The 70,617-nt window shown below is 45.0% G+C and overlaps 4 protein-coding genes across 8 annotated transcripts in view; 2 read left to right on the forward strand and 2 right to left on the reverse strand.

Moving 5' to 3' along the window:
• The first annotated feature begins 34,662 nt into the window (after positions 1-34,662).
• On the forward strand, positions 34,663-38,610 carry LOC127306530 (pectin acetylesterase 8). The gene is made up of 12 exons (XM_051337186.2): positions 34,663-34,909; positions 35,058-35,140; positions 35,241-35,370; positions 36,566-36,645; positions 36,745-36,831; positions 36,915-37,039; positions 37,209-37,269; positions 37,498-37,551; positions 37,633-37,710; positions 37,791-37,890; positions 37,971-38,116; positions 38,210-38,610. The coding sequence occupies exons 1-12, from the start codon at positions 34,771-34,773 to the stop codon at positions 38,306-38,308; spliced, it is 1,182 nt and encodes a 393-aa protein (XP_051193146.1). The 5' UTR covers positions 34,663-34,770; the 3' UTR covers positions 38,309-38,610.
• An 8,727-nt stretch (positions 38,611-47,337) lies between these two features.
• LOC127306529 (pectin acetylesterase 8-like) lies at positions 47,338-50,496 on the forward strand. The gene is made up of 12 exons (XM_051337185.2): positions 47,338-47,824; positions 47,964-48,046; positions 48,145-48,274; positions 48,458-48,537; positions 48,644-48,730; positions 48,849-48,973; positions 49,142-49,202; positions 49,466-49,519; positions 49,610-49,687; positions 49,786-49,885; positions 49,968-50,113; positions 50,222-50,496. Exons 1-12 carry the CDS (start codon positions 47,689-47,691, stop codon positions 50,327-50,329), a joined length of 1,188 nt encoding a protein of 395 aa, XP_051193145.1. The 5' UTR covers positions 47,338-47,688; the 3' UTR covers positions 50,330-50,496.
• A 178-nt stretch (positions 50,497-50,674) lies between these two features.
• LOC127306528 (dual specificity protein kinase YAK1 homolog) lies at positions 50,675-60,372 on the reverse strand. Of its 4 annotated transcripts, none has more exons than XM_051337183.1 (18): positions 59,654-60,371; positions 58,767-58,966; positions 58,240-58,393; positions 58,054-58,163; positions 57,891-57,960; positions 57,731-57,813; positions 57,555-57,636; positions 57,426-57,466; positions 57,207-57,329; positions 56,889-57,033; positions 56,673-56,781; positions 55,784-55,872; positions 55,527-55,601; positions 55,075-55,152; positions 54,198-54,994; positions 53,965-54,120; positions 51,771-52,024; positions 50,675-51,118 (listed from the first exon to the last, which is right to left on the reverse strand). In XM_051337183.1, exons 1-18 carry the CDS (start codon positions 59,834-59,836, stop codon positions 51,039-51,041), a joined length of 2,829 nt encoding a protein of 942 aa, XP_051193143.1. In that variant the 5' UTR covers positions 59,837-60,371; the 3' UTR covers positions 50,675-51,038. The 4 variants fall into 4 exon arrangements, with proteins under 4 accessions (XP_051193143.1, XP_051193142.1, XP_051193141.1 ...); XM_051337182.1 differs by having other exon boundaries at positions 51,771-52,027; positions 55,078-55,152; positions 59,654-60,370; XM_051337181.1 differs by having other exon boundaries at positions 51,771-52,027; positions 59,654-60,370.
• Positions 60,373-64,120: 3,748 nt separating this feature from the next.
• The window catches only part of LOC127306527 (rop guanine nucleotide exchange factor 14), a 7,651-nt gene continuing 1,154 nt past the window's right edge, over positions 64,121-70,617 (reverse strand). The window contains exons 1-8 of one of the 2 annotated variants that reach the window (XM_051337180.2): positions 70,397-70,594; positions 70,181-70,305; positions 66,049-66,462; positions 65,794-65,948; positions 65,634-65,708; positions 65,218-65,493; positions 64,752-65,099; positions 64,121-64,648 (exon numbers count right to left, since the gene is read on the reverse strand). In XM_051337180.2, the coding sequence (XP_051193140.1) occupies positions 64,361-64,648; positions 64,752-65,099; positions 65,218-65,493; positions 65,634-65,708; positions 65,794-65,948; positions 66,049-66,462; positions 70,181-70,256 (1,632 nt within the window). In that variant the 5' untranslated portion in view covers positions 70,257-70,305; positions 70,397-70,594 and the 3' untranslated portion in view covers positions 64,121-64,360. Of the gene's footprint in view, positions 64,649-64,751; positions 65,100-65,217; positions 65,494-65,633; positions 65,709-65,793; positions 65,949-66,048; positions 66,463-70,180; positions 70,306-70,396; positions 70,595-70,617 lie in introns of those variants that run through there. The other variant, XM_051337178.2, reaches the window with a different exon arrangement.

Here is a 70,617-nt window from a genome sequence, read left to right on the forward strand (position 1 = left end):
CAGGAAATATTCTCGGAATTGGACGAAATGAAAGCCCAGGGTCTTATTTTTTCCACGGAGCTTCCAGAACACCGAAGAGGATACAAAGTGGGGCCACGGGGCGCCGACACCACAGGGCCGCGCGGCCAAGGGGGGCCCGCGCCGCCCTTTGGTGTGGGGCCCCCGTGCCTCCTCCGACTCTGCCCTTCCGCCTACTTATACTCTCCGTCGCGAAAACCCTATTACCGAGAGCCACGATACGGGAAAAGTTCCAGAGACGCCGCCGGCGCCAATCCCATCTCGGGGGATTCAGGAGATCGCCTCCGGCACCCTGCCGGAGAGGGGAATCATCACCCGGAGGACTCTACATCACCATGATCGCCTCCGGACTGATGTGTGAGTAGTTCATCCTTGGACTATGGGTCCATAGAAGTAGCTAGATGGTTGTCTTCTCCTCTTGTGCTATCATGTTAGATCTTGTGAGCTGCCTATCATGATCAAGATCATCTATTTGTAATGCTACATGTTGTGTTTGTTGGGATCCGATGAATATGGAATACTATGTCAAGTTGATTATCAATCTATCATATATGTGTTGTTTATGATCTTGCATGCTCTCCATTGCTAGTAGAGGCTCTGGCCAAGTTGATACTTGTGACTCCAAGAGGGAGTATTTATGCTCGATAGTGGGTTCATGCCTCCATTGAATCTGGGACAGTGACAGAAAGTTCTAAGGTTGTGGATGTGTTGTTGCCACTAGGGATAAAATATCGATGCTTTGTCTAAGGATATTTGTGTTGATTACATTACGCACCATACTTAATGCAAGTGTCTGTTGTTTGCAACTTAATACTGGAAGGGGTGCGGATGCTAACCCGAAGGTGGACTTTTTAGGCATATATGCATGCTGGATAGCGGTCTATGTAATTTGTCGTAATTCCCTAAGTGAATCTCATATTAGTCATCATGATATGTATGTGCATTGTTATGCCCTCTCTATTTGTCAATTGCCCAACTGTAATTTGTTCACCCAACATGCTATTTATCTTATTGGAGAGACACCACTAGTGAACTGTGGACCCCGGTCCATTCTTTTACATCTGAAATACAATCAACTGCAATCATTGTTCTCTACTGTTCTTTGCAAACAAACATCATTTTCCACACCATACGTCTAATCCTTTGTTTACAGCAAGCCGGTGAGATTGACAAAGTATTTTGATTGTGTTGTGCAGGTTCCTCGTTGGCGCCGGAATCCCTGGTGTTGCGCCGCACTACACTCCGTCACCAACAACCTTCACGTGGCCTTCATCTCCTACTGGTTCGATAACCTTGGTTTCCTACTGAGGGAAAACTTGCTGTTGTATGCATCACACCTTCCTCTTGGGGTTCCCAACGGATGTGTGCTTTACCGTCACAAGCAGCTCTTTTTCTGGCGCCGTTGCCGGGGAGATCAAGACACGCTGCAAGGGGAGTCTCCCACATCCAATCTCTTTACTTTGTTATTGTCTTGCTTTACTTTACTTTATTTTCTGCTTTGTTTGTTTTCTTTATATCAAAAATACAAAAAAAAATAGTTACTCGCTTTACTTTATTTACTATCTTGTTTGCGTTCTTTATATCAAAAACACAAAAAAATTAGTTACTTGTTTTACTTTATTTTATTTAGTTTGCTTTACTTATTTACTACTGTTAAAATGAATACTCCTGAGAACACCAAGTTGTGTGACTTTACTAGCACAAATAATAATGATTTCATATGCACACCTATTGCTCCACCTGCTACTACATCAGAATTTTATGAAATTAAACCTGCTTTACTAAATCTTGTTATGAGAGAGCAATTTTCTGGTGTTAGTTCTGATGATGCTGCTGCCCATCTTAATAATTTTGTTGAACTTTGTGAAATGCAAAAGTATAAGGATGTAGATGGTGAAATTATAAAATTGAAATTGTTTCCTTTCTCCTTAAGAGGAAGAGCTAAAGATTGGTTGTTATCTTTGCCTAAAAATAGTATTGATTCATGGACTAAATGTAAGGATGCTTTCATTGGTAGATATTATCCTCCTGCTAAAATTATATCTTTGAGAAGTAGCATAATGAATTTTAAGCAATTGGATAATGAACATGTTGCCCAAGCATGGGAAAGAATGAAATCTTTGGTAAAGAATTGCCCTACCCATGGACTGACTACTTGGATGATCATCTAAACCTTTTATGCAGGACTGAATTTTTCTTCGAGGAACCTATTGGATTCAGCTGCTGGAGGTACTTTTATGTCCATCACTTTGGGTGCCGCAACAAAACTTCTTGATGATATGATGATCAATTACTCTGAATGGCACACTGAAAGGACCCCACAAGGTAAGAAGGTAAATTCTGTTGAAGAAACCTCCTCCTTGGGTGATAAGATTGATGTTATTATGTCTATGCTTGTTAATGGTAGATCTAATGTTGATCCTAATAATGTTCCTTTAGCTTCATTGGTTGCTCAAGAAGAACATGTTGATGTGAACGTCATTAAAAATAATAATTTCAACAACAATGCTTATAGGAATAATTTTGTTAACAACTATAGGCCATATCCTTCTTTTAATGGTAATTATTACAACAATAATAGGAGTGTACCCTCTGGTCTTGAAGTCATGCTTAAAGAATTTATTAGTACACAAACTGCTTTTAACAAATCTGTTGAAGAAAAGCTTGGTAAAATTGATGTTCTTGTTCTAAGGTTGATAGTCTTGCTGCTGATGTTGATCTTTTGAAATTGAAATTTATGCCTAATGAAACTAAATATATTAAGTCATTTGCTACAGCAAACGCAATCCAAGTTCGAATTAATGAAAATATTAGACTGATGGCTAAATTGCATGCTAGGTGGGAAAGAGAAGAAAAACTAGCTAACAAGAATAATGTAGCTAAAGTTTGGACTATTACCACCACTAGTAATGTTGATGCTTCACATGTTGCTAAACCTCCTACTATCAATGGTAAAATAATTGGTGTTAGCAATGTTTCTACTCCTAATGCAAAGCATGCAAAACTGCCTGAAACTGCTAAAACTACTGAAATTGTTTGTGATAAAACTGCTGAAATTTTTCAGAATATTGGGAACAATGATCCCATTGTTTTAGATCATAATGGTTTAGATTTTGATGATTGTCATATCTCTGAAGTTATAAAGTTCTTGCAAAAACTTGCTAGAAGTCCTAATGCTAGTGCTATAAATTTGGCCTTTACAAAACATATTACAAATGCTCTCATTAAAGCTAGAGAAGAGAAATTAAAGCTTGAAACTTCTATTCCTAGGAAGTTGGAAGATGGTTGGGAGCCCATCATTAAGATGAAGGTCAATGATTTTGATTGTAATGCTTTATGTGATCTTGGTGCAAGTATTTCTGTTATGCCTAAGAAACTCTATGATATGCTTGACTTGCCACCATTGAAAAATTGTTATTTGGATGTTAATCTTGCTGATAATTCTATGAAGAAACCTTTGGGGAGGATTGATAATGTTCGCATTACGGTTAACAATAACCTTGTCCCCGTTGATTTTTTTGTCTTAGATATTGAATGCAATGCATCTTGTCCCATTATTTTGGGAAGACCTTTTCTTCGAACTGTTGGTGCTATTATTGATATGAAAGAAGGGAATATTAAGTATCAATTTCCTCTTAAGAAAGATATGGAACACTTCCTTAGAAAGAGAATGAAGTTACCTTTTGATTCTATCATTAGAACAAATTACGATGTTGATGCTTCATCTCTTGATAATACTTGATTTACACTTTCTGCGCCTAGCTGAAAGGCGTTAAAGAAAAGCGTTTATGGGAGACAACCCATTATTTTATTTCTGAAATTTTTGTTTTATATTTGAGTCTTGGAAGTTGTTACTAATGTAGCAACCTCTCCTTATCTTTATTTTATTGCATTGTTGTGCCAAGTAAAGTCTTTGATAGTAGAGTTGATACTAGATTTGGATTTCTGCGCAGAAACAGATTTCTTGCTGTCACGAATTTGAGTAGATCTCTCTGTAGGTAACTCAGAAAAATCAGCGAAAAATAATCAGTAATCCTCAGATATGTACGCAACTTTCATTCAATTTTAGCTTCTTCATCTGAGCATGTTAAGTGCCTCGAAAAAATTCGTCTTTACGGACTGTTCTGTTTTGACAGATTCTGCCTTTTATTTCACATTGCCTCTTTTGCTATGTTGAATGGATTTCTTTGTTCCATTAACTTTCAGTAGCCTTGGGCAATGTCCATAAGTGTTAAGAATGATTATGTTACCTCTGAACATGTGAATTTTTGATTATGCACTAACCCTCTAATGAGTTTGTTTTGAGTTTGGTGTGGAGGAAGTTTTCAAGGATCAAGAGAGGAGGATGATACAATATGATCAAGGAGAGTGAAAAGTCTAAGCTTGGGGATGCCCCCGTGGTTCATCCCTGCATATTTCAAGAAGACTCAAGCATCTAAGCTTGGGGATGCCCAAGGCATCCCCTTCTTCATCGACAACTTATCAGGTCACCTCTAGTGAAACTATATTTTTATTCCGTCACATCTTATGTGCTTTACTTGGAGCGTCTGTATGTTTTTTTTTGGTTTTGTTTGAATAAAATCGGATCTTAGCATCCTTTGTGTGGGAGAGAGACACGCTCCGCTCGTTCATATGAACACTGGTGTTCTTAGCTTTACTTTTAATGTTCATGGCGAAGGTTGAAAACTGCTTCGTTCATTGCTATTTGGTTGGGAACAGAAAATGCTTCATGTGGTAATTGGTATATTGTCTTGAATAATTTGATACTTGGCAATTGTTTTGCTCAAATAGATCATGTTTAAGCTCTTGCATCATGTAGATTGCACCTATTAGTGGAGAACTACCGTAGAGCTTGTTGAAATTTGGTTTGCATGATTGATCTCTCTAAAAGTCTAGATATTTTCTGGTAAGGTGTTTGAACAACAAGGAAGACAGTGTAGAGTCTTATAATGCTTGCAATATGTTCTTATGTAAGTTTTGCTGTACCGGTTCATACTTGTGTTTGCTTCAAACAACCTTGCTAGCCAAAGCCTTGTACTGAGAGGAAATACTTCTCGTGCATCCAAAACCTTGAGCCAAAACCTATGCCATTTGGGTCCACCATACCTACCTACTATGTGTATTTCTGTGCCATTCCAAAGTAAATTGCTTGAGTGCTACCTTTAAAACTTCATTCTTTGTCTTTGCAATATATAGCTCATGGGAAAATAGCCTTAAAAACTATTGTGGTAAAGAATATGTCGCTTATGTATCTTATTTCTTATAAGTTGCTTGTTGAGCGGTAACCATGTTTCTGGGGACGCCATCAACTATTACACCTTTGTTGAATATCATGCGAGTTGCTATGCATGTTCGTCTTGTCTGAAGTAAGGGTGATTTATCATGATTAAATGGTTTGAGTATGCATATTGTTAGAGAAGAACATTGGGCCGCTAACCAAAGCCATGTATCATGGTGGAAGTTTCAGTTTGGACATTAATCCTCAATCTCTTATGAGAATATTATCTGTTGTTGAATGCTTATGCATTAAAGAGGAGTCAATTATCTGTTTTCTATGTTGTCCCGGTATGGATGTCCTTAGTTGAGATCTATCAAAAACAAGAAATCAAATGCGATCTATCTCCTTGGACCTTTGTACAGGCGGCATAGAGGTACCCCTTTGTGACACTTGGTTGAAACATATGTAATGCAATGAGAATACATGAAAATCCAAGCTAATTAGGACAAGGTGCAAACACTATTGGTATTCTATGCATGAGGCTTGCAACTTATAGGATGTCTTATGCATAACACATATGAATTATTACTACCGTTGACAAAATTGTTTCTATGTTTTTCAAAATAAAAGCTCTAGCACAAAAATAGCAATCCATGCTTCCCTCTGCGAAGGGCCTTTCTTTTACTTTATGTTGAGTCAGTTTACCTACTTCTTTCTATCTTAGAAGCAAACACTTGTGTCAACCGTGTGCATTGATTCCTGCATACTTGCTTATTTGCATTCATCATATTACTTTATATTGACAATTATCCATGAGATATACATGTTGAAGTTGAAAGCAACTGCTGAAACTTATATCTTCCTTTGTGTTGCTTCAAAACTTTCTACTAAGAATTTATTGCTTTATGAGTTAACTTCTATGCAAGACTTATTAATGCCTGTCGTGAAAGTACTATTCATGAAAAGTCTTTGCTATATGATTCAGTTGTTTAGTCATTGTCTTTACCATTGCTTCGAATCACTTCATTCATCTCATATGCTTTACAATAGTATTGATCAAGATTATGATAGTAGCATGTCACCTCAGAAATTATCCTTGTTATCGTTTACCTACTCGAGGGCGTGTAGGAACTAAGCTTGGGGATGCTTGATACGTCTCAAACGTATCTATAATTTCTTATGTCCCATGCTAGTTTTATGACAATACTCACATGTTTTATATACACTTTATATCATTTATACGCATTTTCCGGCACTAACCTATTAACAAGATGCCGAAGCGCCAGTTCATGTTTTCTGCTGTTTTTGGTTTCAGAAATCCTACACAGGAAATATTCTCGGAATTGGACGAAACGAAAGCCCAGGGTCATATTTTTCCACGGAGCTTCCAAAAGACCGAAGAGGATACAAAGTGGGGCCACGGGGCGCCGACACCACAGGGCCACGCGGCCAAGGGGGGGGGCCGCGCTGCCCTATGGTGTGGCCCCCCCGTGCCTCCTCCGACTCTTCCCTTCCGCCTACTTATACTCTCCGTCGCGAAAACCCTATTACCGAGAGCCACGATACGAGAAAAGTTCCAGAGACGCCGCCGTGGCCAATCCCATCTCGGGGGATTCAGGAGATCGCCTCCGGCACCCTGCCGGAGAGGGGAATCATCACCCGGAGGACTCTAGATCACCATGATCGCCTCCGGACTGATGTGTGAGTAGTTCATCCTTGGACTATGGGTCCATAGCAGTAGCTAGATGGTTGTCTTCTCCTCTTGTGCTATCATGTTAGATCTTGTGAGCTGCCTATCATGATCAAGATCATCTATTTGTAATGCTACATGTTGTGTTTGTTGGGATCCGATGAATATGGAATACTATGTCAAGTTGATTATCAATCTATCATATATGTGTTGGTTATGATCTTGCATGCTCTCCGTTGCTAGTAGAGGCTCTGGCCAAGTTGATACTTGTGACTCCAAGAGGGAGTATTTATGCTCGATAGTGGGTTCATGCCTCCATTGAATGCAGGACGATGTGAGAAAGTTCTAAGGTTGTGGATGTGCTGTTGCCACTAGGGATAAAACATCGATGCTTTGTCTAAGGATATTTGTGTTGATTACATTACGCACCATACTTAATGCAATTGTCTGTTGTTTGCAACTTAATACTGGAAGGGGTGCGGATGCTAACCCGAAGGTGGACTTTTTAGGCATAGATGTATGCTGGATAGCGGTCTATGTAATTTGTCGTAATGCCCTAAGTGAATCTCATATTAGTCATCATGATATGTATGTGCATTGTTATGCCCTCTCTATTTGTCAATTGCCCTACTGTAATTTGTTCACCCAACATGCTATTTATCTTATTGGAGAGACACCACTAGTGAACTGTGGACCCCGGTCCATTCTTTAACATCTGAAATACAATCAACTGCAATCATTGTTCTCTATTGTTCTTTGCAAACAAACATCATTTTCCACACCATACGTTTAATCCTTTGTTTACAGCAAGCCGGTGAGATTGACAACCTCACTGTTAAGTTGGGGCAAAGTATTTTGATTGTGTTGTACAGGTTCCACGTTGGCGCCGGAATCCCTGGTGTTGCATCGCACTACACTCCGTCACCAACAACCTTCACGTGGCCTTCATCTCCTACTGGTTCGATAACCTTGGTTTCTTACTGAGGGAAAAGTTGCTGCTGTACGCGTCACACCTTCCTCTTGGGGTTCCCAACGGACGTGTGCTTTACCGTCACAAGCACTTCTTTAGATAGGCGAGAGAATTGTATTGTTGTGAGTGATATAACGAAAAGTGAGAGAGTGAATTCCTTAGTCTCATTAGCCACCAAAGAAGACATGAGAGAATTTAGCGAGGATCCTACAGCCATGCCTCTTGTGCTCTTGTACAGGGGTACAGTTTTGGTTTCTAACGACATCACCCCTCTTCCTCTTGGTGTTTCTAATGTTTTGCAGGAATTTGGCGACGTGTTTCCGGATGAGGTACCCGCAGGATTTCCACCATTGCGAGGTATTGACCATCAAATCGACTTGATTCCCGGAGCTTCGCTACCCAATCGGGCACCATATAGAACAAACCCCGAAGAGACGAAGGAGATACAGAAGCAAGTACAAGCGCTACTCGACAAAGGTTATATCCGCATAAGCCTTAGTCCTTGTGCTGTTCCTGTTATTCTAGTTCCTAAGAAAGATGGCACATGGCGTATGTGCGTAGATTGTAGAGCTATAAACAACATTACTATTCGATATCGTCACCCTATTCCTCGTTTAGAGGATATGTTAGATGAATTGAGTGGTGCTGCTGTGTTCTCTAAAATTGATTTGCGTAATGGTTATCATCAAATTAGGATGAAAGAAGGGGATGAGTGGAAAACAACCTTTAAAACAAAATTTGGTTTATATGAGTGGTTAGTAATGCCTTTTGGTCTAACTAATGCACCTAGCACTTTCATGAGACTGATGAACCATGTTTTGCGTGAATTTATTGGCAAGTCTGTGGTTGTGTATTTTGATGACATATTAATCTACAGCCGCAATGAATCTGATCATACCATACATATTCGACATGTTTTGCAAGTGTTGCGTGATAATAAACTCTATGGTAATCTTGAGAAGTGCACATTTTGCAAAGATAAGGTCATATTTCTGGGTTATGTTGTCTCTAAGCATGGAGTAGAAGTAGATGTGTCTAAAATTGAAGCTATTCAAAATTGGCCTACTCCCATGAATGTGAGTCAAGTAAGAAGTTTTCATGGTCTAGCTGGGTTTTATAGAAGATTTGTGCCCAATTTTAGTACTATTGCTGCACCTTTGAATGACTTGACTAAAAAGGGTGTTGTGTTTGAATGGGGCGCAACCCAAGATCATGCTTTTGATGAAATTAAGAGATTGTTAACTTCTGCACCGTTGCTTGCACTTCCTGATTTCAATAAGCAATTTGAGATTGAATGTGATGCTAGTGGTATTGGAATTGGTGGTGTGTTGATGCAAGAGCGTCGCCCAATTGCATATTTTTCTGAGAAACTTTCTGGTGCTAAGTTGAACTATCCTATCTATAATAAAGAATTGTATGCTTTAATTAGAGTTCTTGAGGTTTGGTAGCATTACTTGTGGCCAAAAGAATTTATCATACATTCTGATCATGAAGCTTTGAAATATCTGAAAGCACAATCTACTTTGCATAAGCGTCTTGCTAAGTGGGTTGAGTTCATTAAGTCTTTTCCATACATTATTAAGCATAAGAAGGGAAAAGATAATATTGTTGCTGATGCTCTATCTAGGAAGAATATGCTATTAACTCAACTTGATGTTAAAATTCCTGGATTAGAAGTACTATGTGATTTATATGCTACTGATCATGATTTTTCTGAACCATATCGCTTATGTGCTCTTGGTAAAGCATGGGAAAAATATCACATACATGATGGGTTCTTGTTTAGAGCTAACAAACTATGTGTTCCAGAATCGTCTGTGCGTTTGCTCTTATTGCAGGAATCACATGCTGGAGGTTTGATGGGTCACTTTGGGCGTGAGAAGACGCTGCTCATGCTAGCTGACCACTTTTATTGGCCAAAGATGAGGCGGGACGTGGACAGGTATGTGAAGAGGTGCATTACTTGCAACAAGTCCAAGTCCAAGCTGAAGCCTCACGGTTTGTATACTCCGTTACCGGCACCTACTACACCTTGGGAGGATATTAGTATGGATTTTGTGTTGGGTTTGCCGCGTACTAAGAGAGGCCATGATTCTATATTTGTGGTAGTGGACAGATTTTCTAAGATGTCACACTTTATTGCCTAACACAAAAGCGACGATGCGTCGCATATTGCTAACCTGTTTTTCAGGGAGGTTGTGCGACTACATGGAGTCCCGAAGACTATTGTTTCTGATCGTGACGTGAAGTTTATGAGCTACTTCTGGAAGACGCTGTGGAGAAAGCTGGGGACGAAGCTGCTTTTCAGCACTACTTGTCATCCTCAAACTGATGGTCAAACTGAATTGGTGAATAGAACATTGTCACAACTATTGAGATCCATGATCAAGAAGAACTGAAAGAGTGGGAAGAGTGTTTGCCACATGTGGAGTTTGCTTACAACAGAGCGGTACACTCTACCACAGAGCTATGTCCTTTTGAGGTGGTGTATGGTTTCAAACCCATTACTCCACTTGACTTGTTGCCTTTGCCCATACATGAGAGAGTTAATATGGAGGCATCCAAGAGGGCAGATTTTGTGCGAAAGATCCATGTGAAGACTAAAGAGTTGATAGAAAAGAAAGGCAAGAGCAATGCTGCAAGGATGAACAAGAAGCGTAAGGAGATGTTGTTCAAGCCTGGTGATATGGTCTGGGTACATTTTCGCAAGGATAGGTTCCCGAAGCTGCGGAAGTCTAAGTTGAAACCTCGTGGTGCTGGTCCTTACAAAGTGCTTGCCAAGATCAATGATAATGCATACTCGATAGATCTTCCAGTTGATGAGTTTGGTGTCAGTAATTCTTTCAATGTTGCTGATTTGACACCATATGACAGAGAAGACCTTGGAGCGTCGGGGTCGACGCCTTTTTAAGGGGGGGAGATGATGAGGACATCCCTACCTCACTACTACCTCCGTCATTACAAGGTGAAGATGATCCTGCTGTGAAGCTCAAGTCCAATGAAGTTAGGATTGGACCAATAACACGAGCTCGTGCGAAGCTACTCAAACAACAGGTGAACTTGTTCCTACACGATACTTTGATTGATGAGAACTTTATACTGCCTAAGTGCTATTACTTATGTATGATCAGGTATGAGGAGGGAGCAAGCATCGCATGAGGAGGAGAGGAGCAGCTGGACCAGAAGATGGACTTGAAGCTGGACATGGAGCTGGACATGAAGATATCCCATGGACGCGCGAGGGAGGAGCGGGAGGAATGCGCGAGAGGGGAAGCTGAAGTTCAGGCCAGTGCCAGAACCGGTCCGACCGGCCGTGCTGCCGGACCATCCGGTCCCAGGCCCGGTCCGACCGGATCCTGCGCCGGGTCCGCCCGATCTCCAACCGGGTTTCTGACCTGTGCCATCCGGGCGATGTCCAGTAAGCCAGAAACGTCGTCCGGTCACCACCCGGCGCCAGGCCTGGTTTGAACCGGACCGGCCGGTCCCAGACCCGGTCGACCGGCCTCCCGACCGGCCGACTCCGAGTCTGTCTCGACCAGATCTGTTATGGGTCGGTTATTTTCGTACTTTTTCGACCTGAGGTCGTCCTGAACTCCTATATAAGTGCCCAGGACGCCCCCAAGCTGCTTTAGACCACGTTTAAAATAAACCCTAGTTCTTAGTTGTTTGCTCTGCAAAACTATTGAATTCCCTACACCATATTGCTTGATATTGTGTAGATCCTGAAAAAGTCTTGTGTGATCTGCTGTTCCATTGGGAATTAGAAGGTTGCAACTTACCGCTTCGTGGTCGGCGGCTACGTGCGCAAGTGTGTGGAGTTGCGAATATCTTGCAGGGTTGAGAGCTGTTGCATTGGCAACAGGGACCAATCGAGAGATCTCGTTGCGTCATACAAGTTATCATCCACTACATCGTCGTGTTCCTCCGCTGCTATCACCCCGTGGTCATCATCACCACCGTTGCTTACTGAGAAGATCGGGCCACCCCTTATCAGTCTCCCACAACTCACCGTCGAGCTGTCCATCTGGTTTGCGAGTTCCAGATCTCTGACAAGATGCGGCCACCTTCCAAAAGGAATAAGCCCCAACAACCTAATCCCCCCTACTCTTATCGATTTAGCGTAGGTACATGCCAATTTAGCCTAGATTCATGCCAATTTAGCTCATGATTTGCCACATAAAAATGCCTAGGCCGACCTACACAATATGTTTGTTTAAGTGAATGCTCTCGTAGCTATGATTCATGCATGGGTGTTTTGTATGCATGCAAGAGCCATTCGTCGCCACACTAGATAGGCCCAGTGTGACATATGCGCTAATGTTTGACTGCGACAGAGAGAGGATGAACAACCTGAACTACATCTACAACAATCACGATGTGGAATCTGTGAACATGTTGAGGATGAAAATAGCTGCCTTCAACCAACTCGTGAACACATTAGGAGGCAGGGGGTTGCACAGGGACAACATCCACACCTGTATCGAAGAGCAAGTGGTTATGTTCCTTCATGTCATCGGGCACAACCAACGACTCTGGGTCATCCATAGCACATGGAGGAGATCGACTGAGACAGTTTCCAGGTACTTCAAGGAAGTCCTCTATGCTATTGGAGAAATCAGAGGAGAGATGATCAAGCCTGCGTCTTCCACCACCCCCACCAAAATCGCTAAAAGTCACCAATGATTTCCATATTTCAAGGTGAGCAACACCTTGTACAACAGATTTACACATTTGTGCATCACATTAGAGTGTTCATGTTCATGTACACTGTTGGAGAACTTTTAGCTCTTCACTGGTGTACATAAGAAATGGCTTACCATTTGTTCATGTTCATGTGAGGATTGTGTTGGTGCCATTAATGGTACTCATATCACGAAAGTGCCAAGAAGCCAGTCGCTTTCTTACAGAGGAAGGAAGCTGAAAGTATAGAGATGGTAAACCTAGAGGGGGGGTGAATAGGTTTCTACAGATTTTAATTCTTTCTTTGCAATATTAGGCTTTGCGGAATATAAAGGTGAGCCTAATGCAAACTAGATGAAGCAACCTATATGAAGATACAACTATCTCGAGCACGAAGGCTCTCTCATGCAGTTTAAATCACAAGTAAGGAGTTCGGTTAGAGATAACCGATAGCACGCGGAGACGAGGATGTATTCCCGTGTTCCCTTGCTTTGCAACAAGGTACGTCACGTTTGGAGGGGTGGAGGTCCCACGAAGGATTCCCCACGCCACGAAGGCTCACCCTATTCTCCGGAGCCTATCCCACGAAGGAATAGCTCACTCACTTGTGGTAGACTTTGAGGTAGCCTCCAAACCTTCACAATCTTGTCCGGAGCAAATCCACAGCCCGAATGCTTCCGGACTCCTCTTGCCCACCTAGAGTTCCCAAGGAACCCTAGGAAGCAAGATTCTCGATGAATACAAGGGGGGGATGAGATTTGGCTTGGTAGAACAGTAGATCGGGTCCTCCTCTAGTGATTCCCCGGAGGGATTTGAGTTTGGGTGGAGGAGGAGGGAGATCGGAGGCTTTTGGTGTTTCTAAGAATGGAGTAAGAGAGAGAGAGCTCAAGAACAGCTTGTAGTATGTTGCCTGACTGTTCAGAGGTAGGAGAAGGCCTATTTATAGTGTTCTTCGAAAAATGGCCGTTGGTCACTTGCCACCTCAGCTTTTTCCTCGACAAACCCGGTTGACCGGACCACAGACCGGATAGCCCGGTTGTGAGGCCGGTCGGACCGGGCTGGGGACCGGATCCCTTTTTGCGTCGTCCTGGAGCACTTCGGTTGGCGCCCGGTTGCCGCCCGGTTGCCGCCCGGTCGACCGGGCTGGGCGCCGGACTCTCCGGTCTGTAGGCCGGCTGACCGGTCGGCAACCGGATCGGCTGGCCCTTCGATTGGAACCCGGTTGCCGCCCGGTTGACCGGCCGCCACGCCGGACTGGCCGGTTGCTGGCCCGGTTGGACCGGGCTGCAGACCGGATTTCTCCTGTAGACCCCTTTTTGATTGTTGTTGAAGTGGGGGGTCTCCTTTAGCCTTCTTGTTCCTTTATACACCATTTATGCCTCATTGCCTAATACCTGAGATTATCCTTTTAAACAAATTAGGCCAAATACTCTAGCACGGTGCCATTGTTACCAAAATAATGGATAAGGGTAAAATACCCTTACAATCTCCCCCTTTTTGGTATACGATGACAAACCGAGCTAGAGTCACAAATAGATATTATGATAAGCTCTAAACCTTGATTCCATATAAGATATTACGACAACTCCCCCATAATGTGTGCACTTGAAGAATTTGCGTTTGAATGCAAAGTGCACCATTTGTGTAACATGAGAAGCTCCCCCAATATCTTTAGGAAACAAGCATGGTATGGAGATGTACATATCAAGATATATAAGCATAGCACACATAATCATCCTAACATAGAGTAGCACACATAATAGTCGTCCATACACGTCCATACACGAATTAATGGTTCTTGATAAACTGAAAGCAAACAAGCACAAGCCATATAAAATCCAAATAAAGCAACTCCCATGGCTTGTGATAATCAAAGAACCCCGTGGTCCTAGACTCTACTCTCTTCTCCCCCTTTGGCATCGGAACACCAAAAAGGCGAAGAAAAGAGGAGAGATGCTATCGTACCCATCAGTAGTGACCAAATCCGATCGAGGAGGAGCTCTCGCCAGCACCGCGTGCATCGTCGTCACCATCATCACCCTCATCGTCATCACCATCATGAGCAGAAGGAGTGGGAGCACGAGCAGTCCTAGAAGAGAGAGCACCATGAGTGTAGACGGAGAAGTCGAAGTTCTGGATCATCTCATCGGTAAGAGGAGGCATCTCCCACTGAGGTGCTACCACAGGCTCCATCTCAGGTCCAGGAGGAGGAACAGGGTGGTTCCTTGAGGCCATGAACTCAGTCTGGCGCCTCTGTATCTCCTGGGTCATAGTAAGGGTCTGATGTGCAACATCATTGCTGTTCTTGCACATCTGCCACATGCTGGAGAAGAAGCGAGCGGCCCCATGCTTGGAGCGCCGAGAGTAGCTGGAGCTAGCATCATGATCATGGTGTTCCTTGGAACGACGCTCAGTGGAGGGCATCATGGAGGGAACGTCTGGACGAGTGGCCTCCTGAATGGGTATGCTGAATGGGTCCATGATGGCTTTTTCACCAAGAACGTTGAGAGGAGCGGGAAAAATGTAGTTGATGAGCCGCTGAACATACTGAGCATAGTTGGGAGTCATGCGGTCCATAATTGCTCGCTTCAGTTCACAGTAGATAATATCACAGCCATCAATCTTCCTCACCCTGTGAGGATGACAATAGTACATCAGATTTAGGTGATAGTTCCGGACTTCACTGGAGTCGCCAGACTTGCTGATGAGGCTCTCACGGAACATCTTGGCAAGCACAAGATATGAGTAGTACATCCCAGAGATAGTGGGAGGTCCAGGCGTAGGGTTCGCAGGATAGCAGAAGGAGATGTCACCCTTAGTAAGCTTGGGCCGTGAATGAATCTTGAACCCTGGAAGACTGTCATCATCACAACCCATGGCTGCACGGAACTGAGAGTAAGAGCATGAGTACTTCTCCTTGCCAGTCATCCAGGTGATGGTGCGGTCCGCATCATCATGGAAGAAGACGGTGCAGTGGAACTGACGGACAAGGAGGGGACAGAAGGTAGGATCATCTTGTTGATCATCAGGCTTGAGGCACACAAGGTCATACAATCCCATACCCTTCAAGGTTTGCACCACAAAGTGGTACTTTGTGGCGGCGTGCAAGGCAAGCTCGTTAGGATTGATGGCCTTGGGCGATACAATATACCCATTCTTCATGTACTCATGAGAATCATAGTAACCCTCCCATAAAACTGCTTGTGTCTTGGTCCAGAAGGCCTGATTCCCGCGAGTGTAAGTCCGTTTCTCAAAGCGATACGGATTCACCGTCCTCCATTCCTGCCACTCAACACGGTTTGCAAGCCCAACATTGAGAGTTGGCACTATCTCATCATCCTCTTGGGCGGCATGCTTATCCTTTTTCTTGCCAGCAATAGACTTGGTTCTAACCCGAGCTGAGCTGCCAATGTCAGTACCCTGATGAGCTTGAGGAGGTGCGCGACTACTAGAACGGCGGGGAGGATCAGCAGTCCTTCCTCTCTTGGCAACATTGCCACGTGGCTCACCACTCCAACTATCTGTGAATGAGAAAATAAAGCAAGGATAGCAATGGGGTAAGTGTACATGTCATCAGTAAGAGGGAAGCCAAAAGAGCGTAGCATATATCCAAGTGTAGTGATGAGATTGTGCGAAAACTGGGCAACCCGGCGCACAGGCCGGTCCAACCGGACAGCAGACAGACGGACGGCTGTCGCCAGTTGACCGGGCACAGAACGCCGGGCCGGCCGGTTGAGCGGCCGGTCGACCGGGCGGGAACCGGGTTTGTCGATTTGTGAAGTTGTGCCCAGATTTTCTACCACAAATTCATGCAAAAACTCATAAACTTGAATATAGACTATAGCAATATGATAGAATAAGTGCATTGTGTGGTGAGACACTCTAAAGGCATGAGGACTTACAAACCCTAACCCTAACCCTAAAATTTCCCAAAAACATGTCCAAGATGTGCAATATGTGAGGGAGACTATAGGATTGGGAGAAAGGGGGAGTACATTACCCGAAGACATTGTCCCCCTTGATCAAGAGAACAAGAAGAACACAAGGGAAGGCTTGAAAAACCAAGAACACCAAAATTTCCCAAACTAGCTTGAGAGGGCTCAAATCCTTCGGTGGAGAAGTCCCAAAGAGCCCAATCTATGTTTTGGTGGAGTTTGGGGGGGGGGGGGGGTTCTTGTGGTGGGAACGGCCTAGATCTTGGTGGAGGTGAGCAGGGCGCCGGCCATGGAGTGTGGAGGTTGGGGAACAATGGGGAAGATGACCCCAAGGGGTATCTCTTCCCAAATTTATAGTAGGCTGCGCGACCGGTCGGGAGTCCGGTCGACCGGACCTGGCGCCGGCTGGCCCGGCCCAGGACCCGGTTGACACCCGGTCAACCGGACTATCCGGTCAGGGACCCGGTCCAACCGGGCCAGAGACCGGCCAGCCCAGATATGTCTAGTTTTGCCTCGCTTTTGCCCCTATGCTTTGTGTAAACGTGTGATAGTGCTCAAATGATGACATGTACAAATAGATAGATAGATGATGATGAGATGAGCATAGACATGGGGTTGGAAACACAGAGGTCTCTAGGCATACCCATTGGAGAGAAAATCCAAACAAAATGTGAATAGCAACCACTACTAGGGAAAGGCCCATTGCCGGCGCACCTAAAACCCCCATTGCCGGCGCACCACAAGCCCGCCGGTGCGAACGCGCCGGTGATAAACGGACACTGCCGGCGCACCAGGTTGTGCGCCGGCGATATCTCAGCTACTGCCGGCGCACCACCCTGCTTCGCCGGCAAAGATCTATTTCACCGGCGCACTATCGGTGCGCCGCAAGAGGCTTCCAGATCGGGCGCATGCCACGTGCGCCGGCAATGTGTTATTTAGGTGCGCCGGCAATTAATTCGAAAATTCTTTTTTCCACTTTTTTCCAGCATATTACAATACAATTTTGACAGCAGTATATATTTACAACGCAGTTCATATTTATACAGTATTACATGCAATATGAGAAGCACATAGAGAGCCAAGTTTCATTTCGGTATCAGTACACAAATACGCAAGTCTCGTTTCGGAATGTGTTGATTTCATACAACACATGTGCATATGCAACACCGAACGGCGAAGTTTCACAAAGTTAGAAGTCTTGGTACATAGTCGTCACAAGTATCGTCATACACCTCACAATGTAGGTCCTAACCTAAACTAGAATCACATAGAACATGACCAACATGGTCATGACCATCATCACGAAGGCCATGGTCTTCATCCGGTTCCTCCTCATGTCCCTCATCTCTCCCGCTAGATAACGGGCGTATCTTCCTTCCGCCTCCACCCTAGTGGGGTATCCCTTGTAGCCTGTTGCCGCTGAAACGGTGCACCTGTCTCCGATAGTCCTCCCGATCGTCGTAGACTCCAGGAACCCTCCTTGTACACGACATATGTCGTCGGCATCTCCATTCACAAGACAAGTAAAACGTTAGTACCAATGCAATGAACAAGTGCCAACTCAAATAAGAGACAAGTAGTATGAACTAAATAGCATGTGCCTCATACTTTGTTGGTCGAAATAAATAATAACATACAGGGATGGTGTCAGTGAGGCTAGGTAGGATGCACAATAGATTGATATTTGTGGCCTTCACACCAAGCCTCAGCCCCACCCCGAGTGTACAAGTGACCGAACATTTTAATCATCGGCCAATGCAATTAAGAAGTGCGAACTCAAATAGAAGACAAGTAGTACGAATTAAATAGCGTGCCTCATACTTTGTCGGTCGAAACAAATATTAACATCCAGGGATGGAGTCAGTGAGGCTAGGTAGGATGCACAATAGATTGATACTTGTGGCCGTCGCACCAAGGCTCACTGGCTCCACCCCCGAGTGTACGATTGACCGAACATTCTAATCATCGGCGAACTCCAAATACGAGGCAAGTAGTGGTCGAGTAAATGCAAATAATTATTAAGCTATGTACGCCATAATCTTGAAATATATAGCAAAGTAAATGAAACTACAGACACATGTTCACATGCACATTCATACAACTAAATAAAAGCAACTAGTCGATTCTATGGGAATATATAACAATTATTACAGTACGGAAGTTCAAGGACATATCGTTCAAGCTTTAGCAAGTGTTCCCGTCGTAAGATCAGGTTGTACGCCTAGGGGGGAATGGACGGCAGCCCTCAAGCGAGTTGAACGGCCTCTCATCACGCGACATCTCCAAGCGGAGGTCTATCTCGTCATTAGGTGGTAGACCATAGCCGTAGAAGAACTCGCCAGACCTATTGTTGACATCCTGCGGGATTATCGTGCAAATGAACCGCTGGATGCGACCCCGATTCTTTCTAATCTCTCTATCGGGGACATCCGCCATGTTTGCAAACCTGTTTCGAGATTATCTGGCAGCAACATGTCATCTGCGTACTTTATGTACTCCTGCATACTGAAGGATGGCGTACCACGCGTCCATCCCATTGTCGGGCGATCGGCACGAGGCGGGGAAGTTGGTTGTGTGGGTTAAGACGAAGCCTCCTCGGGATTTCCTCTCTACTTTGAGGGGCCTGCCTTGTTGGCGAAGCCGGTGAGAGCATCATTGAGAAGGGCCACGATGTGGGAGTAGTCTTTCTTGCGGTCCCTACCCGAGTCGAGATAGACTGCATGCGAGTGTTGCGGGTGCACGACGATGAGGGTGCAGAACTTGTCTCTGCGGAAAACACACGGATTAACCTTTGGAAATGCAAATGGAGATATAGGATAGAATGGTGATGGGGGACTAGCGAGTGATTACTTACTCGGGAAGTAAGGGATGAGAATGGCGCCCTTCTTAATGTTCGCCAAACATGAAATCCTCGACCTGTTGGGTGGCAATCGCGCGATCCCCAGGGTTGCGAGATGATGCTCTCCCGCATATAGAAGGGGTCCATGATCGCGATGGTCGGCGTCCCCTCCTTAACAACTGCAGAGAAGACATGCTAAGAGCAACTAGGCGAACCACACTAAAGTGGAGCGCTTGCATGCGATAGATGTCGAAGATGTCGTTGAACCGGATGAAGCACAAGTCCGCGGGGTACTTCTCGACGAAGTTCATGCCAGTTGGCACCTTCGCCACGAAGAGAGGGTAACCAGGATCTTTTGATTTGAGAAGAAGGTTCTCCACATGCAAGACAGTCTCATGCAAGCTCCTCATATCCGGGGTGAGTTTCTTCACGACATGCTCCGGCAGCATCGGTTGACCCAAGTGATGCAGAGGTCGCCAATTGTTTGGCAACTTGTCAAGGAGTGGGACCTTGTCCTTGGATTTGGCCGCCGCCGCCTTGTCTTGGGCGTCCTTCTTATTTGCCCTCTTCCTCTTCTTGGGTTGTAGTGCTGGACCATCCATCGCCGTAGTGGCCGTAGCACGGAGTGTGTTTGGGCTCAACATATTTTTGGACGGCGGTGGCGACCTCCTCGGGATTTTCCTCCTCATCAGCCGTTTCTTGAGAATCGAACAGCTTCTTGGAGCACACATATTTGAAGCCCGGCGCATCCTCATGGACAACTTGTGAAGACGTAGGAATATCCCATTGGAAGTTGTCACGTTCATATTCCTCGGCCTCTGGCGCAGCTGGCTGTTGTGGTGGGGCGCTGACCTCTGGCGCAGCTGGCCGTTCTGGTGGGGCGATGACCACGGGCGCCGCTGGCTGTCGTGGAGGGACGCTGACATGTGGCGCCGCAAGGTGCTTGTCTTTGCTTGCCGTCGACCCCGAGTAGGTGTTGATCCGAATTAGGGTCTTCGGCCATAGCAGTACCCAACCCTTCAGTGAGGCCAGATTCAACGGGCTATCGTCATCGGCACCATGCGGTTGATTAGGAGGAAACAAATCCTCATAGCCCGGTAACGCCCGATCCACTTCAACCCGGTAAACGTCATCCGCCATATCTCGTGTGTGCCACTTCTTATCCAGGGGCCGAATGATGGACCCCCTCGCGACGTCTTTGATTTCGTCGTTTACTCTCATCAAAAAGGTGCATGGCGTCGAGAGCGCCTGCGAGAACATGTGTATGGCGTTAGAGAGAGGGCAAGGATGACGAAACTAATATATTAACTTGATGTACACATTAGTTAATTACCGTGAGGGCGTTGAGCTCGGCTAATGTCGACGGGCCAGCACATGCGGCGGCGGGCGTGCAAGTGACGGAGGGGCTGCTACCCGGCGTAGCTAAGCTCCCCAGCGTAGCTAAGCTCCCAGATTTCCTCGATTCTTCCGTAGTATCTAGTCTTTACGTCACCCGTCCAGGAATCCATCGTTACCCCTGAGTTCTGGTAAACACTGTTCTTGTCTTTTTCTTCCGTGTAGAATGTGTACCCGTTGATATCGTACGCTTGGTAAGTCATGATGTTGGGCGCGGGGCCATGTGACAAGGCCAATACTAGTTTATCCTTGTCAGAATCCATTGGTGGGGGATTAGCATCAATGTGGTCTTTGAACCAGCGCGCAAAAGAGGAGTTGTGCTCTCTGTATATTTCTGCTTCCGTCATCATCGGCTTGCCACTGTTCTCTATCATGGTTTTGTGCTCTTTCAACCAAGGATCGATCAAGTCAATGTGTTGTAGCGCTACTAAGTTGGCCCTGTCAAAGTCGGAACTCCGACCAGACATGTGCACGTGCAGTTCCTTCCTTCCATTTTTGTGGCCTACTCCCTCGAACCTACGGAGGTACTTGATTTGTGGCTATCCTACAGGGTCCTCGATGTCTAGATAATTCGTGCAGAAAGAGATGCACTCTTCGGTGAGCCAGCCCTGTACGATGCTTCCATCTGGATGTGACCTGTTACGAACGTATCCTTTAATGACCCCATTCATTCTTTCAAACGGCATCATGTTGTGTAAGAATGCCGGCCCTAGACTGACGATATCATCCATGATATGGACCAACAGATGGACCATCACGTCAAAGAATGCAGGCGGGAAGTACATCTCCATCTCACATAGGATCACCACGATCTCTTCACGGAGCCTTGCGAGTTTCTTCACGCTTATCGACTTCCGAGTTATGACGTCGAAGAAGTTACGAGCCCGATCAGCGTTGCACGGACATGGTCATCCATTATACCTCGGATTGCAACCGGAAGAATCTGCGTCATCATCACGTGACGCTCATGAGACTTCATGCCGCTGAAGTTTCGTTTCTTGGGGTCCAGGTATTCGCTTATTAGCCCGGAGTAACCGAAGGGCACTCGACTCCTACAAGGCAATTGAAAAATTGATCGACCTCGGCCGGACTAAAAGTGAAGCGGGAGGGGGACAGTAATAGTCCGGCTGCTTAATCCTTTTGCGCTTCGACCGCCGTCCGCCTCCTCCTCCGATCGTCCCTCTTGGGCCGGCGGGATCTAGCTCTTCCCCGATGCCCAAAACTTTCAGGTCCTGTCTTGCTTTCGGCCCATCTTTGGTCCGGTCCGGCATGTTGAGAAGAGTGCCAAGCAAGCTCTCGCACACGTTCTTTGTAATATGCATGACATCAAGGCGGTGAGGTGTATCGAGAATTTTCCAAGACGGCAAGTCCCAAAACACGGACCTCCTTTTCCATACACCAATGAGCGGCGTCGTTTCCTTTTTCTTCTTCTTCTCTCCGGGCTTTTGACGAATCTTTCCCGGCGCAGGGCACTCCTTCCAACCTTTCGCAATGTATCGATCTCTTCGCCGCTCTTCTTACGTGGAGGTCCTCGGGGTTCATTTGTACCATCGAACAGATCTCCACGCTTTCTCCACGGGTCAGTTTTACGTAGCCACCTTCGATGCCCCATGTAAACTGTTTCGAAGAGCCATCCTTACCAAGCTGCAAAAACATCGTCTCTTCCATGCACGACACATGCCTTGTGTCCATGGCACACCCGGCACGAAATGTAACCGTATCCGAGGTAGTCCCGCACCGTCGTGATCAACGCGGCTCTCAAAGGGAAATATTCTTCCGCGACGGCGTCCCATGTATCTACCCCTTCCTCCGCCCACAACGTTTCAAGCTCCTCCTTTAATAGTTCGAGATACATGTTGATATCGTTTCTGGCTGTGTCGGCCCTTGAATTAGCATACTCATCCGTATGTACTTCCTCTTCATGCACAGCCTGGGGCGGGAGGTTGTAGATCCATACAAACACGGGCCATGTGCTATGTGTGCTGCTCTGGTTTCCGAACGGATTGAATCCGTCCGTGCTCGCACCCAACCTCGATGTTTCTGGGATCTGCCCCAAAACTTCCGAATTCATTGTCTAATGCTTTCCACCGGCTTGCATCCGAAGGGTGCGTCGGCCGGGTGCTCAATCCGCTCTTTATCATTCAACACCGCCTCCTTTCTTCTCGCGTGCCGCCGCATGAGCTTTGCTTCCTTGCGGTCCGCGTAGAACCGTTGAAGCCGGGGCGAGCGGGAAGTACCACACAACTTTCCGAGGAGCTTTCTTCTTCCCTTTCTTGTACCGTTCAGCTTCACACACAGACATTTGGTCTTGTCCATGTGCTCCTTGCGATACATGATACGATCGTTGATGCGGGCGTGATACTTTTCGTGGGGTAAGTCGAGAGGGCACGTGATTCTCTTGGCCTCGGCTAGACTACCAGACACGTGTTCCGGCAGAAGGAGATCTTTCACGTATTCCAGGATGTCGTCGACGCTTGTGTCCGTCCATCCGTGTTTCGCCTTCATCTGCGACATCGAGAGCTACTCTCAAGCGAGACTCCCCAACCCGCGACCTGAGTCGTACAACGGAGTATTCGAGTCTATCTCGAGTTGCTCAAGCTTTGATTTCCGCTTGGCGCCTTTCGTCTTTTCGAGAAGCAGATCTTGAAGATGAGGGTCCCGCACGACTGAAGCTAGCGGCACCTCTTCGTCGTCGTCAAGGTTATTGTCGTCGTCAAGGTTATTGTCGTCGTCAAGGTTATCGTCATGTGCGACAAACTCTTCATCGTCATCGATATCATGATGCCCTCCTTCTTGCCGGCCATTTTTACCACCTGCCGCCGTCGCCCCATTGACCTCCGCGCCATCATCACTCATCCATTGAGTGTGTCCATGCATGAAACCATTAGTGAGCAGGTGCCCTCGCAACTTGCCTGAATACGGGTCAAACCATTTCCCTCGTTTGCATCTCCGGCACGGACACAATACCTCCGTGCGGTTATTTTCATACATGTCGATGATCGCGTGTTTCAGATATCTCATCACGATGCTTTCACTCATCTCGATAACCATTATCGCCTGCATGGTAAGATTACATAATTCATTAGAACCATGCATCCGTCGGTAGTTTTCACGGAAAATTTCGGCATGACCTTCCTACACGGTAGGACATAGGAGCGCCAGAAATGTGCCGAAACGGAAACTTGAAGAATCAACATTTCGGCGCAACGTTGGCAACTCATTTTCAACGCCAACACACACAAGCACAAGCACAACATATATATATGCCACACACGAGAGATTTTCTTCAAATGTCCAACATACATCGATTTCATTCCTTAATTTGTTCATTAATCACCTATTTGTTTGATATATTCGTCGATAAGATCGAGACGACGCGCCGCGACAATGGCGTATGGAAGCCGACTTTCTAGATCTAGATCTAGATTGAGCGGTCAATGCGGGATAGTAGATCTAGATCTACATAGGGGGATGTGGGAGATGCATGTAGGAAGGGAAGATTTGCTCAAAAATTTTGATTTTGTTTGGTCAAATTGGTGAAATTGGGGATAGAAATGGGCAAAAATGAGCTGGGTTGGGAGAAGGCTCGGGTTTGTGTGGAGAAGTGGAGTGTAGTGAGTGTGTGAGTGAGTGGGCTGGTTGGTGGCTGAAATAACTGCCAGGTTATTGCCGGCGCACCTGGACCATGGTGCGCCGGCAACATATACCCCTTTCGGCTCTATCACAACCGGGCCAGGCCCAAGAATCATTGCCGGCGCACCGGCCCAGGGTGCGCCGGCAATAGAAAACTTTCCACCGGCGCACCACTGGGCCGGTGCGCCGGCAATGATTCTTGGGCCTGGCCCGAATCGGCCCGGGCCATGCCAGGAAATAGCGCCGGCGAGCCTTTCCCCGAGGTGCGCCGGCAGTATCCCTTCATCGCCGGCGCGGCTGAAATGTGGTGCGCCGGCAATCCTTTCCACCGGCGCATGCACAAGGTGGTGCGCCGGCACAACTTGCCTCCACCTATAGGCTTTTCCCTAGTAGTGAACAATGGGCATGATTCGAAGTAGATATCAAGAATCATAAGTCATTTTGGAAATGATGTTCGCAATAAGATCATTTGGCCTTATATAGTCAAAGCAAGTTGTAATGAAGGCTCAATAAGGGGCGGGGGATTACTCCCCCTATGTGAAAGCGCAAATGTCATGTGACCGCGAAGAGACATGCTTGGGTCCATAAAATGACATTGGGTCTATTTATGTTGCACACATAGGTATGCATCGTACCAAGACATGGTAGGATGACTATCCCCATATGTGCTATACCTCTAAGCTAGATAGCAAGATAAATGCAAGAATATAGTGCAAGAAGTTAATCAATCCAAGTTTTTAGGATCAAGAATACCAAGTTCTCTTCTCAAGTTAACAAACCGGGCTTCATCCAAAGGCTTAGTGAAAATATCCGCCAATTGGTAGGTTGTTCCCACATGAGTGAGATCAATATCCTTATTGGCAACATGATCACGTAGGAAGTGATGGCGAATGTCAATATGTTTGGTGCGACAATGTTGAACCGGGTTATTGGCGATCTTAATTGCACTTTCATTGTCACAAAGAAGAGGCGCCGTACCAAGAGACACGCCATAGTCTTTCAAGGTTTGCTTCATCCATAACAATTGAGTGCAACAAGATCCCGCGGATATGTATTCGGCTTCGGCGGTGGATAAGGCGGTGGAGTTTTGTTTCTTGGATGACCAACTCACCAATGACCGGCCAAGGAATTGACAAGCCCCGGAGGTAGACTTCCGGTCAACCTTATCACCGGCCCAATCGGAATCCGAATAGCCAATGAGTTCAAAGGTTGACCCCTTTGGATACCATATCCCGAGAGTAGGAGTGAGAACAAGGTATCTTAGAATCCGTTTGACCGCCATTAAATGGCTCTCCTTAGGAGCGGATTGAAAACGAGCACACATCCCTACACTTAGCATGATATCCGGCCTAGAGGCACAAAGGTAGAGCAAGGATCCTATCATGGAGCGGTATACCTTTATGTCCACATCCTTCTCACCGTCACATGAGCCAAGTTGCTCCTTTACGGGCATGGGTGTCTTCATTGGGCTTGCATTGGTCATGTTGAATTTCTTGAGCATGTCCTTCACATACTTTTCTTGAGAGATGAAGGTGCCTTTTGCAAGTTGCCTCACTTGGAAGCCTAGGAAGAACTTCAACTCTCCCATCATGGACATCTCAAATTTCCTAGTCATCAATAGCTCAAAAGCTTTGTTATGATTTGGGTTAGTTCCACCAAAGATAATATCATCAACATATATTTGACATATAAATAGGCCACCCCCTTTAACCCGCTTGGTGAAAAGGGTGGAATCGACCGTACCCATGCAAAACCCATCATGTAGTAAGAAATCCCTAAGGAACTCATACCAAGCACGTGGAGCTTGCTTGAGACCGTAGAGTGCCTTATGGAGTAAATACACGTGGTTGGGTCGGCATGGGTCTTCGAAACCCGGGGGTTGAGCCACATATGCGGTTTCTTTTAGGGGACCATTCAAAAATGCACTTTTCACATCCATTTGATATAGTTTGAAATTGTGGAAAGATGCAAATGCAAGCAAAAGACGAATAGCTTCAAGACGGGCTACCGGCGCAAAGGTATCCTCAAAATCCATACCTTCTATTTGGGCAAACCCTTGCGCCACTAACCTTGCTTTGTTTCGTATGACAATGCCATTCTCATCTTGCTTGTTCTTGAATACCCATTTGGTCCCAATAACATTGATGCGATGATCCTTGGGTCTCTCAACTAGAGACCATACTTCATTACGAGTGAAACACTCCAATTCTTCTTGCATGGCAATTACCCAATCCGGATCAACCAAGGCTTCATGTACCTTGAGTGGTTCAAAACTAGACACAAAAGCATGATGTTGACAATAAGTGATAAGTAATGCATGGTGTCTACGAGTTACCACTCCTCTTGAGATGCTACCAAGGACTTGATCTACTTTCATGTCACTTGCCCTTGTAGCGGCCTTGATCTTCCGAATGGTTCCTTCATGATCAATGAATTCATCTCTTGCTAGTACTCGATCATGAGGGACCACTTGAGCTTGATCATGAGTTGAGGATGTTTCTTGATCATCATCATGGTCTTGCTCCGTGGTATGAGGGTTTTCTTCTTGTTCTTCGGAATGTGAATCATCTTGAGTGGAGGATGGTTCTTGAGTTGCACTTGATGGTTCGGCTTGAGTTGAGCTAGGCTCCACTTGAGCCGAGCTTGATACTTCTACTCCATCATCTTGATCATCATTATGAATTTCCATGGACCGGATGTGTCCAATGCCCATATGCTTGATGGCACTAGATGGATCATCATTATTACCTGCAACACATGGAACAACTTGCTCCACTTGGGAGCCATTATCCTCCAAGAACACCACGTCAAAAGATACTTCAATAGTCCCCGTGGACCGGTTGTAGTATCTATAGGCGTGAGAGTTCTCCGCATATCCAATAAATATACCCTCTATGGTTCTAGTTTCAAATTTACCGAGCTTTCCTTTGTTGTTCTTAACAAGGCATTTGCATCCAAAGACACGAATGTACATGACATTAGGCTTGTTACCGGTAAGGAGCTCGTATGGAGTTTTGTTGTGGAGGGGACGAAGAAAGAGCCGGTTGGAGTAGTGGACGGCCGTAGAGATGTCTTCTCCCCAAAAGTTGTGGGGAGAGTTGAATTCACTCAACATGGTTCTTGCCATCTCAATGATAGTCCGGTTCTTCCTTTCAACAACACCATTTTGTTGAGGGGTGTATGGCGCCGAAAACTCATGCTTGATGCCCTCATCATCAACAAACTCTTGCATGGTGTAGTTCTTGAACTCGGTGCCATTGTCGGTCCTAATCGCCTTGATCTCGGATTCATATGTACGTTGAGCTTTCTTGGCGAAGGTGATGAACTCTCTATGGGTCTCGTCCTTACACTTAAGGAGAAAGACCCAAGAGTATCTTGAGTAATCATCAACAATGACAAGTCCATACTTGCTCCCACCAAGAGTATCATAATGTGATGGCCCAAAGACATCCAAATGAAGGAGCTCCAAAGGCCTAGATGTGGTGACGATACTCTTGATAGGATGTTTCTTCTTGAGTTGCTTTCCGGCTACACATGCACTGCAAACACGATCTTTGTCAAAAGAAATGCCGGTTAGTCCCACAATGTGCTCACCCTTTAGGAGTTGTTTAAGATTTCTCATGTTAACATGACCAAGGCGGCGATGCCACAAGCATCCTTCGTCATGCTTGGCCGCCATTAGACATGTGGAGGGAGAGGAGCTCTCTTTCGAGAGGTCAACCACGTAAAGGTTGTTCTCCACATATCCAACGAGGACCAATTTGAGATTGTCACTCCTAAAGACTTTCACACAATAACTAGTAAAATATGAATTGTAACCGGCATCGGCAAGATGATATATAGAAAGTAAGTTGTAGCCAAGGGATTCAACAAGCATAACCGTCTCAAGGCACAAGTCCTTAGAGATTGCTACCTTGCCATACCCAAGTACCTTTCCCTTTGAATTATCACCAAAGGTAATGCTTGACTTCTTGTTGATGTCTTCAATGAATTGATCAAGCACACCTCTTCCTCCGGTCATATGATTGGTGCATCCACTATCAAACACCCATTTTGGACCAACGGAGGAATACCCCTACAAAATCAAGTAGAGGATTTAGGAACCCATCGATTAATGGGTTCCTTTGCAATGGTAACAATATCTTTTGGTACCCAAATTGAGTACTCTCTATAAGCATAGCCATTAGGAGGGCCAACATAGCTAGCATAAACATCACCATAATAATCAACAAATAAAGCATAGTGATTGTTTGGCCCCGTGCGGTCACCACTAGTGGCTTTGCCCTTTGAGGCCTTGCCATCATTAGTAACCTTCTTGTTCTTATCTTGAGCGGGCTTCTCCTTCTTGTAGTTGTTCTTCTTGTTGGACTTGGGAGTATATCCAAGTCCAAACTTTTGATTGTTTGACCTTTGCTTACTCAAGAGGTCATCCAATCCCATCTTGTTCTTGGCGGTGGTGAACTTTGCAAGTTCCTTTGTTAACCTAACATTTTCCTCAAGAATAGATGCTTGCTCACAAGAAGATTCATTAGGATGATAGTTGAGACCATATTTAGTCACCAAGGATTCAAGATATGCATTGGTCTCAACATGCAAAGAGAGTTCCTCTTGTAAACGAACATGTTCCTCAACAAGCTTAGCATGCTCACTAGTAAAGGGAGTGGAGGAGCTAGCATGCTCAATTACAACCATGGGATCCTTCATTGATCCAAGAGCCTTCTTGTAGGTTTCTTGAAGAAGATCATGATTCTCTCCTAGTTTCTTGAGCTCATCCTTAACAAGCTTGTTAGCCTTTTCAAGGTGGTCAAGATCCCTAGTGAGAGAAGCATGAGCAACTTCAAGCTCCTTCTTTGAGTCATTGAGCTCTTGGGTCAATGATTGAGCCCTATCAATAGTTTCTAGGTCCTTAACTTTATCAAGTTCATAAGTTTCAATTTGTTGCTTAAGTCCTTGAGATATGCACCTTTCGGTTTTTAGCTCTTGTCTTAGGAGATTGAATCTCCGTTCTTTTTCATTCAATTGATATTCTAATTCCTCAAGGGACTCATCCTTTTCTTTGAGGGAGTCCATCAAGAAATCAAACTTGACAAGAGCTTCACCACGAAGGGTGCATCTAACATTGTAAAGTTCCTTAAGCACGATTAACTCATCTTGATTTTCAGTTTCATCATCAAGGACACTAGATAGAGAAGGTGGAGGTTCCATTACCTTGGTTTCTCTTGCCATAAGACAAGAGCCGACGATTGTAGAGGAGGGAGAGTCATCGGAGTCATCATCTTGAGTTGTTCTTGCCATGAAGGACGAGCCCACATCATTCTCCGTGGGGTAATCCTTGGAGTAGTCATATGTGAAGAGTGACCCGGGCTTAGAGAAAGCCAAACCGGCCACTCCGGCCTCATTCTCCTCATCTTCCTCTTCTTCATCGGACAAGTACTCGGCTCCAACAAAAGCCCTTCCCTTGTTCTTCTTGTATCGATCATTGATTGGGTTTGGCTTCAACCTTGGCTTGACCCCTTTGATGAACTTTGGCTTGTCTACCCTTTTCTCATAAGGGCACTCATTTGCAAAGTGGCTATCTTCATCACAATTGTAGCAAGTTCTCTTCTTCTTCTTGTCATTGAAGAGCATTGGAAGCTTTCCCTTGTACTTCTTGGCGAAGAAGGCAAAGTCGGTACCAATGTCACTAGTTGAGGTCATCTCTTCCCCTTCTTCAAATTCATATTCTTCTTCTTCTTCTTGATCGGCCCTAGCTTTGAGAGCAAGATTGCGTGGCGCTTCATGGTTGTGTGAGGCTTCATCAACACGGTTCATCGCCATGAGTCTCTTTCCCGCTTTGGCCATGTTTTCATTGGCGGCCACATAGGAGACTAGATCATCGGAGTTGAGGTCGGCACTCTTGGTCATGATTTGTAAGTTGAGTGCAAGATTGGTGTCTTCTTGTTTGACGGCAATCATAGCAATGACCTTGGACTTTATAAATGCTTCATTCATCTCGAAGCCGTCATTGTACTTCTCAACACCGAGTCCCTTGACCCTTACTCTAAGAGCACCGAGTCTTGCATAAGCATCGGCCACGGACTCTCCTTCTCGAATCATGAATTGATGAGCCTCTTGCTTTGCAGTCTCATAAAGAGCAGATTGGATCAAATCGGTTCCCTCTTGGAGTACTACGATTCGATCCCACAACTCTTTAGCGGACTCTATGTCATTGACTTGATCAAGGAGCTTGCGGTTGATGCCACTCCTAATCTTGTCACGGGCGGAGGCGTTGAGTTGACGGTTGTAGAATTCGGTGGAGGTCAACCGAATGGGATCTTGTGGCTCCCGGTATCCATGAACAATGATCTCCCACAACTCCACGCTGCAGCTGCGAATATGAGATTCCATAGAAGATTTCCAAAAAGGAAAGTGAGTTCCATCAAAATGGGGAACATTCCCACTATGGTTTATATGAGGCATGGGTGAAGTGTTTTTGGGATAGTCATGGTTGACTTCGCGATAGCTCCCTAGTGAGGCCGAAGCCGTACTAGGAGACCCACTAGTCAAGTTCTTAAGCATGGTAGACATTTCTGCCATTTGGCTTTGTAGCTCATCCTCCTTTTTCTTCTTCTCGGCATCATATGCCAAGAATCTAGATTTCATCTCTTTAACCGAAAGGTTAGAGTTTTCATCTAGACCCTCGAATAGTTTTTCCATCTCACTCTTAAGGCGGTGAAGCCCTTAATAAGAGTCCAGGCTCTGATACCAATTGAAAGTATAGAGATGGTAAACCTAGAGGGGGGGGGTGAATAGGTTTCTACAGATTTTAATTCTTTCTTTGCAATATTAGGCTTTGCGGAATATAAAGGTGAGCCTAATGCAAACTAGATGAAGCAACCTATATGAAGATACAACTATCTCGAGCATGAAGGCTCTCTCAGGCAGTTTAAATCACAAGTAAGGAGTTCGGTTAGAGATAACCGATAGCACGCGGAGACGAGGATGTATTCCCGCGTTCCTTGCTTTGCAACAAGGTACGTCACGTTTGGAGGGGTGGAGGTCCCACGAAGGATTCCCCACGCCACGAAGGCTCACCCTATTCTCCGGAGCCTATCCCACGAAGGAATAGCTCACTCACTTGTGGTAGACTTTGAGGTAGCCTCCAAACCTTCACAATCTTGTCCGGAGCAAATCCACAGCCCGGATGCTTCCAGACTCCTCTTGCCCACCTAGAGTTCCCAAGGAACCCTAGGAAGCAAGCTTCTCGATGAATACAAGGGGGAATGAGATTTGGCTTGGTAGAACAATAGATCGGGTCCTCCTCTAGTGATTCCCCGGAGGGATTTGAGTTTGGGTGGAGGAGGAGGGAGATCGGAGGCTTTTGGTGTTTCTAAGAATGGAGTAAGAGAGAGAGAGCTCAAGAACAGCTTGTAGTATGTTGCCTGACTGTTCAGAGGTAGGAGAAGGCCTATTTATAGTGTTCTTCGAAAAATGGCCGTTGGTCACTTGCCACCTCAGCTTTTTCCTCGACAAACCCGGTTGACCGGACCACAGACCGGACAGCCCGGTTGTGAGGCCGGTCGGACCGGGCTGGGGACCGGATCCCTTTTTGTGTCGTCCTGGAGCACTTCGGTTGGCGCCCGGTTGGCGCCCGGTTGCCGCCCGGTCGACCGGGCTGGGCGCCGGACTCTCCGGTCTGTAGGCCGGCTGACCGGTCGGCAACCGGATCGGCTGGCCCTTCGATTGGAACCCGGTTGCCGCCCGGTTGACCGGCCGCCACGCCAGACTGGCCGGTTGCTGGCCCGGTTGGACCGGGCTGCAGACAGGATTTCTCCTGTAGACCCCTTTTTGATTGTTGTTGAAGTGGGGGGTCTCCTTTAGCCTTCTTGTTCCTTTATACACCATTTATGCCTCATTGCCTAATACCTGAGATTATCCTTTTAAACAAATTAGGCCAAATACTCTAGCACGGTGTCATTGTTACCAAAATAATGGATAAGGGTAAAATACCCTTACAGAAGCACTACACCAGTCAACATGTGCTGATGTGGACTTCGATATGAAGTTCACATATGTGCTTGCTGGGTGGGAATGATCAGCGCATGATGCTACCATTTTGGAGACAGCTGATGGCCTGAAGGTCCCTCAGGGTAAGTTCTACCTAGCTGATGCCGGCTATGCTTGCCGCCCTTGTTTTCTCCCACCCTTCGGGTCCACAAGGTACCACTTCAATGAGTTCTCTGCAAGGTTCTACCCTAAGAATGCCAAGGATCTCTTCAATCTCAGACACTCTAGCCCTAGGGTCACCGTCGAGAGGGAATTTGCAGCTACGAAAAACAGATTTAAGATCCTGGGGGCCAGAAGCCTTTCCACATCTTATCCACCCAGGTTAAGCTAGTGCTAGATTGTTGCATTCTACATAACTAGATCTTAGGCCGGGGTATTGATTCGTTCTTCCCGGTCGAGAATGAAGTCTAGCCTGACGAAGTTGATGTTGGCCATGGTGTTGCTGCCACCGATAACACAGCCTGGAAGAACAAGAGGCGGGAGTGGGCGGTTGCTATGTGGGGTAACAGAGGCTAGACCAGGATCTGAAGAACAAGAGAAGCATTCCCGTGATGTGTTATGTGTCATGAATTACTCCCGGTTGTGTGTCATGAACTACTTGTGCGCTCTACACTACCATTCGTGATTAGCTAGGGCCTAACTTGTTCTATTAAACTACTATTTGGAAGTAGCTAAGACTGAACTTTGTTATAATAGTCCCGCTTGTTAGTTTCATTCACTGCTATTGTTCCTCCTTGTTAGAACTGATGAGGGGTAATGTTACCACTTGGGAGAAGTGGTAACTAGAACTATGTTCACAACCAAAACGCGTAGTTGAGACGTAAATTGCAGCTTACTTGGCAACCAAACAAGACGCACGAATAGGCTGAAAAAACTTTGTTAGCAACCAAACAAACTACCATTAGATATATGGACTTGGCCCAATTAAACATGACTTGTGGAGAAAATCTCGCCCGATGCAACAAAGAGATGCGACCAACCATTCATTTGATCTATGTTGATGATGACGTCTATGTATTTTGGCAATCGAAGTTTAATGGCGATTTCGTGGCCGATGTGTTGGCCGAAACTTAATGTGGAAAACTTAGAATATTATTCATAAACCCTAGACTTTGAATTCCTCTTCCTATTGTGTGTTTGAATTTATCTTTCCTAGACCAACATGTCTATTAGAACCGGCCTATTTGAAATGTTGATGTGGGCAGCCTTTTCCTATATAGAGGAAGATGTCTTCATTGGCATACTGTAGGTGCTGCCGGCATCTAAATATTTAGGACTTATCGGTGGAGATGCATGCCTGTGGGTTGATCTTTAGCGAGAACACAAGTAGACATTATGTGTGACATGATGTGAGATGATCGAGCGAGATGCTCAAGATAAAATAAAGTTTAGCTAGATGCGATTCGACCTTGTCTGAAAGCGCACAGAGGAATAGTATCGCAAAAACAAGCAGCCATTTGTATATGTAGTATATCTCAATGCGATAATCGAGGTAGATGCTCACGATAAATTACTTTATTCTCCGTTTCAGAACAAAAACTTCACTCGCGCATCGCGTCGAGTACCGTCGAAGTCGCACTATCACCATTACGCTGTGCTATCGGATACGGTAGCAGAGCGGCAGCTCATTCATCACTGCACCGGTGGTTCTGCTCTCTAAGCTTGTCTTTTCATTCGTTTAGGTAGCCTGCTCTTTCTTGTAACAAGAAGCTCCAAGTTTGCCAACCAGAGAGATCCTTTGCAATCAACTCCTTGTTCAGCAGCATTTCTATAGCAGGAGCGTTGCCATTTGCCTTTCCAGTTTTTCTGATAATAAAGATAAAAATGGGCGAGGACTTGTGATAGGTGGAAACGAGGTCAATCCGTGCAGCCCCTGCAAGTACGTCTGGTCGTCTTACACAAGGAAAGAGACCGAATGGAAAATAACAGACGACTTCAGTCTGGTCGTCGTCCCATCCCAAGGGAACCCCCCGCGCCCAAGCACACACAGCTGTTCGCCTCCTCTCCCCAGTGGTGTACAGTACGTCATATTTCCTTGAATGGAACAGTTTCCACGGCATTTCCTGGCTGCTAAACCGCGGCTTCCGTTCACCACTAGTCTACCATGGCTGCCTGTTTCTTGGATGTATATACTGTACGTACGTATGGCTAAAATAAGAGCTTGAATCGTGACCTGACACCCGCAAAAAAAGAATAAGAAATTGAAACTTGGACTCGGTTCCAACTCGTTAACTAATGGCTTGAGACCTTGAGTAGACTCGGCTGGAATTCCAGCCCTGTATATATGTGTGCTTCCCTGGCTTCCACCATCTCTACATTCTCTTGCTTGCTCATTTGTCTCCGGTGATGAAGATGGAGAGAGGAGACAAGCAGCTCCGTCTCCGGTGGTGCTCGGCGATTGCCTTGGCGCTGCTCGCCTTCGGTGAGGCGGACGGCTTCTTAGTGGACATCAATTATGTCGAGAGCGCCGTGGCCAAAGGAGCAGGTCAGTCACACATCACCTCACGCTTCTTGGCCTCTCTGTCTTCTGCTCTACCCGTTCATCCCTTCACTTTCTTCAGTTTTCTCCTCGTGTGAGTACTCTACTCGGCTGACTAATCTAGTAATTTGATGAGCGCGCTTTCGTGATGCAGTGTGTCTGGATGGGAGCCCCCCGGCGTATCATCTAGCCCCAGGCTTCGGCTCCGGGGTGAACAGTTGGTTGGTTCATTTTCAGGTCAGTTGAAACTTATTAAGCTAGTAAGTACAGCACAGTCGTGCTTCACTGGATCGTGGAATGCTCAGCTCGATCCTGTGTGCAAAACGACGGGCGGCAGGGAGGAGCATGGTGCAACAACGTGACCAGCTGCCTGCAGCGTAGTCTCATCTCGTTCGGGTCGTCCAAGAAGATGTCAAAGCAGTCTGATTTCACTGGGATATTGAGCAACACCCCGGATTACAACCCAGGTATACTACTTCTCTTTAGCTCACTGCATTTTTTCTCTCTTTGAACTTCTCCTGCTGCACATATTCATTTGCATCGTAAATTTTGAATCCAAATTAAGTCTTACAAAGTTCAAACAAGGCTTACAAAGCTCGGCCAAAGGAATAGATCACACATGAAACATTTTCACAAGTCACAACACGAGTCCTACTGCTAGGCTGTCATCTGCATTGGCCAACATGTCATGTGCTACCATCTTCAAATGGCTGCACCAAGAAGACACAAAGGCCCACCTCCACTAGGTAAGATAGGACCGCATACAGATCTATGGTATTTTTTTCTTCAAATGGGGTAGCCCAGCCTCTGTATCAAGTGATGCAAACGGGCATACGGCCTTCTATTAACAAAACCAGCAGTTCAGCAGAGTCTTACAACTTATTACAATTCACGGATCGTAAATAGTCCCAACAAAAATAAGCCATCTAAAGAGAACTAGTAACATGAAGCGTCTTTGCATCAACATGTCAGCCTTTGATCTGTACGTCAGCTACACCGGCTAGGTTGCATCCGATATCGATGCCATGGCACTTCTCAAAGCAAGCCTCTACATGTTTCCACTCACCATTCTTTAGTTTACGGAAATGGATTGGTATTTCCATATATCTAAAAGGCAGCGTCCCTATTCGCACCCAATATAATTTTATACTCATGTTCGATCTCTTTTGCTTTCACAAAACATAATATCTCACTCTTATGAAAAATTATTTTCAGACCCGACAACTGTTCAAAGAGACAAAGAACTAATTTCATATTCAAAGATTTCTCTAAATCATGGTCCATGAAAAGGATCATATTATCAGCATATTGCAGAATAGACACCCCACCATCTATGCTACATCTGGAAAATGGCTTCTCTTACCTCCTCCGTGAAATGAGCAACGAGTTCCTCTAGACACAAGGTATATCCTGAGCAAAATAGTTAAGAACCAAGGCACCAAACAATAGTCACTAATTTTAGGTTTAAATTATCCACCTATAGAAAATCCCTTGGCATGTTCTAATTGAAAGGTATTCTTCTACCGGTGCTTTCCGGTTGCTACAAGGCGGAAGTATCTTGTATTACTACCATCATATACATGCTTGACTTTAGCTCTACGAGATTGCTTGGTCTGTTCACCTCGCATAAGCCCAATGTGTTTGCAATTTTTCCAAAAACAGACTTCTACAATTGGAACAAGGTCCAGGTTCGGTACTGCGATGGTTCCTCTTACACCGGTGATAAGGAAGAAGTTGATCCTGTGAGTGAACAATACTCCAGCCTTTCTTCATTTTCCTGCTGTTGTCGGAATTAGTAACATTCTACACGGAGATTTTGTTTAATTTTGCAATTTGGACAGAGCACAAATCTACACTACAGAGGTGCGCGGGTATGGCAAGCAGTTATAGAAGATCTGCTCGCAAAAGGAATGAACAGAGCTGCAAATGTATGCCTTCTTATTATGAGCATAATTCCTGACATGCTGATACTGTAGCAAGCTCTAATTTCATTTTTTTAAGGACATGTCAGGCTCTAATTTCGGGATGTTCTGCTGGCGGATTAACTTCGATACTGCACTGTGACAAATTTCATCAACTTCTGCCAGTGGGGGCCAATGTTAAATGCCTTTCTGATGCTGGTTTCTTCCTCGATGTGTAAGTAAGACAGTACATGTACTGAAGCCAGTTGGCAGAAAAGGAAAAGCATGCTATCTGATTTTGCCACTTTGGGGATGTACTAGGAAATGCAATAGATATAACACAGTACATTAACTTTCTGAATAATCAGTTCCGTGTTTAACCTTTTCCACGTTTTCTCTTACAGGGAAGACATTGCTGGAGAGGACCACGCTGCTGCCTTTTTTAATGATGTAGCTATTACACATGTATGCTTATTGAGTTCCTCTTTCTCACTAATTGTACTGACATAAGTCTCTTTCATGATATTATAATCGAATGACTAAATCTTAAAACAAATACTATCTAAATTTTGAATTCCACTATAATTGTAACAGAGTGAAGAGGCATACCTTAGAAGGATTATCATTATGGAAAAATGCATTTTACCTATATTTATGTTGTTTATCTGATTGTATTGTGTACAAATATTTTAGGGCTCAGCCATGAATTTACCATCTTCTTGCACTTCCAAGATGCCCGCAGGCATGGTAAGAACTGCAAGCCGAGTTATTATTCATATCTACTGATCATATTACACGCCTCTAGACTAACAAGTTTCTTGGATGCAGTGCTTCTTTCCACAGAATGAGGTGAAGCATATTAAAACGCCTTTGTTCATCCTAAATGCAGCATATGATTCATGGCAGGTAATCATCAGATAAAAATCATTTCTTTCTACTTGCATCCATCAAGGCATTAATCTTGTTAGCATTTCCACGTGCATCAGGTAGCACACAATTTGGTTCCAGGAGATTCTGATCCTCACTGGCAAAGTTGCAAGAACGATATAAGGCAATGTTCCGCAAAGCAACTAATGACGTTGCAGGGTAGGTACTACCGTATTTTACTAACTGGTCAGCTATGAAATTTCTTAGTATATTCATCGAGACACACTGTGCTATCACAGGATTCAGAGACCACTTCCTGGAAGCACTGGAGGAACAAGGGAACTCTTCCACCAGAGGGCTGTTTATAAACTCATGCTTCGTGCACTGCCAGACCGAGATACAGGAGAGATGGTTCGCACCCGGATCTCCGGTGCTTGGTGGCAAAGTAAACACACTCTTGCATCCTTCAGTTTCCTTCACATATAAGTTTTGGCAACCTCATGTTAATATTACAAGGGCTCCCCTCTCTTTGTTGCAGAGAATAGCAAATGCAGTTGGAGACTGGTTCTACGACCGCAGTCCGTTCCAGACGGTGGACTGCCCTTACCCTTGCGATTCAACGTGCCCTATTTCCTAATGATGTTGAGATCGTCAGCGCATGCTGAGATGATGTAACATCCATTTGAAAAATTCATTATAAACACACATACACGCACGCGCACACACACACACACACACACATGGGCAATCGTCAGGATTTCAGTACCTTTTCCGAATACTAAGAAACTCACTAAGTTGGTTCTGACATATATTACCAGACTCCTTCAAGCAATAGAGTGACTTTTGTAATTTAACCAGGTACATGTTGTGATTTGTATATGGATTCGAATTGTTAAGTACATGAGGGACTTTCTTGTGGAATCAAATTCATAGTTGCTATAGATATGTTGTACATGAAAATTTTGTTCTGGATGATTTGGGAGGTGAACAAATAGGAGGTATCTCTTGTGGGGTCTGGTAAATATCCAGCGTCTAAATTGTCCAACGAACTCTCAGATGGACAAAGGACATGTCCATTTGAGAGTCCACCTTTGGAGATGCCCTAAGGCCCCATAATATAAGGAACAAGCTAAAAAATAATCAATACCGACTCATAAAAAAGTGAAGATCCTTACCTTTAGAAATCTCTTTGAACCTTTAGATGATTGAGGCATTTCATCAAGCTTCTGGATGTCAATCTTGGATCTTTGAATAAGCAACTAGTATATTACATCACAATATGGCATAAATAGTTGTTTCTCCCGATGCACCAATATGAAGAGCATCCCTGTTGGATTGCTGCCCCTGCCCAAACGGGATTCCGTATGTAGCATTCAGGTAGCATTGATAGGGAGCAAACTCAAATATTAAGACCATCCCTGCAGATACATGCCATTAGTAGAGAAAAAATAGACATAGAAACATGCATGAAATGCCCATGGGAGAAGGGGGATTAGGAAAAATAAAGATAACATGTGGCTGAAGGCATCTGCACGGCCGAGGCCGATCGATAGATGTTGCAGACTCTGTTGATGCTAGCTTTTGAATTCTGAAAGGACTTGAGTGCCGCTGGGTAAAAAGAACGTAGAACAACCCCACATTAATAAAGATGCAACAATTTGAACTAAAAAAATAAAGGTGCAACAAATATATGATTGAGAAAAGTAAGATAAGAAAAGACTGACCATGATCCATCTAGACTTGACCGAGACACCAATTCTGAAAAAAAAAACTACAACACCGATTCTGAAGAAAAAAACTGATTCGTATAATGCAAGAACGAAAGGGGCCAATAACACGCAACATCTTTCAGGATGGCGGCCTTCCGAAAGTGCTGGGAACACGGTGATGGGAGAGCAACGGATTGAGGCGCATCCTAATTGATCGAAAAGGAAGGGGTGACCTCAATGTAATATGGAGCTTTGCTGGAGGGCGAACGCTAGCCCTCAGTCGCCCGATCTGGGCAGAAAAATCGGTTGCCCTCCGCGCCATTGGATCCCGATCCGACGTCCAAAAACAGCCACAACGATATTTGCATTTACTCCCTCTAATTTTCTAAAATCAACCCGCAGTCCAGGTGCACTTCGGGTATACTACTTCGGCCGTGACCATCCCAATATTTGCGTCAAATATGCCACCGTGAAGATATTAGCATGTACCAGAGACTATTACAACAAAAATCCTCACCCCCGCGTACCAGAGACGATTACAACAAAAATCCTCACCCCGCGTACAAAAAAATCACCCCATTTACAACAAAATCATCCCAATATTTTTAAAAAGTAATGCTACAAATATAAGTGGGTAACAACAATTTTTTGCTCTAGGTTCCTTCACAACAAAAATTTATATAAATATTTACAAAAATCACAGACTATTACAATAATTTTTTTTTTAAAAGTAATGTCACAATAAAGTGGTTAAACCAACAAATTGTTTTGTTGGAGATCAATCTACAATAAAAGTAGCCATTATTATTAACAAAAACCGGAGACTATTACAACGAAAATCCATATGTTTGCTAAAAAAATAGAAGAAAACATTAATTTGTTACATATTGAATTACAACAAAAGTCACCAACTTTTTTTACAAAAAGTCACAAACGATTACAATAAAAAATCAATATGTTTGCAAAATGATGCAAAGTGGTCAAGCGACATTTAATTTGCTACAGATTGAATTACAACAATAATCACCTACTATTTTATCCAAAGTCACAAATGGTTACAACAAAATAAAAAATCACTTTATTATTAGCATCAACAAAAAAAAATATTGTCTCTTTACAACAATTGTTAACAACAAACTCTACAAAAAATACGAGTTGTTTACAACAAATAGTTCATCATCTCACTCCATGTATTTGCAGGGGGGACCGAAAAAAGAAGGCCCATTAAGCGACGCGGGAGCGAGAGGTCGGACGACCGATCCGCGCGACGCGATCGGTCGCCGGATCGCAAGCATTTTCCTTGCTGGAGTCGCATATCCGGAGCTGGGGAGGGTACTCGCGGGTATACCTTGGTATTTTTCGGGTCGGGCCGGACCAAAAAAAGCCCAAAGCTAAAAGTCTAGGCCCGAGCCTTTTATGGCCCAACCGTCGGGCAAAGAATCTAGGACCGATCCCGGCCCGAAGCCCAAAAAATCCCGGCCCATCTTTCGGTAAAACATGCATTTTAGGGCCAAGCCTGGCCCCATGTGCAGACTTGGCCCAGCCTGGCCTGGAATTTTCGGGCCGGGCCGGGCTGCCCATTCCCAGGTATACTCGCGGGGAACCGGCTCCTCTAAAATAGTCGTTGGGTCTAAAACAAGAGGCCAAGATTATGTACTGTAGATTAAACTCTATGGACTTTGTACTGTAGCTAAACCACTGTGGGCCAGCACTGTTGGTAACACTGTAGTCTCAAACTTTTTGCGTATTGTATAGTCAGATCTGAGCCATTCATTCACGATACAACGGTTAAGAACACACCAAGTCAGGGTATTGCCGCAACCTAAGTTAGAGGAGCACGTTCCACTTGTGGACAAGACATTCAGGAGCTTTTATTTTTATTTTTTGTGAATGGACATTGGGGAGCCTAGGAGGTGGGCGACACGAGGAGATATGTGTGTAGTTGGTTCATGTCATGTCCCACCTCGCCAATTTTTGCCAACTATTGGCTAGCCAAATTATTGGTTAAGGATTTCTTAGCCCCATATTAGCTAAAAAGTTGGCAAAAACTATGAAGGAAGCCGCATCCTCTCTTGCCTTGTCGACTACACACTCGGTTGGGTTGGTTTTCTAATAAAGGAAGAAGAAGCGCCGCAAGGAGATGAAGAGCATATTCTTTAATCGAGGTACATGAAGCTGATATAAATGCAACATGTAACGGAGAAGCGATAGGTTGTAGCGCAGCGTGGGGGAAAAAGACAATGATGTGGAGGCATGAGAATGCACCAAAATCAAGTATTTGGGGTCTCCTATTTAGAGATAGAAGATTTTTGGACTAGCACAGAACCTTACACCTTATATTGTTCAATCCTGCCGATATGTTAGAAAAAGACCAGCTTTTGTAAAGATTATGTTGTTTTCCCTCTGTATGGGGCATGTGACACGTGGCATGTTTGATGATCTTGACGTTAGAAACGCAAGGATGAAAACAGTTCATAGTTCAATTTTTATTATTTTGAATAAAATGTCACACATCCCACAGTAGAAGATAAAAGCCACCAAAACTCTCCCTTTATGACACTCGTGAAACCTATTTGGACATTTTTCATATTTTAGAAACTAGTATATAACTATATATTTGTACGTATTTCATTTTTAATATATGTGTGCTCGTTTGTGTTAGTGTATGGACGACACCCCCATAATAATTACAAGCGCAATGCACTTGGAAGTACATGTTGGGCTTGATTGGTTGATCGCAGCATATTTCTGCATCAGACGACATCTTCTTCCCAAAGCCATGTTTAACTCGGCCAGGGCCAAGTTCATATAACTGAATTACAGTTTGTTTGGTTCCTAACAATTTTATTTCAGCTTGTTTGTGAACATTGTTTGGTTGCTAACTAAGCTGCAATCTGCGTATGAACTAGACATTTTTGTGTGATTGGTAATCTACCGGTCCTAGTTCTAGTTACCACTTCTCCTAAGTGGTGACATTACCCCTCATCACTTGGAACAAAAACCGCAGCATAACAGAAAATCAAACTAACAAGGAGAACTATTATAACGTCGTTCAGTCATAGCTAGTTCCATATAGCAGTTTAACACAAGTTTAGCCCTAGCTAAGCAGGAACGGTAGTTCAGCACACAAGTAGTCGACTTATACACAGAAACGAGAGTAGTTCATAACATAGCACATCATGGAAATGCTTATTCTTCTTCGTTTTCTTCTTCTTCAGATCCTGGTATATGGCCTCTGCCAGCCCACAGTGTATGCCTACTCCTACCTCTTGTTCTTCCAGGCGGCGTTATCTTTGACAGCAACACCATGGCCAACATCAATCTCATTAGGCTGGACTCCATGCTCGTCCGGGAAGAACGAATCAACACCCCATCCTAAGATCTAGTTACGAAGAATGCAACATGAAGAACTAGCTTAACCTGGGTGGAGAATGTGTGGAGAGGCTTCTAGTCAATGATCTTAAATCTATTCTTCAGAGCTGTGAATGCCCTCTCGATAGTGACTCCAAGTCTAGAGTGTCTAAGATTGAAGAGTTCCTTGGCATTTCTGGGATAGAACCTTGTAGAGAACTCATAGATGTGGCACCTTCGGACCTAAAGGGTGGGACGAAATTAGGGTGGCAAGCATAGCCGGCATCAGCTAGGTATAACTTACCCTCAAGGACTTTCAGGCCATCAGCTCTCTCCATGTTTTCAGTCAGAATCGTTGCATCATGGGCTGATCCTTCCTACCCAGCAAGCACATATGTGAACTTCATATCGAAGTTAACAACGGCCAGCACATTCTGGATGGTGCAGTGCTTTCTCCCCTGTAAGCAAGAGACTATCTTCTGGGCACTTTCGCTGTGATATGAGTACCATCAATGGCCCCAACACAATCCTGACATGAGCATGAACAAATGGTTAGGCGGTTCTACTGTACAAATGTATAGAGCACATGGTTCACCTTCACATATCTATACCTAATAATAAAGGGAGAAGCGTTTCCGTAGTTTGGTCCGTACTGTTTCTGCCAAAAAGTTTTGTCAACGCTTTTTTTGGACCGTTTTGCCCTCCCACCAAATCGCATAATACTGCACTGCCATGGTACCGGTTCACTTTTTTTTTCTCCCCAGCTATTTCTTCCCCCCGAGCAGAATACAAGCCGCAGCCGGATCGATCTGGTTGCCATCTGCCGACAGCCGGATTTGGCCGGGGTCGTCCTCCGTGTCTTAGCCTCTCAGGCCAGCCTGAGACGTTCACCGCGAGCCACCGTCATGGTACCGGTTCCTTGGATTCTCCTCGTCTCCCCGACCGAGTGACATCCCAAACAGGAAACGGTTTGTTGGAGACCTCCATGGGCGGAGCCTTCTCCATCCTAGCTCCGTGCCTTCATACCTGCTAGAGGCGAAGTTCTTGAGCACCGCACCAGCAGGCAACACCCGAGCGGAGCTAGCCGGCCGACAATTCAGTGGAAGCGGAGGAGTCCAGGTGACGGAAAGTCAGCGGCGGCACCACAACAACTTAGCCGCGCCATTCTAGGCCGAGGTCGGAGAGCCGTCCGACGGATCGAAGGAGGGAGCGACCGGCTGGAAGGGAGGCGACAGCGTGGAGGAGGAAATTCAGAATAATTCTGGATCTAATTTTTTTTTCCGATCTGGATTTTCCTGCAGTCCCGTGGTAGGCTGGTAGCCATGGAGGAGGAAGGCCGTGCTTGCTTCCAAGGAATGGAGCAATTCGTTCACGCCGGAGAGGAGGTTCTAATTTATGCATCTGTAGGGAGCTTTCAGATTACTTGGTTAACCCTCCTTAGTACCATCTTGCAGATTTTGTAGCTTTTTCCGTAGATGGAACCAGAAGCTATGGTATGGTCTTCAGTTTTGTGATGTTAACCCTGTACTTGCAAGAATCGATCACAGTACAGTCTGATTGTTGAGAAGATGCAAATTCGGCTATTCAAAACTCCCTGGTCTGCAATGCAATAACAGTGTAATCCGTCTAACTGGTATTATCCAAGTGATTTTCCTGGACAACATATACTCTCTATTATACTATTGGTAGGGGATCGTTTGTGATGACACCTTTGTTGAAAAGGTGCGAAGTGAGAATTCATGGACACTGTTATTTTCCAGCTTGGCATTTGTTGTTCAGGAGATACGCGCACGCCAAGAACTTATGCTACCATGATTTTGTATTTTACCAAATTATTCATTTAATGTCCATGTGCATGTTTCTAGCATTTCATGAGCAGGAGCCTCAAATTTTTTTGGGAGGAGTTTGAGCGGTGCATCTGTGCTGGTCACATGGCCAGAGAGCCGCTGCAGCCTACAGGTGCTCCGCCAACAAACAGCAGAGTGCCGTTGGGATCACAACGATGGAGCCAAGTCTTCGCCAATAAATTAACCATGTTGCCATTGGATTTTCTAGATTGTGCACTTAGATGAATCACTCTTGAGGAGTACCGCAAGACGGCAAGGAAACAATTAGGATGACCGGGACAAAGGGAAATCTATCCGGCTGTGAGTTCCCATTACAAGGACTTAGATCCAAACACATATGCTTATTACACATATGCTTATTCTGTAGTGTATGTTCAAAAAAAATCTTGATTAAAAAAATTCTCAATTGGTTATAATCCTTCAAAGATCGGTTCACCTCGGATCGACCACTTCAGAACTAGAAAAAAATATGACCATCTTAGTAGAACTGTAGAAGATGACATAGCGGAAATGTTTAGGCAGTGTTTGGTTGCACAGAATTCAACTCTGAATTCAATTGGTAATAGAAAACCAAATGAACGATTTCAATGGAATATCATAAAACCTGTTTGGATACGCATGGTATTCGTTTGCAAAATCAAAAGACCAATGGAATTCTAAAACCTGTTTGGATGCACATTGTGTGGAATTGAATGTTTTTTAACTTTGAACAATATAAACATTTGTAATATGAATGAAATATACACACATATATTAGAATGATATTTATTTTTCACATAATAACATATCAAAAGACCCAAAGTGGCGGCGGGTGGCAGTGCGTGGTGGCCCGGCACCAGCGGGTATGCGGTGGGTGGCGGCGGCGGCGAAAGCGGTGGTGGGTGGCGGCGGTCGACGGCGGTGGCGGCAGCAGCGGTGGTGGGTGGCGGGCGACGGCGATGGGCGGCGGCAGGCGGTGGCGGGTGGCGCGGGCGGCGGTGGGTGGCCCGAGCCAATTCCGAGCCAATTCAGAGGTCTGGACCTCTGAATTGGCGGGGCAGAAAATTACACTAGCGGGGCTAGACCTCGGAATTGGCCTCCGAATTCCACGACCCAATTTCAAGCGCAACCAAACAGCCGAATTGGCCTTTTTGGACTTTAATTCCAATTCCGAGCCCCAATTCCGTGCAACCAATAAACACTGCCTAAGTATTCCAGTTTTTCTCTCCCGGTGCAACGCACGGGCACTTCTGCTAGTGTTGTAAAAATGTGTAAACCAGTTCTACAAATTAATGCTCACCTTGAAATATGGAACCAACGGTGACTTTCAGCGATCTTGTTGGGAGTGCTAGAGGATGCAAGCTTGATCATCTCTCCTCTCAGTTATCCATTAGCATACATGACTTCATTGAAGTACCTAGAAACTGTACGAGTCGATCTCCTCCATGTGTTATGGATGACTCAGAATCATTGGTTGTCCCAACAACATGAAGGAACATAGCCACTTGCTCTTCGATACAGATGTGGATGCTATTCCTGAGCAACTGATGCCCACAAGTATAGCAGACCGCTGAAATCTTCGATGGGAAGTATTACCCAAATTTATAGTACTACACAAGGGGAACACAAGGTTTTAATAACATCTTAATATCTTATATTACTACGAGTAAGAGGAATGACGTATCTAAATAGGTTATTTTTTTCAATTTCATTTGTTATTTTTTAAACTTGATTAAACTCATATAGATTGACTTGAAAAAAATGTCTCTCTAACAGGAAGGTAGCATGTGATTTGATGGGAAACTCTAATTCGCAACTAGTTGCGGGTGCAGCCCTTTTTTTTTATGACACTTCCAAGTTTTTAAAAAATACAAACTAAAATTATGAACCTATATTGTGTTGTATCTTGTGTATCTGTGAAGTTTCATCCGAAAATATGACCATATGTGATCTACACAAAATGAACAAATGATGTGTAAATAGTACATACACTATTTATCCATGTTTTTTTTCTTTTTTTGCACAAGTCACATATGATCATATTTTGAAACAAAAATCCCCAAGTTCACAACATGTAGCATAACCAAAGTCTACGATTTTAGTTTACATTCTTCGGAAACTTAGAAGTGTCACACAAAACATAGGGTGCAGCCGTAACTAATGGTGGAATAGTCGCACTCGCGATTTGATCTCGTGTACAAGGCCGCGGAGAAAAATATCGCGGAAACGAGCAGACATTCTGTGAGATAGTCGAGCTAGATGCTCAAGGTAAATATTTTATTCTGTCACCATGCACCAGCACTGCACCCGGAAGCCACACTGTTGTTGTCTTCAGATGCACGTGACATCGAATACAGGAAGAGAGCGACAGCCATGCATCGGAGGTGTTGATGGGGTTGTTTTTCGATTCAGCGTTCTCTTTCTTTTCTCTCGGGGAAACCTGCTCTTTCTCCGATGAAAAGCTCCAGGTTGAACTGTGCCAACAAGAACCAGAGAGATCTTAGAAACACGAATTTCCTATATTACAGTGTACTCCTTTGTTCAGCCAGCATTTCAAGCGTGGAAGTGGCCTTGCCTTGTCCACTCTCATCGCAGAAAGTTCAGAATCCCACCGAAATATTCTTTACGCACCGAAATATTCTTCGCGAAGCAGAAACGAGCCCAACCCCGGGTGGCCCCGTGCCTTACCTGTGTGCAGAGTACACAGGCGGTGCAGCACAGCTTTTTAATCCCCATCATTCAATTCCGCGCCCCAACAGCATTTTTACGTCCGGCCGGCCGGCTTGACGCCTGACGGATGGCAGTTTGGCGGGCGGCGATGACAGGTCGCGTACGCACGGGCTGAATTTACCAAAGCAAATGGACACAACCAAGCCAAAAGACGCGTCCGGCCGTCCCATCCCGGCGTGGAAAAACAGACGAGCCGCAGGCGCATTGGGAATCTCGAAGCATCAGCGCGATGCGTGCCCGGGTTCTTCTTCTTCCGCCGCCGCGCTCATAGCTCTCTCGCTGCTAGGGAGATTTGCTACCACTCGACGGCGGACGGCCTCCGTTGCCAGTCTCTCTTGGCTGTGTGCTCCCGTGACCCGTCTGTGCCGTTCCATCAGTCTCTTTCTCCCTTCCTCATCAGGATGGCGAATGGGAATGGGGGCAGTAAGCTCCGTCTATGGTGCTCGGCATTTGCCTGCGCGCTGCTCGCGCTCGTCGAGGCGGACGGCTTGTTCGTCGACATCACCTATGTCGAGAGCGCCGTGGCCAGAGGAGCAGGTCAGTCGCACACCCCAATCCTCTGCTTGTTTTATGTACGCCCTACCGATTCGGCGATTCATCCTTTGCGCTCTTCACTTCTCTGCCCATAGCTCGGCTTAGTTAATTCAGCAGTTTGATGCGTGATTCCGTGATGCAGTGTGCCTGGATGGAAGCGCCCCGGCGTACCACCTCGCCCCAGGCTTCGGCTCCGGGGTGAACAGTTGGTTGGTTCATTTCGAGGTCAGTTGCAGCTAAGCTCATTTCTGCTGTTGTACTGGATCCTGGAATTGGAGTACCAGGGAATGCTCAGCTCGATCCTATATGCAAAATGGTGGCAGGGAGGAGGATGGTGCAACAACGTCACGACCTGCCTGCAGCGTATGCACACCCGGCTGGGGTCCTCCAAGGAGATGGCCAAGCAGGTTGCTTTCTCCGGGATCCTGAGCGACGCCCCGGGTTACAACCCAGGTAACCTCAATCTCAGAACCTGGCTGATTGATGGAGGCCAAATGTTTCCTGCAATGTTTTAGGTTTCTACCAATTCAGGATTTAGAATTGCCTAGGCTCCATCCTCCATGTAATTTATTTATTTTTGCAAAAAAGGCTTCATGTAAATTGATGTGCTCAATGTGTATACTGTGTCGAAAGCAGACTTCTACAACTGGAACAAGGTCCGGGTTCGCTACTGCGACGGCTCCTCTTTCACCGGCGACAAGGAAGAAGTTGATCCTGTGAGTGAGCCCGTACTCCATCCTTTCTTCATTTTCATTGCTGCTGCAGACATTACATTAGGGCCACTCTTCCCAGAGGTTTTGTTTAACATTGCAATCTGGACAGAGGACAAATCTACACTACAGAGGTGCGAGGATATGGCAAGCAGTTCTGGAAGACCTGCTCGCAAAAGGAATGAACAGAGCTGAAAATGTAAGCGCTCTTATCATGAGCATCAATTTTTTTTTTTTTTTTTGAGGGAGATGAGCATCATGCTTGACATGCTGAAACTGTGTGGAGGCCCTAATTTCATTTTTTAAGGACATGGCAGGCTCTAATTTCGGGGTGCTCTGCTGGGGGGTTAACTTCGATACTGCACTGTGACAGATTTCATCAGCTTCTGCCGGCGGGGGCCCATGTCAAATGCCTTTCTGATGCTGGTTTCTTCATCAATGTGTAAGGAAGTGCTAGTACTGAAGCCAGTTGGCCGAATAAGAAAAAGCATGCTAACTGTTTTTGACACTTTGGAGAAACTACTAGGCGTTGCAATATGTAGAAGAAAGTACATTGGCCTTTCTGAATGATTAGATTCTTGTCTAACACTTGACATCTCTGCACTTGCAGAAAGGACATTGCTGGAGAGAACCATGCTGCTGCCTTTTTCAATGATGTAGTTACAACACATGTATGCACATTCGATTGCTCTTTGATTGCTCCTTCTACCGAATTATGTGGTCATAACTATAACCCGATCATGATATGATAATTAATCAGTAACCGATTCCTAAAACAAGACACTCTATCTCAAGACTATAAATATCTAGCTCTACCTATAAATTGCAACAGTGGTATAGAGAGGTGTCATCGAAAATATCTCATTTGCCGAAACAAAACTTTTCACCTATATTTATGTTGTTTACCTGACTGTATTGTGTACAAATACCTTAGGGCTCAGCCAGGAATTTGCCATCTTCGTGCACTTCCAAGTTGCCTGCAGGCATGGTAAGATGTAATGTAATTGGAAGCAGAGCTAAAATGCACATCTAGAGATCATATTATACTCCCTTACAATAACAAGTTCCTTGGATGCAGTGCTTCTTCCCTCAGAATGAGGTGAAACAGATTCAGACACCGTTGTTCATCCTGAATTCAGCATATGATTCATGGCAGGTAATCATCAGATGAAAATCACTTCTATGTGTGCTATGCTTGATACTTGCATCTGCCAGTCACTGCATCAATCCGGTTTCCATTTCCACATGCCGCAGGTAAGGAACATTTTAATACCAGGAGGTTCTGATCCTCGTTGGCGAAACTGCAAGCACGATATAAGTCAATGTTCCACGAAGCAACTTGAGACTTTGCAGGGTAGGTGCTACCACATTTTACTCTCCTTTACGGACACCTGTTTGTGTATGTATATTCATCGACACGCACGGTGCCATCACAGGATTCAGGGACCATTTTCTAGGAGCACTGGAGGAACAAGGGACCTCCTCCACCAGAGGGTTGTTCATAAACTCGTGCTTCGTGCACTGCCAGACAGAGATACAAGAGATATGGTTCGCACCCGGCTCTCCTGCCCTCGGTGACAAAGTAAACGCCCTCTTGCACCTTTGAGTTCTGTCTACGTATAAGTTCTCATGGCTCCAAGCCCGCGATGACCTGATGTTGCTCTTTTACAATGGTTCTCCTCTATTGCAGAAAATAGCAAATGCAGTTGGAGACTGGTTCTACGACCGCAGTCCGTTCCAGAAGGTGGACTGCCCTTACCCTTGTGATTCAACCTGCCCTATCTTCAAGAACTCATAGCAAGTGGAGCAGCAGCCTCACCTCATACTATTGTTCACATTGATCACATTATTGTTACTACGTTTGATGAACCACCATTAGTGCCCCGTGCTCGCAAGAGGGCACGGCATGGCAACCATTGATTCTATTTACAGAAATAATAAGTGAAGGTGCTGGCTTCAACATCAGCTGGAACCTGGAGACTGAATGCAGCTTCTAACATTAGTTACAGCTAGTCCGTAAGGGTATTCATCAGTTCAGATTCTATTGCGGTGCTAATAAATTATGCATTATTTAGTTCGGAGTCCACAAGGTCCACATCAGCGTTGTTGCACCCTGTATCATAGCTCTTTGTTTACAAGAGCCTGAAAAACTCAAGTGCCTTGTTAGCACAGCTCAGATTGGCACAGCCCACCACAGGGGCTGTAAAAAATACAAGGTAGCAGAACACAAGTGCAGCCCAGGAGAGCTTACAACGTTTACCTGATTCGTGCTAGCGTACTCTCACACTGAAAAACATGGCAACCCAGGAGAGAACAAAGAATGCTACAATTATAGCCCATATGATTATAACTTCATGAATTCAAGTACCACCACAATGGGGACACCAATTGGAGGAACGCTACGAATCACTGAAGTCAACATGACTTGAGCAGTGCAACCAAGAATTGCAAACATGGACCAATTAAGCCATCAATGGGATGGCATTCCTCCAGTTCCAAGATGAGGGCTAGAAGATCCTCCCGAGATCCTTTCTTCCAAAGGGCGGTGGCAGTCCACTTGTTCCAAAAGAGTGACCAGCCCTTTCTCCTGCAGCAAAATTATTCATTTTGATGAGTATTATTTCTTGAAAGACATGGATGCACACAAGCCTCCTTCTGCAAATCCAAAATGCATGATGGCGTGATGGCGGTAAAACAAATAATACTACCAATAACTTCAAAGATAAGCTATATTAGTAAGATAAGAAGATCCAATTACAAAGTTCATCAACAGAGCCTCAGTCAAATAACTCATGCATTGATACATAAGGATTGATGCTTAACTACAATTTTTCCGTCCATGTGCATCGGCGGACCTAGCGATAATCATATACTGGAGTATATGAAGTGTCCTCTTACATCCTAAGGGTCTGTTTGGGATGGATGCAAATTTGTGGGGGGCACCGGTATTTAGCTCAAAGTTTAACTAAATACCGATGAACACACTATTTTTACAACTCAGTATCCCTGTCCTGACATTAATAGCAAGAATTCACGATTTTACAAATTTGCAATGACGATATAAGCCTAGATGGGACTACAACAAGATCATGCATATCATGATTACAAGATTCTGCTTGGCCTAACATTATATAGTTTACGAAAAGAGATAATGAAATGTCAGGAATATAATAGCCATGAAAATGTCTACAAAAGGTATCAATTAAAAAGAGTAAGTGTACCAACAGTGGAAACATTACCCCAGGGCATCCCTTCAACTATTGGAGGTGGAGATTCTGCCATGCTATAATTAGACCAGACAGATCGGCCATTTTGGAGATTCCCCATCGGGCGTATAGAGGTGGAGTTTATGTGGTTGTAGCGCTGAAATGGTTGTCCATGACGACCAGGGAAACTTGGCTGAGAATAATTTGCATGGTTGTAACTATCATAGGTCATGTGACCTGTGGAATGGCCACTCTCTCTGAGAGACGGTGCATGAAATGGGCGGCCACTTCTACAGCAGAAACATGAACAATAATCAGTGAACATACTTATTTTAAGAGCAGCGCCGTCCAGAGTAAAGAAAAACACCATGGTGCCAATTCTCTTGAATTGGCTTACAAATCAGGAAACCAATTAAAGCATAAACTGTTGGTGTGCATGAAATGCTTAAAGACCAAAATGTCTTATGAACTAGAGTGCAAAACATGTGCCAACGTATGGATGTTCCTATTTCCTAGTCAACAAAATCGTCTTAATGATAGTGAGATACACAAGGTAAAATATGCATCTGTATAGTTTCGTCCCTGGGGACCTAAAATTAACAGACTTAAGAAATCATTTCCTACCTCCATATGTGAATCATCAGTTTCACCTATTTCTATGGGAATAGGATACGTATGGTAAAAGGCAAATATGTGTACTTTCAAGTTTCAACTACCGTGACATCTATCCAAATTGAAAAGACTTGAGAAATCATATTGTTGCCTCTATATATGAAACATTAATTCCATTTGTTTCAGTGGTGATAGCTCATTGTAATTTCTTTAGTTATGACTCAAATGGAGCTTGTTGAAAAATAGTGTTAAGGTGTGCAAGTGTAACAGAACAGAAACCAGCAGCGTGGCACAGGGTGAAAATATGAATTGTGCATGTTCCCTTATGATGTACTCCCTCCGTTCTAAAATAGTCTACATTCTAGCTCTAAATCTTTTTCAGAAATAATCTACATTATAGCTTTTTGTCAACAACAACGCTAAAAATGAAGTGGTTCTGCTCTCTTTATTGGACGTTATTATTTTCAATCATAGTTTAAAATAGCCGGCTATCTCATTTAGCCGCACTTTTTTTGGAGGCTATAAAAGGCTATAGCCTGGTTATAGCGGGCTATTCCATTTAGCTTTTTTTAATAAAATTTTGGAATATTTCAGTCATATCTTACCAAAAGAAGAGGAAAACTATGGCTCAACCATGATTCGTAATACAACCTATTCAACTATTCAAGGACACAAGTATTTAATTATTCAACTTACAAGTTTTATGTAATTATATTGAACGCAAATTCGGAAAATAAGAAATAAAAAAATTAAAGAGAAGAGAAATTCAAACTGCAGGAGGTTTAGCGGCTAAATTAGAGGCTAAATAGGGGCTAAATAGGGCTATAGCCGGCTATTAGCGGTTTTTTCTCATTTAGCCTTCAAATGGCATAGCCGCAGCGGCGGGTCTCCCGAAAGGCTATAGCCGGCTATTTAAAACTTTGTTTTCAATGTAGCTTGGATTGGTTGTTGACATATCTAAGTAGTACTAATAAATGCAATACTAGTTTGTCTCATTTTTTCAAGAATGTAGACTAAATCAGAACAGAGGGAGTAGACAAGTATATATGTGGATTCTTTTAACATCTTACGAAACCAATGCATCCCCAGCAGCTGTTGATATTGAACATCCAACACGATGAAGGGTGGATTAGGATGAGGAGGCCTACAGTCAGCCCTATTCTATCAAATAAGGGATAATATCCCTAACTGGGAGTATCTTATTAGTTAGGAATAATATCTAATTGTTAGGAAAGTACTACCTCCCTTCCAAAATAAGTGCCGCACCTTTGTCTAGATGCGGATGTACCTAGACGCATTGATGTGACACTTATTTTGGAACGGAGGGAGTATAATTAGTTAAGATTAGTTATTTTTCATTTGATATTTCTGAGACACCTGCTGAACAGACACGGTCCCTTCTTTTTGCGAGTCAGTAGATCCTATCGACTGGGGCTAACAATCTCTATATAAAGAGAGGTATTTGACCTCCTCTACGTTTAGTTTCTCTCTCAAGAGGATCCTAGTCTCATCTACCCTCTGATCTAGCAAGCATATTAAGTTATACAAACTGAAAAATATTGGAGGAAGACCCAATGCAGCAAAGAAATGCCAATTCCTCGTCATACTATAATACCTGTGATTCATGGATGAAGGATTTGAGCTTGCAATTTCATGGCTTTGGATATCAAGCAATCTGCTAGACCCGATTGTTTGACCACTTGCATCTCTCAGGTGAAGACTGCCTAACTCAGCTGACAGTGAATTATCTTCTTGAAGGAGTGACTCATCGCTGCACAAAAAAATAGAGTAAAAGGCTAGTCCATAGGCTACACTACCTAAAAATAGTAACTTAATATGCAGGATTACCTATAGTTGGGATCCCAATCAGCTGGATCTGGTACTGATGAAGTGGAGGCCAACGTATCGGCTGGCATGGTGGATGAGTGCAAAGGACGGAAATCATTGTAATTGGATGGTTGAACATAACCATGACTGGAAGAAGAGTTTGTGGATACACCAGTGCTGGTGCCTACTTGCGGCCTCCAATTATAATGACCAGAATTAGGAAGTGCACCATATGAATGGCTAGAATATCCTCGAGCAAAGGCTGAACTGGCACCATTTCCATGATGTCCCTGGATGGGCTGAGATGTGTACTCATGTGGTGGCATTGACATAGGTGGGTGACCCAGATTCCTTCTCCTATTGTATTGGCCTGCCACAGCGGCTTTTCCTATTGAGGAGCCATGACTGCCCCTTGCAGGAGAAGTGGCATACTTAGCAGTAGCGCTAGTTGGGATGTGCATCTGGGAATTTGGAGGAGTAAATTGCGATGGACTGGCCCCAAGAGACATAGGCCCTGGACCCCCAGGACTTGATCGAATGCCACCACCATGAGAGAGATGATGCCTTCTTCTAATATCTGGACTGAACCCTAGAAATGTTCCTCCAGCTTGTGACTGTAAATTAAATCCAGAAGGACCTAGCGGTGAATTATACATGTTGACGTTATGGGTATCATAGCTTCCGTAGCTGCTTGCAAGACCTACATTATCATTAAAGCTACCATGGCTACCCAAGCTGCCATAGCTGCTTCCATATGATAAGGGAATCTTTGGCGGGAAAACGTTATTGAATGGTAGGGACCTGTTAATGCTTCCAACCTACAAAAGTTAAAAGTATTATATTATGGGCATACTTTGCGAGTTTTTAACTTAACAGAAGCATGAGTGAACATACTTACAACCTGCGGGGAAAGGCCAGCCGCTAGCCAGTGACCTCCTCCAGGATTGTGATCGACTGCTGCTGCACGACCAACAGGCTACAATACAAAAGACATAAAGCTTCACTTACAAAGTAAAATTGTTCGAAAAAGACAGCTCATGAGGTTCAAATATTTCATAGGATTTCCGCCCAACCATTCTGGTAACCACTGTGCATGAAATAGAAAGGATGTAAATTAAAAAAAAATACAATAGATTTTTCAAGATTAATGGGAAGAAACATTGTTGTACACTTGTACGTGCGAGTAATTGTGTATTTACCTGATGAAAACGAGATATCCAAATCTAAATGGTTTTATCCAGTTGATTAAAGCAAACCCAAAGCTTATTACTACAGCTAATGGTGGTTTCACATCCCATGTTCATGGGAAGAAAATATGCAGCAAATTGTCTGAAATAAGACCATACTTACAATTACTGGGGTCTCCCGGAAAGGCTCATAAGGGCCAGTGAAGGCTTCACCAGTTATGAATGGATGATAAGAAGCCTGGAACAAGTTCACATCATTGTAAAACACTTCCACTGATTCTTCAGAAACATAAACTGTTGCTCGTAGAAATAAAACTATTATACATTTCATAGGGATCCCCAGCAAATTCCAGAGGGACAATTAATGCAATTTTCAAGTTCACAAACCAGAAAATATCTAAGGTTATCATTAGCCAATACCTGCAACGGTGACCACCGCTTATTAGGATCAAACTCAACAAGTCCTCTCAAGAAATCAACCAATGCTAAGCAATCTGCCTTTTCTGCCTCTGCGTCAAAATTGACATATGGTCGAATTAGCAACTTCAGTGTGAGGACAGTGATCTTATCATTCAAGAAACCACTGCTCCCTATGCAAAAAATACCCATGCCTAGTCACTAAAGCACTGTATATTTTGTACGGTTCATATGCAAGCCAGAATTATTTGTTTATTATCCAAATGTCCTCATATGATGATATATCAACAAAAATATGAATAACAGTAAAGGGAACCATGTTCTTTTTCCCCAAAAGGCACTGGACTCAAATAATAAAAAAACAATGGACCCAATGGGTAAAAGAATACATGTACTTCCTCTATTCACTAATGTATGACGTTTTAGACATTTCAAAGTGGACTAGATACAGACCAAAATGAGTGAACCTACACACTAAAACACGTCTAGATACATGCATTTACAGAAGAAAAAAAACTAAAGGGTATTACATTAGTGAACAGAGGGAGTAGTATTTGTTTGTGGGTATTACAAGCTTTTCATCCAATCCACATAAGTGTATATTCAGTGATACCAGCTTCAGGATTGAAGCAAATAATTCTACAAGAGAAGGATAACCATTTCCTACATTGACCTAATTCCAGGCAAGCCTAAACACAAGAGTAAGAAAACCAGGAATTTGCATGTTATGACAGCCACTTAACGTCCAAACAACGCTACAGAGTACAGAGACCACATATAGCAACGAGAGACACTAACTGCTGGGACTACTGGACCTTGTTCAAGTAGTTCTATGCTAAAATTCATAAAGAGGGGTAAAGCCAAATGTAAACAAAAGTGTCACAGAACAAACCTGGTAGATCACCCTCATTTAAATTCTTCCAAGGGTATGCAAATATGAGTCTCTCAAGCCTTCCACGAGGGAAATACCATTTCCCTACTTTTGGCTTTTTCGAATCCCTCTGTGTTGCAGGATTTAAACAGAGTATGAATATGTAAATGTATAAAAACTAAAAAATGGCATGGAAGGACTTCAGAATAAATTCAAGGAGAACCAACAAAAACTTACTGCTTCAACCTCGTCTTCTGTTAGTATTCTGTATGCACTGCCAAGACTACCATGTGCTCCATTACCAGGATAAATGCTTCCAACATGTTTAAAAAACTTCCTGGTGTTTTTAGCCTCCCTTAGCAGATCATCAGGTGGTTGCCCACTGTACATTGTAGAATACCGGTAAGGAAATTATTCTAACATTGATGAAATTTACAACTGAAGTGAAACAGCTCAACCAATTAACAGCCTAATATAGTGTAAGGAATTCACCTACAAAAGGCTGACTGGAAAATGAAGAAACAAGAGACAGGGGTTTTAATACAAAGAACTTACCCGATAATCTCAATCATGCGGCTAAGGACATCGTATTCTGATGCTCCAGGAAATAAGGGCAACCCTATATACAGTTCAGCAACTATGCAGCCAAAGGACCACATATCGATGGCAGTAGTATATCTATCACTCGTTAAGCATACAAATTTGCAAGCTAAATTCATAAATTATGCATTGTAAAAGATATTAGTGTGCAAACAGAGATGTTCCATAGGATACGGATAACCAAGAAGCACTTCAGGTGACCTGTAATAACGGCTCTGGAAAATGAAAACATACAACCCTGAATTCATATAAATTCAAACCAACAAAATGAAATTCAGACAGACGAGTGAGTTCAAATAAAACCTGAATATATGAATATATTGTTTTGCCCTCCATGCATGCTGATCCAAAATCAATTACTTTAACTCCAGCTGCTGATTTTACACTGCAAGATCACCTCAGTTGTCAAGCATGGTTGGCAGTGGCAGCATACAAAAAGCATTCAAACCAAGTGCTTATTTTCAGGGACAGCAACTCACTTTGGAGTTATAAGGATATTTTCTGGTTTTAGATCACAATGAATTATGCCAGCTCCTTTCATGACAACCAATGCATCCAATATCTAAAAATAATACATCGTGAGTAATATGGTAACAAATGCATATAACATTCACACAAGATAGGAAAATGAAACCTAACCTGTCTTGAGAAAGTACGGACATATTTCAGTTGTAAACCTCTTAAGCTGTTCTTTTTCAACAACTCATACCTACAATGTTGGAGTTTATGTTACCACATGAATCAAAACTAACATAGGGCATATTTATGTTAGTAAAACGCAGGCTTGATGGAAGTTACTTACAGGTTATGACCAAGCATTTCAAACGCGATGCACAAATGATTTTTCCATGGGAAAAAATCCAGCATCCGGACAATGTGGTGTTGATCATCAGGATCAAATCTTTCATTTAGCTGCAAGTACATGAAACCAGTGGTGTGACGCCAATTTTTCCAACCAAAAACGTAAATGCTAGATAGATTAACGTACCATGCTTAACAGTGAGACCTCCATGATAGCCTGCTGATAAAAGGCAGGCTGGTTTTTGATAACTTTCACCGCAACATAGCTGTTGGTTTCTGCATCCCAGCATTTAGCAACCTGCCCAAATGTACCTTGGCCAAGCATTTCTTGGACAACGTACCTAATTACAGAAAATAACAAATAACAAATTAAGCGTATCCAGATACGATGATGTTTATCGTAGCTTAAACAAACCCTGAACCTAAGAATGAAAAATGTGGAAGAAAAGTTGAACTGGGTAGAAAAGTTGACAAATTGAAAGAACAAATCATACTATCATGACAGACCTTTGGGTATATTCCTTCTACAGATACTTGAATTTCTTAATTGTCATAAATAATTGGCAGCTCCAAGTATGTGTACTTCTAACTTACAACATAAACTAAACTTCTTGCGAAATTGAATTTATGTGCTCAAAATGTATGCAGGTTATGTAATAACCAACAAGAAAAAAAAAGGTTAATGCTGGTACAATGGAAAGTAACTAAACTAACCTCCGGTCTGACTTCTTATCAACCAACTCCAAGTTGACATACATGATGAGGTCAGAATTGGCATTATCAAGGCCATCGTTGTGAGCTGCGACTGAAGGATTGGTGAGAAAGCGCTTGGGATTTAGCAAGTCTGAGTAATTAAACCCAGGATTGCATTTTTGAAATGTTTGGATGATGTCTCTGGTTAATCTTGTAACAAGCTGCAGGAAAAAAAAAGTTGAAATTCAGAGTGGAACGTCATAGGTATATAAGCAGTGGTGAACAATGGTAGAAACTGAATTAGATATGTCCCCTTATTTCTTTTGCCGCGTATCATACTACTTGAGAGCAGCAGCAGTGTTGAAGAATGTTCTTATCCACATTAACTAGGATCCTTTAAAACTTTGAGTTGTGGCACTTGCGTAATATGTTCACCTATACAAGTAATTAGCATCTCTTTGCACTAAAGATGGATTAGAATAGCAGGTCAATCAAACTAAGCTAGTATGTATTAAATTCAACACTGCGGATGAATTTTGCAGGACACATAGGTGCGATAAATGGCTGGACAAGCTGATAGCAGTAAGAAACGAAGTTTGCATCCGCAGAATCAAAAGACAGTTTGAGCGGACCACACTGCTCCAGCTGGTCAAACTATAGTTGCCTGAACCGTGCGTGCAAGCAACAGGAAAAGGCAGAAGCAGCAGCAGAAACAGTGTTGATTCGAATAGCTGCGGTGTATTGGTTTCTCACGATTACTTCATTTCAATAACATTTCAGCAGCAGAATCGCTCAATTCAATTTGACAACTGAGCACGGTGAGCCAGGTAATAGCCCCAGAAAGCAAAGCATAAACCAGGCATCTTTTGGGGTAGCCCCGCGAGAAGGGGAAGGTGCAGGAAACGTACAGGTCTCTTCCTGACGGCGCGGAGGTTGCTTGAGCGGGCGGCAACCCCATTGCCCCGGGCGGACGGCGCCTCCGCCCAGTCGCCCCCCGTGGCGGCGTAGGAGTAGGGCCGGAACGCCGTTGACCTGCTCGGCGCCCACGGCGCCGCCGCCGCCGCCTCCTTCCCCCTCCCAGACTCCTCCATCCGCTCCCCGCAACCACCTCCCAGCAGGCAGGCGCAGGCGCAGGCGCCCGCGGCGCGGAGATCAAGTGCCGTAGAGCAACGGCAGCAGCACGTCAGCCCAACCCGCACCAGCCCAGGCTCCTATTGGGATCACGGCAACGCGGTCCGAAGCAGGGGCAGCAGCAGCAGCAGACTAAGCGGCCGCCGGCGGAGTCAAGCTGCATCCTATGCGGCGGCCATCGCGCAATGCTACTCCGGCCCGCGGCCCCTCCGATCCGATCTCCCCCGCGCCCCGCCCCCTCCCACTCCTCTGCTCTCCCCCGGGCGGACCCAGCAGCTCGGGGCCGGGCGGAATTGGGCGGGTAGGGTTCTGGGCGGAGGACGACGGGCTGCTGGCGCTCGCCGTACTTGGCCGGGGCCGCGGCGCCGGCGAGCTGGAGGCGGCGGAGCAGTGGGGAATTCGGGGAGTCCCAATCCGCTCCTCTCTCCCTCTTTCGTCTCTTTTCTTCCTTCCCTTGCTCGTCTCCGTCACCTCTGGGTTTTTTCTTTCTTTCCAGCTGAGATATATACGCGTCCGGATCTTAATCACTGCAGTTAACTACTGGAATGGTTTATTCGGTCTCACTGCCAACGGCCTTCCTTCCAATTATCAACAACGCCGTCACGCGCTCCCGTCCACGCTAAGCACCGCTGTCATGGCGTGCTAGCCAATGCACTCCACTATTCGGATGTCAGCGCGGCCGTCCGATCTACGCATCCTGCGGCTCCAAATGATCAGTGGTTGATCTACATTATTCATTTATTTTCCGCCCAAGGGGAAGTGCTATAAGATACTCTATCGATCAAATAATCTAAGATGATTTAAGGTCTTTCGAAAATAGATATATCTAGACCTGTTTCGGTGCGAAGGTCCACTTATTTTGGTTTGCATCTAGTGCACATTTATATCATCGAACGGAGGAAGTATATCCGGTGTGACCCGCTCTATGTATGTGGAGTACCGCTCACGTGAACAAGTAACCGTCGAGCAATCAATGGCAAAAGATAGGGAGCTCGTATGTCGAGCCACCGCGTTTCCGGAGGGGTTACAAGATGTGTCCGTAGTGGCCAAGTTTTCGAAACAGGCGGGTAGAAAGAAAGTGATTTATGGATATGCCATAAAAGGTGCATTACAAGAATGCCAAATCTTATACTACATGTGCAAATGATAGTAATAAAGTTGGATCATACGCGCCGGTATATAGCATAATGATTAGAAACAACCAAGCAATACATAGACTACCACTCCAATGATGATCGTTTTATTTTGGCTTAAGGTTCTCTTCTGCTAGGGTGATGTATAATTGTATTTTAAAGGGGTTTTTTCTTCATAGTGTGACTCCGTGTCCCCAAGTTGACCTTCATATGAAAGAACAACCAGTGAGCAATCAATGGCGAAATTTATAGAAACATATATATTAGGACCATGTATCTCTAGAGGCATTACAAAATGTGTAGTGGCCAAATCTTTAAGGTAGACAAACAAACGGTAGATGATTTCTTACAAGAAATAATTACAACATCGTTAAATGTCATATGTGTAAGTGATAGTATTGTCAGATTATATACTTGTCATATAGCCTAATGATTAGAAATGATCAATTGTAGGCTACAACTCAATTGATGGTCCTTTTAGCTCCAATTCGAAGTGTAGACTCTTTTGCTAGGGTCAGGTACATTGTACTTTGGAGGTTTGCTTTAATAGTTAATCCATGTTTTATCTATTTTTGTGTGAATGAACTTGCTATAAGATACGTCTGGTATAACTTGGCGTATAGGAGAACCTTTCGCGCAAAAAAGTTGTCGGTGAGAAATTAATGGCGGAAGATTGGGAAACATTGATGTTGGGACGGCGCCATCTAAGAGGCGTTATAACATCTGTTATGGTTGAGTCCTACAGATAGATAGACAAAAAAAGGTGACCTCCAGATGCGTTACGTGTAATGGGTTGAGGGTTCAAGATAGATAGATAAATGGATAGATGAGAAGTGAATACAATCCATTCGATGACTAAGCTTTTTCCGCTTGCCACCTGCATCATTAATAGGTAAACGACGATTTGGCAACGTAAATGAGAAGATTGATGGGTTGGGCTCATGAATTGCAAGATATAAGATAGTGGAGTTTACGTTATAATAGTCGCTAGCGTCCATGGATGACTATGCTTCAGATATATTTATGTCATGAGATAGAGTTGAATTTGCAACACGTTCACGGCATAAAAGAAAAAGGTAGATGCCATGAATATGCAAGAGATGGAGCAAGATCAATGGATAGCCAAAACCCATATAAGATGTGGTTCGATCTCGAAGATAGATGGGCACAGGGGTAGAGCTAAGGTTATAGGAGTGATGCCAGGCGAAACCGATGATCCATTACAATTCCTTCACTAGTTAATAACTGATATTTTACCAGTTAAAACAACTAACCTCGCCTCTAAATGTATAAACAAGAGAGGTCCATTGTTTTTGAAATGAGTTGTTGTGCTCTAATATAAATCTATGTCATGGGTTTTAAAGTCGTGCAATACTTGCTAGACAAATATGAAGCAAATCAAAAAAAGAGGAAAAAAACAATGATAGATTGAAACCTAGAGTTGACACTAATGCATTAAAATATTGTCAAATGCTATATGCATAAGTATAGTGTTGTATTACGGTCACATGGCACAATCATTGGAACCACACAAGTAATAGACGACCACCCATGTGGAAGTCATTTATGTTCCGGTCCAAGTTTTTTTTTCCTTGCTAAAGTAAGGTCCATTGTGTTTTGAAACTTCCTTGAACAAATAAATGCAAAATACGAGAAACCAATAGGAAATGCCGCTTCATTAGGTTTTGTAAATGAGAAGGAAAATAAGGTACTCTTCATCTTATCCTCGTTCCGGTGGTGCGCTTAGCTTGTGGAGGATGCCTAGAGTTGTGCGTCCCACAAATCTCCTCGGATCTAGTTGGGTTTTGTGTTTGGTGTGGTTTCAGGTCTGTCTCTTTCGATTTATAAATCTCATTTTTGGTAAGTAGTTGTTGCTCTGGTGTGCTAATCTTTTGAACCTTAACACGGCGACTTCATGTTTATCTAGTACAACAAGCTCTACTACGACAAACTTCGTTTGTCTCCGGTGATGGAGGGCGAGAACAACAGTGTGTTTTCGAAATTTTGTCTCGCGCCAGTGTTTGTAGTCGTCAACATATTTGTAATCTTTTGTTTTGAGGTTTCTTGTCTCGTTGTGGTAGCCGGTAGTTTTTGAAAAAAGAAATGGGAAGAAAAATGGTGTTTGGAAAAAAATCTACACAACTACTCTAGTTACGACGATGACTAATCCATAACTAATCTTTTTTTAGATAATGAAGCTTTATTACTTAAGAAAGCAATTCCACCCAACCTCTACATAACTAAGATGCATTCAACCGTTCAAGAGTCTCAAAAACCTGTAGTGTAGTGATAAACGATGACTAATCCTGGATTGGAGAAGGTGGGACAAGATCCAGATTCCACAGATAACCTCGGCGGCTTAGACCTGACAAAAGAGGCGGCGGGTACGGAAGGCAATCATGGTTGACGAATACTATATTAGGCCTTCGTTAGAGTCATTAACCGCATAGTCACAGGCATGAATCTGCGAAGCATGCTTGGACCAGAACCAGATGCTTGATCAAACGGACGAGTGCGCGCGCAGTTGTCATGTGCTGTATAGGATGTTGTAGGGCCCTCGCGTCTATGGGGGTACCTGGCACACGTGGACCATAGGGCCCCACAGCGCCCGCACCTAAGGCACGTGGGCTCTCGCAAAGTCGTCAGTCAGCTCAACGCCCCAACGGGCCGGAGCAGGTCGTTGTGGGCCGTTGTGGGCCCAAAGGGATCCCGGCGGTATCTGGCGTTTCGTCGTAGAATCTTCCCACCATTTTCCCAGCCCCACATTTCTGAAACAATAAAACACAATTCAAAACAACCGTCACGAAAGAACAACTGTGTGAAACGTACCTAAACCGCACTGTGATTTACGCACTCGAAAAGAAAACACCGTCAGCGACTCGATTGCGGTCAGCCTGTCTGTCCTCTCCCAGTCTCAGACTCCAAATCTGACTTCAGAGTTCAGACTTGACACGCTCCGTCCGTTCATCGCCACCCAACGCGTCTAATCCCAGAACGAGACGCGTCGTCGTAAGCCCGTCAAGCAGGCCGACCTTGTCTGTCTGCACAAAGCAGACGCGCCTACTGCTGACGAACATACACCGATCGTCACCATCATCACACGCAGAGGCATGCATCATCAGGTACCACTAATAACAGTTACACAAAACCTGACCAAGACCACCAGGTTTTTGCATCCGACGCAGGACAGAAGCAGCATCTGGGTTGCCATCAGCAAGACTCGGCCAACGCTGCTGTTACAACACTACTATTCAGTTCACCCCCAAAACGCAGTGCACTAGTACTAGTAAGGTAAATGTAGCTTGTGTAGCCGGCACGCGGCCCCTGTACAACGACGCCCCCGCCCCGCATTCACCACACCAGCTGCTTCGCGCCTTTCTTCTTGACGATGGCATCGAAGCGCCCGTCCACCATGCTGATCTGGTCCATGAGGGAGCGCCGGATGTGGCCCGGCGGCGTCTCCGTGATGCCCGCCAGGTACACGTCGGACGAGAGGTCGAACTTCAGGGTGGCCATCGGCGTGTTGGGCTTCTTGATCAGGTCGTCCTCCAACATGATCTCCGCCACCCGGGACAGTATGCTGAACGCTACGCCGACCAGAACCCTCGAGTAGGCCTCCACGATGGCATGCCCAACGTCCTGCACCCAAGTTGGGGAAAATTTTCAGAATTGCATACAAAATAGGATCCATTTCTGCCTACAGAGATTGCTCTACTATTTTGATGTGTGATGCCAACTTTACCTCGTTGTACTGGACCTTCACGACGTCAACGAACGTCGGCGGCAGGTTGGGAAACCTGGATTTCAGGAGCTGCACGAGGGTTTCGACCCTCTCTATGCACGCGGACATCTTCTCTACCTCCGATGATTTGTCCTTCATGAAGTTCCAGGAATGCCGAGCAGGGGACCTCCTGCTTCTTTCCTCTGAGATCCTCTGATTCCATGCGAACAACGCACCCTCTAGCCGGTTCATAGTCTCGAGCACGCTATGCTCGGTTTTCAAACTGAGAGAAATGAAGATTTCCTCGATTGGAATATAGTCCGTGGTTATAGCATGGTACAAGTCTTCACCCAGGCTAGCTCTTCCAGACTGCAAGTTCAGTCAAATATTCAGTACAATAGTCGATTATAAGAAAAAGGAAGCGTCCAGCTTACAGAAAAGATCATCACCAATGAGTAATAGATGACTAAATCAAATTGGTACTTGCCTTTGGAAGGGCGTCCATAACAGCCGTGGGAATAGGGATCTGAAGCAGGACTTGTTCATTGATAGACTTCGCAGCTTTGAGGATCTGATGAACAAGTTTAGCCTGAAAGATAATCCTTTTCCTCTGCAATTGAGATAACCCTTGTTCAGGGACACAAGGGGAAGGGAGCCACCACTTTTTGGTCTGTCTCTGACCATTATTTTTGCCCCGGCTACCAGCTCGGCTGCCACTGTCCTCGTACCAATACTCTGTGTCCACCATTGAGTCCAGAACTTCCTGCATATTTTGATGCATATGGCATTAGCAAAAAATCCAAACCGCGGCAAGTACACAAAATTTATAAAATATACAATTAAACTGTCTTTGATCAACATATTCCTACACTAATAAGAGTTACACAGTGATAAATAACTTACAATTAGCATGGAATCAAGCTTCTGAAGAGCAGGAAGGTTCACATGAACATCTGAACGAGCTTTCGGGGTCATAATCTGCACAAAGCAACCAAACAGAAATGTTTGCATCTCGGCAAAACTTTTTATGCTAATGGAGAATAATTAATTAAGTGACTCGTACCTCAAACACGCACCCATCTGCTCCATTTTGCTTCGTAGGAACTAACTCGACCATGTAAGTTGTAGGAGAAAGCAGCCAATCCATTTCCTTCCGCCACCGGATCTTTTTCTCCTTGCATAGTGGTTCCAGCTTCCACAGCTCTCCAAAAATAGTGGCTGTTATGGTAAATGCTCAATTTAGTCATGATGGTGGGTGGCATCAAAGGAAAACTACAGTAAGCAAAAGCATAGTTTGCTGATGAATGGACAAGTATACCTGAGAGATTAGTTATGCCATTGGACAAGGCCAGAGCAGCACACACGCCTCTGGCACCTCCTGAAACGTCATCACCAAGCAGTAGCCTTGCAAACTTCTCCTTCATGGTTTCAATATCTGAAGCACTCAGAGTATATGTAATTGGATTCTTCCCTTTGATGGGAAGTAGATGGACAGAATCGAGTGTATCCAGCTCATAAAGTGAATGCTCCTCCTGCTTGCTCAGTGTAAGGCATTGTGAAGAAAAGGAAGAGCCATAAACATCCTTGCTGGAGGAGCAACTTGAAACTTCATCTTCAAGGGAGTCAGTGGTAACACAGCCATCTGCCCCAGTTGTTGCACTAACGCCACTGTCCTCATCACAAGAGGAACTGTTGAAAATGCAGCTCTCGAGGCCATTGTACGTCGTCACTCCTACATCAGTGGACATTTTTTCAGTTAATTTCTGCCTTCATATAACAACAAAATGTTAAGAATACATGCTGATTATGTTCGGACAGATGCCACAGCACAATTGCACCTGAGCCCAGGGCATTGCAAAGAAGGAAATAAACTAGGATATACAACAGCCATGTGACCCCTTGGTTCACTGAGCTTATGCGTGCACATTTATGCATTTCATTGAAAAAAAGCTTCACAGCTCATGGTGGTTTATGAGGAAACCCAGTTCACCCCAAGAATAAATATTGCAGCAAATATGCAGTGTACAATTTACATAGTCAAATAGGAGGGAAAATGATTATAGTAAGCTTTGCAGCTCAGTAGAGTACAATAATTTCAATATTTACATAGTCAAGTGTTGATTACCAAGCTCATTCATGTGCACATGTGGCTTCATCAGAACATCAATTTAAGAAAGCTATTGATGTTCCTGGTGGTTTAAAGGGAAGCACCAGTTGACAGAACAGTAAAGCTAGTTGCGCATTCTACAGTCAGGTGCTGATTCCAAAATCATGGTGTAATTAGAAAGCTGGAGTGATAGTATAATCTGGCTGCCCCACATGATTTTCTACTGATCCATCTCCATGACAACTTTGTAGGTGTATCTGCAAAAGACTCTTTCCCTTCTGTTAACAAAAGCATAGGCTACTTAGTATAGTTGCAAACCTGAAAGTTTAAATATATTTTTTGAAAAGGGTTCTGTATTAATTTAGATGAAAAGCATTCTAACATTCGCGCATAGCCAGTTCCGACACGCAGGAAGGAACTTGACCCTGCAGCACCCCATTACACAACTACCTATTCGCAAACTTCGCAATCTCATGAGCTAAAGTTCTCTTGGCCTTTTTGACAAAACTTAGCTTTAACTAAATTACTCTCGAGTGATAATACATCAGGGCATCTCCAGCGGCGCGACGCATTTCGGACGTCCAAACAGACGCGTCGTGTCCATTTGTGTCGGGCCAAATGGTCGAAATCGTCCGGGCGTCCGTTTGCGTCGGGAGGTGGCTCCAGCGGCACGACGCATAATTTTTTTTCATTCATGAAGCCATAATTTACATTAATAAAAAAAACATAAAAAAGATAGAAAGGCGTGCTAAAAGTAGGTGCTGCCTACTGGTCGTCGTCGCTAACGAGGTCAATCAACTCCGGCGTCAGCCATGGAAGATCGTACGCCGGCAGTGGAGGAGGTACCGCCGCATGGGCAGGAGGCTGTGGCCAGGGATCCCACGCCGTAGCAGCAGGCGGAGCGCGGTCGTTGGAACACGTCAGCGTGGCCGGAGGAGTCGCCGGCCTCCCCTACGCGAGCGCTGACTCGCGAGCGCTGACTCGCGGAGCTGGATTGCGAACCCGTTCCACAAAGCGAGCTCGCTGTTGGCCAGTGCCATGGCAATGGCCTCCTCCTCGGAAATGTCCGGCAGCTGGGTCTCCGGATCCCACGCTGGCCCGCCGTCGTCCATGGTCACGTCCTCGTCGCCATCCTCGTCCGCGTCCTCCTGGTCGTTCTCTTCTTCTTCTGCGGCGATCTCGCGCTCGAAGTAGTCTACGTCGGCGAGGTAGCCAACGCGGCAGCGCGCGTCGAACTCCCACGACCCGAATGAAATCCAGTTGTAGGAGTTCAGCGCGTACGCCGGATCCTCCCACAGATCCGGCAGCAAGATCGCTCGGCGGCGGAGCACCTCGTCCCGCCGCTCTCGGTCCTCGCGCGGCACGGGGAACCGGCACGCGCCTCGAGTTGAGGTATCAGCCCCCTCCCGGCAAGTTCGTGTCCGGCCATGGTACCGGCCGGTTTTCCTCCCATAGCTGCCGCGCGAAGTCGACGCAGACGTACCGGCCGACCCGTGCCTTCTTGCCGGACCGCGAGCCGCTAGACTCGTGGTCGTTCTTGGTCTTGCGCAACGGCCATCATTTCTTCCCCATGGCGTCGGTGGGGTGGATACCGTGGGATGTGGCAATGGTTTGGTCGGGGAAATGGCCACCGGCAGCGTCCCTTTAAGAGGCTCGGACGCCATCTCGCATTAAATGGCCTGCCACTGCAACACCGCCTCGCTGCGCACGCTCGCGGAAGCCGAGGCGCGCCATTAACACGGCCCTGCAAAGGTTGCAGCGCGCCGCTCGCAAGTAATACCGCGGAAGACGATGCAGTTGTGTCCCTGTGTCCCTGCCAGGCGGGCCCGTGCGAGGACCGAGCGGACACTTTGCGCGTCCGCTCAACATCCGTAGAGACGCAAACCCGGCGCATATTTGGACCAGGTTTGCGTCTCCGCGGACAGCCCGGTCACTATGCGTCGCGCCGCTGGAGGTAGTGCCAGACGCATTTCCGGTCACGGCGGACACAAACGGTCGCTCAGCGTCCATTTACGTCGCGTCGCTGGAGATGCGCTCAGAGAAACGGCCGCACCGCTATAAATTACAAAACCAACAGAAAATCCATGCAACAACAAAACTGGCCATCCTCTATCCCTGAACAGAAACTGCAACACAAACCCTGATAGTGATAGAGTACCACGAGCATCATACAAAACCTCATCAATAGTCAACAGTTTAATCCTTGAGCACATACACTGGGATCTGGGACAAGGAAAATAGCAAAAGAATCTTGTTAATCTAGTATTAAACGCCCCCACAAACTATGGTACGTTGTCACGAGAAGCACACACATTCTGCATATGCCCCCCACATGGCATCGCCACAATATTCTGCCGTTGTATATGTGCATTGTGGTACCAAGTCGTAGGCCTGTTGGCTGTTGTACCTGCCCACAGTCTAAAAAGGAGCGTGAGCCCTTTTGGCACCCAAAGTCAATGAAGCCGCAGACGCCGCACTAGGCGTTGCCATGAGCGGCCGGGCCCACGGCACAGCCCGCGCTCCACCCCACTCTCACTCTCCAGTACTCCACTCCACTGTATAAACAACTCTGAACGGGAAGCTACAGAAAAATACAAATGGACGCGAAACGGAACAGATCAAAAGGCAGACGCGAGAAAGGGGAGACGACGTCACGGGTTCGAAGCCGTTGTTGAACGGAACGGAACGGAAACGTCGGTGATTCAAGGCAGTGATAATCTAATCGGAGGAGCGCAGGTGTTGCCGTGGGTAGTTGAGTTTGAACGTGCCATGAATGCGGCAGGATCGCCGGATCGTATCAGACCGAGGAGATCGTAAACTAGGCTTCGGCCGCCGTGTTCTCCGTGGCCGGTGATGCCCATTTACTCCCACTGCGCTGCACTGTGTAGTAGCACTCGGGTAGCGCAGGGCGACGCCATGAACAGTGGCCGTGACTTCTCGTTCTCGGCCTCGGATCTATGGCTTGTTGCAGCAACTCCCTCAACCTATCCATCTGACAGTACTATTCGCTATGCTAATCGCCAGCAGGGCCAGCGGGTTTGATTTTGGCAGGTGAAACTGTCGCTAAACGCTCCTGATTTTGGCCAGATTTGGGGCTCCCGATGAGGCAAGACCACCGGGGTTTGCTGCTGCCGCCTACAGCTACCAACTCATGCAGTGCACTTCAGGGAGGAAATTAAACGGTGGCAAATATAGGAACATGATCTGCATTAATGGAACAACTAGGGAGGTGCCAGCATGTGCGGGGAACAGGATCAAGAACAAGGAAAGAACAAATCAAAACTTAAAACCAGAAATGGCAGGAAGGGGGAATGGGGAATGGGGAGACGTGTGTGGTGCTTACTGTCAGGCTCTTGGTCCATGTCGATGCTGAAGTCCTGCGGGCGCCGCCGGCAGCACGCCAGCGTCTTCATCCTCATATCCCTCCTTCCCCGACGGGCAAGCGCCACCAGCCGAAAGCAGCAGAAACTGCAACCTCATAGAGAGAAATCACGGCGTTAATGGCGCGGTGTCGATCTCGGAACTGCTTGTACTAGTAATGAACAGTAGGGAGCCGTACACGGCGGCGATTGGAGGCGAGGCGACCGGCGAGCTAGAAGAAGGGGACGGCCGGTTTCCGCTCGCACGGCCACGAACAGTCTAATCCCCCTGTTCTTTCTCTCTCGGTCGCTTTAATTTGTTTACCGCGACGCGGCACCACACACGGCGGAGGGGAGAAGAAATGAACAATCGCGGTCGCGCCGCGCCTTTTCAGGTGCTGAGTGATGATTGACCCATCAG

Source organism: Lolium perenne, chromosome 6 (genome assembly GCF_019359855.2).
Source record: "Lolium perenne isolate Kyuss_39 chromosome 6, Kyuss_2.0, whole genome shotgun sequence".
Classification (NCBI taxonomy): Eukaryota; Viridiplantae; Streptophyta; class Magnoliopsida; order Poales; family Poaceae; genus Lolium; species Lolium perenne.

Bases quoted from the DNA above. Each gene is read 5' to 3' on its own strand.
- LOC127306530 (XM_051337186.2), top strand. From the start codon at position 34,771: ATGAAGATGGAGAGAGGAGACAAGCAGCTCCGTCTCCGGTGGTGCTCG. The intron at 36,832-36,914 runs GTATGCCTTCTT...AGGACATGTCAG, and splicing joins GAATGAACAGAGCTGCAAAT to GCTCTAATTTCGGGATGTTC. The intron at 37,040-37,208 runs GTAAGTAAGACA...TTTCTCTTACAG, and splicing joins GCTGGTTTCTTCCTCGATGT to GGAAGACATTGCTGGAGAGG.
- LOC127306529 (XM_051337185.2), top strand. From the start codon at position 47,689: ATGGCGAATGGGAATGGGGGCAGTAAGCTCCGTCTATGGTGCTCGGCA. The intron at 48,047-48,144 runs GTCAGTTGCAGC...AAATGGTGGCAG, and splicing joins GTTGGTTGGTTCATTTCGAG to GGAGGAGGATGGTGCAACAA. The intron at 48,731-48,848 runs GTAAGCGCTCTT...AGGACATGGCAG, and splicing joins GAATGAACAGAGCTGAAAAT to GCTCTAATTTCGGGGTGCTC.
- LOC127306528 (XM_051337181.1), bottom strand. From the start codon at position 59,836: ATGGAGGAGTCTGGGAGGGGGAAGGAGGCGGCGGCGGCGGCGCCGTGG. The intron at 57,814-57,890 runs GTTAGGTTTCAT...TATTATTTTTAG, and splicing joins TCCGTACTTTCTCAAGACAG to ATATTGGATGCATTGGTTGT. The intron at 57,467-57,554 runs GTTTTATTTGAA...TTCATTTTCCAG, and splicing joins CAATATATTCATATATTCAG to AGCCGTTATTACAGGTCACC.